The sequence below is a fragment of the Gossypium raimondii genome, chromosome 8 (assembly GCF_025698545.1).
Source record: "Gossypium raimondii isolate GPD5lz chromosome 8, ASM2569854v1, whole genome shotgun sequence".
In the NCBI taxonomy this organism is placed as follows: Eukaryota; Viridiplantae; Streptophyta; class Magnoliopsida; order Malvales; family Malvaceae; genus Gossypium; species Gossypium raimondii.
Window position 1 is genome coordinate 8,643,813 of NC_068572.1, and position 72,089 is coordinate 8,715,901.

The 72,089-nt window shown below is 33.0% G+C and overlaps 3 protein-coding genes, 3 long non-coding RNA genes and 1 pseudogene across 8 annotated transcripts; 3 read left to right on the forward strand and 4 right to left on the reverse strand.

The window, feature by feature from the left end:
- The window catches only part of LOC128042993 (probable leucine-rich repeat receptor-like protein kinase At1g35710), a 5,609-nt pseudogene extending 5,036 nt beyond the window's left edge, over positions 1 to 573 (forward strand).
- Positions 574 to 5,694: 5,121 nt separating this feature from the next.
- Positions 5,695 to 9,704, reverse strand: LOC105790673 (protein LONGIFOLIA 1). The gene is made up of 4 exons (XM_012618391.2): positions 9,424 to 9,704; positions 8,047 to 9,342; positions 7,785 to 7,977; positions 5,695 to 6,403 (listed from the first exon to the last, which is right to left on the reverse strand). The coding sequence occupies exons 1-4, from the start codon at positions 9,574 to 9,576 to the stop codon at positions 5,817 to 5,819; spliced, it is 2,229 nt and encodes a 742-aa protein (XP_012473845.1). The 5' UTR covers positions 9,577 to 9,704; the 3' UTR covers positions 5,695 to 5,816.
- Positions 9,705 to 12,957: 3,253 nt separating this feature from the next.
- LOC105790675 (uncharacterized) lies at positions 12,958 to 15,948 on the forward strand. Its single transcript, XR_001132563.2, has 4 exons — positions 12,958 to 14,272; positions 14,367 to 15,251; positions 15,334 to 15,561; positions 15,638 to 15,948. It is a non-coding gene; the product is annotated as an uncharacterized LOC105790675 (long non-coding RNA).
- A 37-nt stretch (positions 15,949 to 15,985) lies between these two features.
- LOC128032064 (uncharacterized) lies at positions 15,986 to 18,451 on the reverse strand. The gene is made up of 2 exons (XR_008188188.1): positions 18,019 to 18,451; positions 15,986 to 17,855 (listed from the first exon to the last, which is right to left on the reverse strand). It is a non-coding gene; the product is annotated as an uncharacterized LOC128032064 (long non-coding RNA).
- A 16,948-nt stretch (positions 18,452 to 35,399) lies between these two features.
- On the reverse strand, positions 35,400 to 36,945 carry LOC128042906 (uncharacterized). The gene is made up of 3 exons (XR_008198461.1): positions 36,337 to 36,945; positions 35,739 to 36,219; positions 35,400 to 35,623 (listed from the first exon to the last, which is right to left on the reverse strand). It is a non-coding gene; the product is annotated as an uncharacterized LOC128042906 (long non-coding RNA).
- Positions 36,946 to 38,185: 1,240 nt separating this feature from the next.
- On the forward strand, positions 38,186 to 40,654 carry LOC105790676 (uncharacterized). Of its 2 annotated transcripts, none has more exons than XM_012618395.2 (3): positions 38,186 to 38,350; positions 38,898 to 39,329; positions 39,582 to 40,654. In XM_012618395.2, exons 2-3 carry the CDS (start codon positions 38,928 to 38,930, stop codon positions 40,329 to 40,331), a joined length of 1,152 nt encoding a protein of 383 aa, XP_012473849.1. In that variant the 5' UTR covers positions 38,186 to 38,350; positions 38,898 to 38,927; the 3' UTR covers positions 40,332 to 40,654. The 2 variants fall into 2 exon arrangements, with proteins under 2 accessions (XP_012473849.1, XP_052490207.1); XM_052634247.1 differs by having other exon boundaries at positions 38,343 to 38,466.
- A 233-nt stretch (positions 40,655 to 40,887) lies between these two features.
- Positions 40,888 to 43,228, reverse strand: LOC105790678 (guanine nucleotide-binding protein subunit gamma 2). Of its 2 annotated transcripts, XM_012618399.2 has the most exons (5): positions 43,063 to 43,228; positions 42,791 to 42,948; positions 41,566 to 41,618; positions 41,266 to 41,310; positions 40,888 to 41,172 (listed from the first exon to the last, which is right to left on the reverse strand). In XM_012618399.2, exons 2-5 carry the CDS (start codon positions 42,914 to 42,916, stop codon positions 41,088 to 41,090), a joined length of 309 nt encoding a protein of 102 aa, XP_012473853.1. In that variant the 5' UTR covers positions 42,917 to 42,948; positions 43,063 to 43,228; the 3' UTR covers positions 40,888 to 41,087. The 2 variants fall into 2 exon arrangements, with proteins under 2 accessions (XP_012473853.1, XP_052490145.1); XM_052634185.1 differs by having other exon boundaries at positions 42,791 to 43,222.
- Between the last annotated feature and the right edge of the window lie 28,861 nt (positions 43,229 to 72,089).

Genomic DNA, 72,089 nt, shown 5'->3' on the forward strand with positions numbered 1-72,089 from the left:
ACAATAACTTATCATATTTTGAAGATTGTCAATTTATTGAACCAAATCTTTGGGTTGTGCTAATATTGTATAATGATTCAAACCCCATCAATGAATATCAATTCACTTGAAGAAACATGTGTACAAGATTAGATTGGATTGGATTAGATTGGATTGGACTAGATTGAATCGTATGTATTGAATCCCTTGGATAAAGGAAGTTGGATTGGATCGAAACATTGAAGACATATTTACCAATAGTTCATTTTACTTGGAGTGTTTATATTATATTATATTATATTATATTATATTATATTATATTATATTATATTATATTATATTATATTATTAAGCTATTTTAGCTACTATTTAGAAGGGATCGTGATTGATCTTCATTATGCTAGCAAGTCTCGAAAACCTTATATAATTGAGAGACTTATATAGATTGATATATTGATTTTTCAAAACACTTATCTATTCACTTAGGAACATTATTTATGAGATTATGTTTATGATTGTAAAACCTTTGTGCAATTGGTTTTACAGGCTAAGTTCTCAATTGGAGAATTTAGTGGTGAGAGATCTAGCCATTAAGATACAAAAGTGAAGATTCTTTAATGGGATGTGTTAAAACTAGGATCCCTTGTTGTATTGGCTTCAAGGATAGTGGATTCATCTCACTAAGCTGAGCTCCACAGGCGTAGAGAAACCGAACTGCATAAACAATTTTCTTGTCTCATGTTTACATTGTGCTTGTCACAATTTTTGCAAAAGGGCCCACTTCCATAACTATTTCTACTCATACTTTGTTGTTTGCAGATTTAGCAACTATTTTAGGCCATAAAAATTAATAAGAGAATAAGATTAGACAAAGTGTAGACATTTACGTTGATAAAATGTTCATTAAAAGCTTGTTAATAGAGCAACAAGTGTAAAATTTGCATGAACAGAATATTAAGAAAGTATAACAAGAGGTTAAACTTGACAAAATGTAGTTTGTCATAGGAGTGAAAAATTCCTAGACTTCAAGACAATTAACAAATATAGAATAAAATAATAAATTAACAAAGTAATTTAAAAATATTAAACTAAAACTAATTTCTTCCTAAACTTTTCTTGGACTAATTTGGTGTCATTATGAATTTATTGTTGTACTCCTTGAAAAGTACCTTCAATATTCATGAATATCAATCCACTTGTATTTTAAAACGTGAAATTGTAGAAGTTGCAAATTAAAGTGATGATGAAATATAACAATAAATGATAAATGCTATACCTACTTGCAAAATATACCACCCATCTTTTCTTCCATTAATGAAACTTTAAACACAAGCAAATTTTCAATATATATATTGCATTTGCCACACATTTTTGGTATACAAATTAGCAGTAGGATAATTTGTACCCAAAAATAAAGTGGTCATATCATAATAATAATAATAATAATAATAATAATAATAATAATAAAACCTTGAAACCTTGAAGTCAACGAAATTCTTCAAAAGTTGCAAGATCAACATAATTCCATCTAAATTTCTCAACTTCACAAAAGCTTTATGAAAATGGATAAGCTTCTCATTCATCAAATATGTAGATTTCTACCTTCTCACCACATTAAATTAGACCTGTTCATGGGTCGGGTCATTCAGCCCAGCCCGAAAGCCCGCCCGAAATATGGGAGGATTTGGGCAAAAATATAAACCCTAAAAAATAGGCTTGGACAATAAAATAAGGTCCGTTTAAAAAATGGGTCGGGCCTTGAGTAAGGCATTTTTGGCCCGGGCCCAGCCCGAATTCACTAAAGGACAAAAAAATCTATTTTTTTTGTTTTTTAATATTATTTTCTTATTGTTTTCTCCCTATTTTGCTACCATTTTATTATTATGTTGCTACTATTTTGTTGTTATTGTTTGGATATTGTATAAAATTTATTTTATTGTTAATTTTCTTATTATTTTAAAGACATTTGTTAATTTTATTATTATTTTAGAGGCATTTGCTTGTTAAGTTGCATCTATCTTAGTGTTATTTAAGTATACATATTTTTTAAAATTTATTTTCAATTTGTTGTGAAATATTTATTCTGATGTTTTTAGTATTTTTGATGTATTATATATATATTAAAATTATATAAAAGAATATAAATTTTAATATGGACGGGCTATCGAGCCCAGACTTTAACATTTTTATCTAGGTCGGGCTTGGGTAAAATTTTAGGCTCATTTTTCAAGTCGGGTCGGCCCCGAGCCTAGCAAACGGGCCTAAAATTTTTAGTTGAGCCTGGCCCACCCAGCCAATGCACACCTCTACATCAAACGGTAAACCCCTTGAATAATTCATATTTGACTAAATCACACACTTTCAAAACTTTTTCTTACTTATGTTTCAAACTTTCTTCAAATTATTGCCAATAATTTGCGAAACATAAATATTACATGCAAATATACAAATTCAATGTAGTTCAAAATATAAACTATTCAAATGTGAATATAGTAATATAATAACTAATAAAGAGTATTTTATTAGTTTAAATTATTTTCTAAACTCATGCTTTATGTATATTGTAGATAATATTTCAAATATGCAAAATTCTTATACAATTATGTTTGTAAATAATATAATAATATCAATTATGGTTGTAGAATTCATATATATATTAGATAATCATAAATATTACATATACTAAGCACTTTTAGTTATGGTTTATAAAATATTTATATTATAACAAAACATCTATATAAAATTTTACGATATGAATTTGTATTGTTTTATTGTTACGTAAAAGGAAAATTAATTATTACATTCAAAGTAATATAACTTATAAAACATCCCAATTATTTAAATTTGTTGAAAATACTCGACCCAAATCTAAGAAAATTTTAGCTTAAAATTTTGAATCTAAAAACTTAAACCGAAAAAATTGAGTCCTAATCGATTCTAACTTGAGATAATGAAAATAAAATAATCTGAATAAATTGAACCCAACTTCACCCGTTTACCATCTCTATCCAATTCGATAAATATTATTATTTTGCAATTGTAATAAAAAAATGAATTTTGAGATCAAATATGACTCTCAAGAAAGAAAAAGCTATGAAGTAAAAATTGATTGCTTCAAACTCCTCCAACCTAATCAAGGCTTCCATATTCCTTTAAACATATAAGGATTTGCTTTTGTGAAAAATAAAATGTCGATAATAATAATGTATCGTAAAAAAAAAGTATCTGAGATATTTATATGAAAATTCTTTCGAGAAAAATGTAAAAATCAAGGGTAAAGGAGAACATAATTCATCGTGTCAAATTCGAATGATTACAAGAGGAGTAGGCTATGTCTATTTATAGATATGTAAAATCATATTCTAATCAAAATAAAATAAAATAAAAATAATGCAGTAAGATTAAAATACCTTATTCAAATCAACATTAAACAGAAGAAGTATACTTCTATTTGAACTTCTTTTACACACACCACTTGTATTTTATTTTATCATGAATTTAGGTCACATCTTTAACAGCTATATAGAATCATAACGGTAATAGTGAAAGATTCATGTTTAAGTATCTCCAAAATCTCAACTAAAGCATTTTATATCATGTGAGAAATGCATTATCAAGTAAATTCATTAATTTCAGAACCCTCTCTGCCTATGTACATTAAATTTGTGATGTGTGGAACAAAAAAGCAATGTTGCATTTATTGAAAAGTCATAAAAGGCGATAAAGATCTCCCTAGTTGTCTGATGAATAAATCAAAGAAACAAGCAAAATAAAATGCCCTCACAATCTTGGTAAAAGCATTCGTGGTATTGATTTGGGAATTGGGACCAGCTATTTATGAGTTCCAATGGCTGATTTCCCTTTGTGAAAAACAGCCTCTACTTCACCAAAACTCTTTTCATTACCCTCTCTTCTACACTTGAGTAGTTAAAAAGGTTAGAGATGTTGAAAATAGGGTTCGAACCTTGAAAATGACATTATTAAAAAGAATAATTACAAACTCTGAACATAAAAAATATCAAAAAGGAAAAAAATAAGGTATTACGGTCGGGGTAGGATACCAATACTTCAAGCTTAATTTTATTTAAAATATAAATTTTAATATTCAACGGTATACTAGTAATGAAATTTTGCTATATTATAATGTAAATATTAAAATTTAAAAAGAATATATTATAAATTTGGTTACAGACAAGATTTCAGTTATAAATATTAGAGACCAAGCTTGAATTATATTGTAAAGTCTAACATTTTATCTAAACTCATTATTCAAGTTTAATATTTTTAAACCAAATCATCATAATTACTTGAGATTGAATAAGAAATTTTATTTTAAAAATACAAAAAAAATGATAAAATTCTCGATTTTAAAAAGCAAGTGACCCATATGAACTTTATCCCCCTCCCATTTATACGTAATTTCCTCAATAGTTTGGGTTCCTTTTGTTGTTCGACATTATCTTGTTCCACCTTTTGTTGAATATATATCTCTTAAATTGTTGGTTAAACTTTTAGCCGTGGGCGTGGCAAGATATGGGAGGTTGACACCATTGTCGCCTTTTTTAACCACAATTGGGTACTATCATCATGATTTTATTCCCTCTTTTTTTTCTTCTTTAATGAACTTAATTTAACCCAAGTCATGAGTGCAAATAAATAAAGCTAGTGAAAGATGTCACTCTCTTTGGTCCCCCCTCCCCCTCCCCCTCCCCATCTCTTTTGAAATTTGGTGATTGATTCTTAGCTGGTGTTCCTTTCCTTTGTTTCACCCCAATTCCAAAGACTAAAGCGGACGCCTTTTTTCTTTCAAATTCAAAGCTAGTGTTGAAATTAGACTGATGGTTGAACTATCACATAATTAATTCAATAATTACATCAGTATTTAACATATATTTAAAAAAGAAAATTTTTTTTTGAAAAAATTAATAAATCATAAATAAATAATAATAGTAATATAAATATTCATTTGATCACAATAACATTGAAATTTTAAACCAATAACTCTAAACATATATATAAGTTCAAATCATTTTATCCTATTTTTTTCAATTTCAAAATATTTTACGGAACTCGATTATATGATTCTAGTTAAAATATTAAACCAATCATTTTTCAGTTCAACTGATGTTTCATCGTGAAGGGTTAAAAAGATGAAATGATAGCCGTAGTGAATATAGAAGGGCAGCCACGTTGGGCTCAGTGTCTCAATTGGGTTGGGCTATCATGATTTTGAGTTTAAGACTTCAATTCTAGATGGGCTTTTCAACTACACAAGTCATCCAATTACTCTGAACTTTCTTTTCCAGACACCTAATTATAACAAATTACAAGATGGTCATTCAACTAATTGTGTTTGTCTTTTCTAGTCTAATTTTGTTAACTTCTTTTAAGAGTGACAGTTCTAAAATAGGTATAATAACAAGTTTAGTGCATAATGTTTATACATAGTGTCAATTTGGTCATGACTCTAAAAATTTAATCTTCAACATTGGTTCAATTTGATCCTAATTTTAAAACAGTGTCAAGCATTGATTTTTCTTTTAGAATTATGATCAAATTGACAATGTATAAATAGTAAGGATTAAATTTTTATTGTTTCAATTTTAGAGTTGTCACATCATCTTTCTGTCACAAAGAAAGACAAACATAATTAGTTGGATGACCATTTTGTAATTTTTTATAATTTAGTGCCTAGAAAGAGAGACTTCACCATAGTTGGGTGACTTACTGTGTAATTTACCTAGAAAATAATATATATGATATGTGATGACCAACGACGCAATAAAGCTACAACGTGAAAGCCTACACCTATGATAAAAAGCAACAAAATTCAAGATTCAGAACACCAACTTCCTTCGACTTGTTGGGACTTCATTACTTTTTCCAGAAAAACCAATCAGATCTCGGATGGTTTCGACGATCAGGTCTTTAAATATTTGTCGTTCGATATAGAGGACTGCTTCAGACATCTCAATGGGGTAATCTCCCCAACCGGTAGTGGCATCCCCTGCAAGGTCCTTTCTTAACACACCACAAATCACCTCAAACAAGTCATCTGCTGAGTCCCTCCTTCGAATCTTTTCAAATTCGGACCAAATTTGTTGCAGCGATGTCTCTCCTGACCATGGATATTTAAGCTTCCATGGCGGTAATTCTCCCTTTCCATTGAGAATTTCATTTATGGTGTCGAATATAAGCTTCCTTTGGAGTTTAGACACTTTAGAGGTGTCTTTCCCTTTAAGGTTCTGTTGCTTCTCAAGCAACAGAAAGATGTCAGTATCATCAGGCAAGTAATTGGATGCTTTGAGGATATCGGAAATGTAGTTGAAATCACAATCGTCTGATTTATCTGATGATTTTGATTCAGCGGTTGACATGGCACTAGCGGGACTCCAAAGTTCATCTTCTGATTCAACAACTTGGTCTGAAAATTTAAAATCTCAAGTCGAATCACAAAATTCTCCATTCAACGTCGATTGAAGGAGGTAAAAGTATTGAATATATATACTTGCTTATCATAGTGTGGATTACTTCTAAAATGAGAAAAATCATTAATATATATCAAGACTTTGCTTCAATGTACAACATCATATGCGAACTTTAATTTTGTGCGATTTTATACATAAAATTTTAGTTTTATTTAATTCTCACAAATCACTAACAATATTATCAAATTAACATAATTTTACATTGATGTATTGCATACACAAATAATTATATTAAACCAATATAAAAATAAATAAATAAATAAATAAATATATGTATTTCTTTATGAGTACAATTGAATCAAAATCAAAATTTCATGTACACATATGAACTACAATTCAAGTTTCATTTGTATAATTATAAAATTAAAATTTATATATCAAAGTACATATTAAACTAAAGTTCATGTTTAAATTTAATATTTATCTCTAATTGTAATTAACTTGACTTGATTTCATACCTTATTCAAGGGTTAATAGTTAAGAATTTTTATGTACAATCTAATAAATATATTACGACATATTTTAAAAATGATTTTATATTACTCACTTTGTCCTAGTACAATTGTCACAGTTGAATTTTTTTCAAAATTTTAAACTTTGACATAAATTACTGTATATATTTTATAAATTAATTCATTGAAAGTCATTACAATATGTATTTTTTCAAATTTTATGCATAATATTTTTTAAAGAATAAAAGGTTAAAGTAAAAGTATTTTACCATGTGATAAGTTGAATGGAGAAGAAAGAGTATTTAATTAAGTTAATCTCAAAAAATTAATATTTTTATTTTTCGAAAACTTTTACTATTTAAAAAAGTATATAAATCAAAATAAAATGGGGGCCAAATAAAGTCAATAAGGGCAGGGATTACGACAGTAACAAAGGGCTAATACACTGACAGAAAACAGATGATTAAATGAATGTATGAAGGAAAAAGAGGACCAAATATGTCGTTGCCTTCACTCTCTTTCCAATATGGACTGTAGTCTTTTAACTTCAAACAAAATTAACAGAGGTGGGGACATTTCCACCACTTTCCAAGACTAGCATTAATGGGATGCTCTAACCCACTTGTCAGGCAAAGTTTTACAGCGGTAAGTATATTCTTTTTCTCACTCAGGTAACTTTGGTTTGCAGTAAAAAAGGGAGGATGTTTCAATTACTTTCCCATTTGCGACATCTCCATTCTTCTTCTTTCTTTTTGGTTATTCTAAAATTATTTGCTTTTAATGTGGTCTACCAAATTAATGAAACTATATGAAATCTACACGTAGATAAAGAGATTTACGAATACTCGAAGATTTGTTCTCTTACCTTTGAAATCCATTCTTCGTTTCATCACAGGGGAAGTAGACGAATCATCTTTGTAAAAGGACGCGTCGAGTACTGAAACAGGACTCGGCTGCAACTCAGTTTGAGCTGCGTTCATCTTTGCTATGCTGTGAAGCAACTTATCACACCTTTCCAATAAGCTTCTCCCTTCCTTATATTCCTCCACCTTCGATTTCTGTGCATGCCATTCAAATAAATTAAGGTGATTAACTAACCATTTAGTTAAATAATTGAGCAATTTTACCTCAGCATCAGTTTGAGAAGATGAGCTGGAGCTACTTTCAGAAACAGTTGATGTTTCATCCTCCGCTGGGATAAATACTTTCTCAGCCGTTGATTTCCTGTTTCCCGCTGATCTATTCGCCTGATCTAGTTCGGTTCTTCTCACATTAACTCTAGCAGACTGAACCGGAGACATTCTTCTCTGTTCAACATTGCCATTCCCTCTCTGCGTTTCAATCCTCAAAGGCCTTCTGCTTGGACTCCTGATGCCACTTATTCTGCTTTGGTTCCGTAAGTTCCTTCCAGTATCCGGTGGATCACGTCTTGGACTCGGCGGCGGCGGCTCCAGTTTCGAGTTCCGGCGAGCTCCATTTTTTGATCTGTAAGCCGGAGGAGGTGAATCGTTGCTGCTTCTCCTGATTGGTGATGATCTTTCCGGTCTAATAACAACAATTGGAGATTGTTCATAAACAAAGCTCCTTTTATTCCTTTGGTGTGGAGGTTTCGTAGTATGTAAAAGGCCTTTAAGTTGCAAAGCTTCGAGGATTCGCTTAAGATTCTCGAGATCTTTCGACGGCTCGTCAATTCCTCGGAGCTTAAGCTCTTTCTCAATCTCTCCATTGATGGAAACTGTTTGCTTTGTCTTTGGAAAGAAATCAACTGAATTGTAAAAACGTTTAGTTTGAACCGTTCCTCGAACCGGAGTTTTAACTGGTTCACGTCTCACAGTGCTTGAGCCTTCAGTTCCATTTCTTATTACTTCATCTAGCTCGGCACCATTTTTAGTTACCACATTGCTCGAAATCCCCCCATTTAAATGGATATTAATTCTATCTATAAAACGATACTGAAATAGATCTCTGCCTCTTGCTTCCGACGCGGATCTTCGGAGCTCCGCTCTTTTATTCGGTTCGGGATCTGAATCCGGTAACGGCGCCTCAAGTCCCATGAGCCTTGCGACTACGCTAGGTGAACGTCGTTGTTTGTCGATACCACCCACTCCGTCTTCTTCTCTATTGCTTTCGCATTGGTTGGAAGGTAGAATGGCGGTATTCGTACGGATCTCTCGTGGCTTAAGGCTTCCAGTTGCATTGACCACGGCTCTGCTATCTAGAGAAAGCCTTGGAGCTTCTTTGGAGAATTTCCATGGCGAACTTGCGCCGTCTTCGTTGAATTCGAAAATTGGACGGCCGCGAGGTGACTTGTTCTGGCTCCCCATCGCAATGGAAGGTTCCGGTGACGGCAGCTTCTCTATTATTTTAGATATTGCTAGTGGTGACTCAACGTTCTTCTCTTGCTCCGATGTCATTTCTCTGGACTGAGAAAAAAAACCGTAAAATTACATTTCAGTAGAAGTCCACATGCACATCATAAATGGGGGGAAAAAAAGGAAACCAACCGTCGTGGAAGGGAGGCGCTTAACAGTGTAAAGGCGTTTGCCGGCAAGAATGTGGTGACAATCAAAGATCTGAAAAAAACCAGCCATGCAACCCTTTTGTTTCTCATCTATTTTCTTCTCAACATTTTGCTCTTGCACTATCCCCGCCATCATTCAAAAAAATAAAAAAATCTCCGTTGGAACTCAACAATAATACCTCTTTGAATTACTATGATTCCATTTCTCTCTTCATCTTTTGCAAGTTTCTTGCTGTCACTGTGTGGCTGAGTTTAACCGCAACACAACAGTGCAGCCTTTATATTCGTACTTCAGTCTCCCGCTTTTATGGTCTTTAAAAGGGTGGACCACGTTAAGGAACAAAAAGAGCAGTGGTGTGGGGACACATGGCTTCTCTCGTCACTTGTACGCAACTTGACCTTTACTATAAATTCGATGACGTAAAATTTTTATTTTTCAAATAAAATACAATATTAAATGGGTGTATGATAAGAAAATATAAATATTTAAATCTTTGTTTTTGAATGTACAAACTATTTAATCTAAAACTTATAAACCAAGAAAACAAAAATATAAAAAGTTTGTTGGCACTGACACTGGAACCCGCAGCTTGGCCAATGCTTTCTCCTAACATTTGCTCCCTTATTTTTCGTGCCTTTGGACGACTGACCACCCCCTTCATTGCCTCCATTTTATGTCGATTATACGATTTAAAAACGTTAATAACCATAAAATCATTATTTCCCTTTGAAGGCGCATATGAATCATTTAAAAGCAAGATGAATATGGAAGCCATTAACGTGAATCACGAGAACGTACATTGTAATGACACCTGTAATGTGCACATTTAACTTACCATGTAGATAAAAAAAATATTTATGTGCTATATTTGTTAAAAATTAAAAGTGCAGTCCGTGAGTAGTGGGAAACCAAAAATAAATAAATGTCCAGTTTTCCAGTTTTCAGAATCCAAGCATAACCTTGAGTAGACCAAAAATAAATAAAGATTAAAGAATAAAACATTCGCCACTAGCCACTAGCCACCACCAGCCGGCTTGCCACAATGGGTGGCCGAGCTGATCCAAAACTTCCAGTATAAGTGGCTGCAGCACTACTAGACGTACAAGAAGTTGGCAGTTTGCAGTTGAGGTATATGGACTTTAATGACCTGGCACGTGGCGAACGTATGAACTGATTGGTTGCACCTTGTTAGAGGATGGATACAGTTACTACAGTTCCAAAAGGAATCAAAGTGGATGGCCAGCTGCCACCTTTGAAAATGAAGGGCGTTAAGGAATCTGTTTCCTCCATTGGTTGTTGCACTTGCACCCTTTATTTTATGCCACTTAAAGATTCCTTTTCTTTTTTTTTTTTTTTAAAGAAGAAAATTTAAGAACTTACTTTAAACTTAAGATTCTATCTTATCGAATTTGAGTTTTAACAGTAACGAAATCATTAATGCCTCAATCAACAACTAGTTGATTTTCATGAAATTTTATTACTACCTTACGTGTTTTTTTCTTTAAATAAAGTTTAGTAAAGAAATTTTTAAAATGTCATCTATTTCGTAATCGATTGAATTTTCAATAATGAAAGGTCTTGTTCTTATGTAGAGATTTTATCCCCCACTTCCGTCAAGAGCTATAAACGGTTTGGGGAGAGAGACACCTCCTTTGATAGTGATACAAGAATACGACCTACAAAATTGAAGGGAGAGATATTAATATACTTGAATTAGGTGACCTCTGAAATATTTCTTTAGGTTTTATAAGTGATATGTTTATGTAAGAAAAATAAAAAGATATTACTCAAAGGAGAAAGATACATAAGTGAATGAATTGACGCTTTTCTTTGCTTGTGGTAGAATATGTGACAATGTATGTTGGTCTAAATTAATAATAATCTCAATCTCGGAAATGTGAGAAAACGTTAAATACAAAATTAGAAAGAAAATTTCAAGTTTAAGTACGAAATTGGAAAAAAATATCAAGTTTAAATATCAAATATTATATTAAATATTAATTTTGTCATTTCAATCCGGAAAGAGTTTAATTCGATTTAAATAAAAAAATATTTTAAATAATTTTAATATAATCAAGATAATCATTTTTATTTCATTTTCCGAACCGTAACCAATCGATAGACTAAGATAACCAAACCATAAATATTCGACTCGGATGTCAAAATTCCAGACTAATTTTGGACTTTATTTTCACATTATAAGTTTTGTTTTATGGTTGTTGGTCCATATTTGACAGGGTTTTAAAATATTTTTCATAAATATTTAAAAATTAATTTAAGTAAATAAAAATAATGAATAAGTTTTATATTATGTATATGTTATTTTTAACAATGGTAACTCAAAATTATATTATAGACTTATTTTGGTAAAATTATTTAGATAGTAGTTAATTTGAAACGTTGTAGCATATAAATTGTATATAGAGCATGAGTAAATTTTATAAGCTAATTAACCATTGCCAGATTTGAATAACGAATATTCGTAAAATTGTTTTTCAATAATGTTTCGTAAAATCGTTATTGAACTGAAAATGAGGTGCTCTAAGTTTTTTTTTTAACACAATATTTAGAACTATCCATAATCCTTCCCCAACTTATAAATACGAGGACAATACGTTTCAACGTACTCTAACCTATATCCTCTTATATTGACAACAATACCTATACCGATCGAGTTAAGGCCGAACCGACAAATCAAATTTAATGGACTCCTATTTTAGGTTTAAATGCTTTTTATTAATCTTGTTTATGGGCATATCAATAACGAAATCATTTATTTATTTGGATGGAATTTGAATGCTTAGCAAACATCAGGATGTAATGTTTCATTGTTGGGTCAATGCTATCTATTAAAGGCCAGCTTACAAAAAGCAGCCCAACAATAAGCCCTAAGATTGACATTTTAATAAATAGATTTTTTAGTATCCCAAGTCCAAATTAAATTTAGAGGTGGGAAATCTTTGTCTACAATAATAAATTTATTACTAGAATTGAGTTAGCTCCAATTAGATGGAGTTTTTTCTCTCTCTCATAATTTGATTTGATTTTAACTTTTCTAGTTAAATTTGAGTTTTGATTTTGATTTTACAAAATCTGCTTTGTTTTATTGGTTTTGAAGTAAATTTTTTATGTCTTTCTCATAAATACATTTTGAAAATATTTTTTAAGTAAATAAAAGAAAATAAATAACTCTTATATATATATATTTGATAAATCTCAAAACTATATATGAACTTTGATTAAACTTATATTGTTACACATGAATTTTGATTTTGTACAATTTTATACATAAAATTTTCATTGGATTTAATTTTCACAAATCACTAATACAATTATCAATATAGAACCATTTTACGTTTACATGTTGCATACATATAAATAAATTGATGTATATATTTCTTTAAATATATATATATATATAATTGAATCAAAATTAAAGTTTTATGTATACATTTGAACCATGATAAAAGTTTTATTTGAAAATGTTTGTCGATTGGCATAGTTTTGTCTGCTAAAGTAGCACGCCAATTTTGATCTAGGTTTGTTTTAGTTTCGTATTTTGTTTCTTGGGATTGACGATTTGGATTCTACAATTATAATTTCTCTTTTGGAGTTGTTTGGCACGTCAACTATCCCTGATTTAAGGTTTTTGCTTTTTTCTTTTTTAAATTTTTTACCCACACAAAATAACACATTGATTTAGGGTTTGGGTTACCGATTGCACCAATCTACATAATCCACAACGAATCGCTGCCTAAAAGCTCATCATGGAAGACGTATTAACCGGGCTCCAGATCACGGATGAGGAAGAAGAGGCATAGCAGCTATATAGGGACTCCAGCCTGCAACAACTGGACTATGATCTATGTCTGGTCGAATTCTTTCTCACGGCTAGTGTGGTTCACTTTCTGGCAATACAAAACATGCTGGCGAATTTATGGCACCGAATAAGGGGTTTTCAAATTTCAGACCGAGGTGAGAAAAGATTCTTGTTCAGGTTTTATCACAAGGTAGATATTGGCAGAGTGACTAAAGGGGTTCCATGGACAACAACCACATCTTAGTTTTTCATCATCTTGGTGCTAACAAAGATCCAATGCAAGTAACACTAATCTACAATTATTTCTGGGTACAAGTTCATGTTCTCTCACCAGGATTTTTCTTCGAGAACATTGCCATACAATTCGAAAATTTATAGGTTCAGTTGAAGAAAATGGTACAAAATAAATAGGATATGGGTTTAGAGATTATTTGCAGCTCAGGGTTAGGCTAGATGTGAGAACTCCGTTGAAACGTCGAAAGAAAATCCAACTTTCCCCTTAGAATCATACATACGTTAAGTTCCAAAATGAGAAACTCACTTTGTTATGTTCTTTATATGGCGGCTTGGGTCACGGAGATAGTTTTTGTCCTGTCCGATTAAGGAAATATTTCAAAGAAACAGAGATAGGATGGGATATCTCACTTCGAGCTTCAAGGAGAAGGGCCATAACAACAAGGAGCGCATTAATAAAAGTGGATTGTGAGCCAAGCTTTCCAAATCGATTTCCTATGGAGAATGCTTCTAGCCGGTAATTAAGGGAAATTAACCTAGCAAATGAGAAAGGTCGGGATGGGCAGAAAATTTGAAAGGAAGTGAGACATGTACTAAAAAATAAGGCACAATATACCAATGGCCGCCAATGGACAGACTGACCGAACACAATGAATATCATAAGCTGAAACGTCCGTAGACTGAGGACAATGAATATCATGGTTTCTTAGTAATCTTATTTCAAATTTACAAATTGGTGATGGTTCTGGATTCACTTTTATGACTGATAAACATAAGGTATGTTAAAGACATTACTTAAATCATTCTTATTATTTTATGCTTACTTTATTAAACCAACCATCTAATACCTTTGTTTTTGTTTGCATTTAAGGACTGATGGAGAAGATTTCTGAGTTGTTGCCAAGGGTTGAGCACAGAGTCTGTGCAAAGCATCTATATGCCAACTGGAGGAAAGAAAATCCTGGAGGAGACCTGCAACAAGCATTTTGGGGAGTCTGCAAATCATACATAGCTACTGACTTTGAATATCACATCAAAAAGATTAACCTATCAAACATAGTTCCAATGTAAGTTTACTTAGTATTGATCCTGAGCAATGGTCAAAAGCCATTTTTTCTGGTAGGTCCATATAAGATGCAATTGACAATAATTTTGCAGAGTCATTTAATGCAATAATTTTAGGAGCTAGATCAATGTCTATAATTTCCATGTTAGAAGAAATTAGATAGTTATAGAGAGGATTGTAAACAATTTGGCCAAATGTAAAAATTAGAATGATAAATTCTATCCTAAGATATGTGAGAAGTAACACAAGAATATCCAAATGAGTTCATATTGTCATGTTAAATGGAATGGAGTAGAAGGGTTTGAAGTGGCAAACTTTGGTGATGTAGTAGTTGTTGACTTATTTCAGTGGTCATGTAGTTGTAGGAGATAGGATCTCATTAGCATCCCATGTTCACATGCTGTTGCAGCCATCTTGTGGAAAAAAAGTTGATATTTCTAATTTTGTATATAAGAAGTTTAAAAAATACGTATGGCTTTGTATTGTCTATTGTCCCAAGTGAAATTTTAGTCGAAAACTGATATGAGACCAAGTGACCCTCTATTCCAAGAAAAATTCCTAGGAGACCAAAAAAGAATAGAGCCAAAAAAGAGAGGGAGAGGGGAGTGGGAGTAAACTATCTAGAAGAGGGAGTGCCACAAGTGTTCCATGGTTGGACACAACTCCAGAAGCTGTCAAACTTCATCTACTGTAAGTGTAACTTCGTCTTAAGAATTTTATTTTAATGAAACATATGTTTAATTTGAGAACTATTAACATGTTTAATTTATAGTGTACACCTCCACCAGCTCCTTTTGATCTTGCTCCACTAGCTCTTTCTCAAACTGTTGCATCCGAAGCTTCTACATCATCACCAGCTCCTTCAACACAGCTAACTCCTCCCACCATTGCAGCATTTTCAGCATAGCAAATGCTTACAAGACTTTGTAGCAAGGGAAAGCAAGCTATGCAAGAGATTGAGTTATACACCAATGAGAGGATAGGGATGCCAATTTTGAATGTAAGTAGTTGATTGTTAAACTGTTTACTGTATTTTGGTGACATATTTTTTTAATTATGTGTTTTATGCATTATAGCCTGGTATGAGAGGGAAAACCATGGTGACTACCCAACCAAGTACACCAATAAAATGAAGGGAAACATCAACAAGGACACTATTGGCAGGACTCAATAAAGTAGAAACACAAAAAAGGCTAAGTCTAAAATCCCACCCAAGCACAACTGTAAGCCATGGAGATAGTTGATGTCAATCCATATTTATTTTGATGGTTTTAATTTGTTAACATACGATGGATGGTTTTATTTTGTTGGATCATTTTGATGGATGTATTTTGATGGACGGTTTAATTTTGTTGAATCATTCTGATGGTTATATTTTGATGGACAATTTATATTTATCCTTTATATATAATGGTGGTAATGGATGGTTCAATTTTGTTGATGCCAATTTTGTATATGCATGTACTTTTACAATATCATTATACAACAACATTATTCAATTCATTCTTTCTTAACAACTAATACAAATATATGGACAACATACCATCCACAAGCAAAATAACCAAAAAACATCATCCATTGTACAATTAACAACAACTTATAAGCAACCATTAATTTGTTGTTCCTTGACATTTTTTCCTTGTACAATTTTATCTTCACTTCCAAATGAGTTACCCTTAATTGTATTCTTCACATTTCGTCAATATTGAACTCATCGTTCTCAAGTCTTAATCTTCTGTTCTCTGTCAATAAATTCTTATTTTCTAGCATTATTTCATCGATTGTGCATCCTTTTTCTTTTGTAGTTGAGTTTGTCCCCCTCACTATTACCTTCAACCCATTGAAAAAAATCGCATCCCTCGGCATTCATTTATCACATTCAACAAAACAAAAAATATAATATTAAAAAACTAAGATTACATCTTAAACCAAAATTGCAACAAAATGTTATATGAAAAACATAAACCCCAATTAATCTCTTTGAAGTTCGAACACCCAAAGAATTTTCTCCCTTTGTTCTTTGGAGTATTCGCGTTGCAAACGGGAGCCTTTAACCCGCAATGGTAGTACACAACACTTCTCTACCCACTTAATTTTTTGTTCGTAGAAGAAGTCATGGTGAAGACATGAACAAAATGGAAAATGTAAGAGATAGCTAGGAATTGAAGAAAACGAGAGAAAACACGGAATGAAAGAGGAGAAAATTTAATAGAAAACAAAAAAGGGAAAAATGAAAGATGTTGAAAAACGAAAGAGAAATAGATGGCAAACGTTGAAGATGATGGTAAAAAAATAAATGCAAGAAAACGAAAGAGAAAAATGTTGGAAAATGATGAAGATGATGGTGAAAAATAACTTTAAAGGAAAAAAATTAAAACAAAAACTTCCAAAGGGTCAGGTAAAAAAAGAAACACGGATCAAAGGGGGTGTTGGAATTGCAACATGTGGCAGCGCACGAGTGGTCTGTGCTACCACATTAGCAAAATGTTAACAACGTTAGGCTCAGGTACCAAACCAGTAGGCGAAAAAAAATTGGGTACCAATGTAGGACAAAAAAACTATAGATACCGATATGGGAGAAGTGCACAAGTTTAGGTACTAATATTATATTTAACCCAATTGAAAATTGGCGGATCTTTAAAAATTAAATTCCTCACTTTCATAACCTCTACCAAAAGCGCCTAACCAACACGACGGAGTGCCCCAAATATTCTAATTGTCTAGAAACTGTTTAACATGTCTTCAGGGACTACCTAACAACAAGACAAACATGACAGGAATTAAATTTGCAATGGTCTCAAGAAAGCTCAGATTTAAACCATCAAAACTGAATGACTAGCCTCTATGAACAATTCCAAACAAGTGTACAAGAAAGTGACATGTATTCTATGGGTTAGTTAGATAACAAGAAACAAACTCATACACAAATTAACGATACTTACAACCAAGGAGATAGCAAAAAAAGTCATGGCCTATATTGCGAAAATAGATAAGGTAAGTGCAAAAACATGTAACAGAAAAATTTATTGCAAAAGTTGGAAGCCTCAAGAACGAACAATGGTAAAAATAAATTATGACACTGTCTATCAAGCCCATTCGCTAAATTCATGTACGAGGTTGGTGGCTAGAGACTTAAGCGAACATGTGATTGGAATCCAAACAATAAAAAATGACTATATACCTTCGGTGTGTGCTATCGAAGCTCTTGCATGTATCCAAGCTGTCAATATGGGAGCAGAGCTAAGGCTAAGAGATCTGACCATGGAAGGTAATGCTCGAACAATAGTTAAAAAACTGCAAGCAAACAAACCAAATAAATCACTAATAATGGCTTACATTGCAGATCTGAAAGAAATGAGCAAAATCTTTTGAACATGCAAGTTTAATTACACGCCAAGATTCGAGAACAAGGTGGCACGCATTTTAGCAAAAAAAGACTTTAAAAGATGAAAGGTACACTTATTTGGGAACTGAAATGCTAGAATTGGTGGCTGACGCAGTGGAGAGGGACAGACTACGAATAAGAGGCGTATAAATAGAAGCAGATCTGCTGGCGATCGAGATAGGAAGAATAATCGAACAGAAACGTTTTGTTGGGTCCGATGGAGACCAACATCTCTCAACAAAAAGAAGCTCATTTCACTAGAGGTAATAATGTTAAATGAAACCAAATGACAGTGATAAGATAATTTTTTTTGGGTCCGTTGGCAGCCAACATTGATCTACAGAAAAAACTATTGTCTCGGCTACGAAACGAAACCAAACAGAGGAAATCCAAAAGCGACAAAGATAAAAACAGTTGAGGAAAGATATGTTACCACCGAAAAAATAAAAGAAATAAGGGTTAAGCAACAGAGATAGTAAAGAGGAAAGCATGATGCCACATGAAAAAAAAAGAAAGGAAGTAAGGGTCGAGTAGTAGAGATAGCAAAGAGGAGGCTAACCAAATCAGGAAATGTTTAATAGGCAAATAAAAGTGATTGATCTTCCAAGAGGGGCCCATTCAACCATTGGAGAAAGGGAAAAGTAATCTTGGAAATAAAAATGTATTAAAATGCATTAAAATGCTTTAAGGAAATAGGAAGGCCATACATCATATTGGGATAGCAACAATGAAAGGGATTCAGTTTAGTTTAGGCTTTTCATTTCGTTTTTCCATTTTATTTTTAGGCTATTTTGTGGGTTATTGGGTCTAAAGCCAAAAACGGTTGCAGACTTGTTTTTGTTTTTTTGTTTTGACTCCCCTTAATAAAACCTATATGTTTCCCGTAAAAAAAAGTTTTATGTATATGATTGAACAAAATGAAAGTTCATGTATCAAATTGCATATTGGATCAAAGTTCATGTACAGTTTTAGATTTATCTCTAATCATTTATATTATAATGTAAAGTTATTTCACTATTTTAAATATAAAACATATTTTTACAGTATAAAAATTATAAATTAAATATTAATTTAATTTAATTTGATTAATTATAGTTTTTTTTAATTTGTTAAAAAGTCCACATACCATCTGTGCGAATCAATCTTTCAATTTCTCAATTTCTTTTACTCAGTCATGTTGGAAATATACTATTGTAAAACAAAACTGTTAGCGCTGACAGGAAACCAATCTGAGTGTAAATAAATAAAGTAATCACTATGCCGTGGAAGAACCATTGCCTTAAAAGCAAATTTGCCCTGATCGGTATAATCGTGTAATAGACGTCGCCCTTCAAGGTTAACACAATACTTTAATATTCGTACCCCCAATTAAAAAAAGGTGGAACACAATTGGTATTGCTTTCCTCAAAAGGAATCGAAATCGAAAAACAAAAGCAATTGGTAAAAAATCTAATTGACAAATAAACTGGAAGAAAACAGACGAAACCGCACTAGGTTCAATTCTTAGGAAAGATTAAAAGGGTCACAGGTGATTCTGCTTAAAACTCAAACTCCTAAACATAATTTCCCTTTTGTGTAATTTCGCAAAACACCAAAATTTAGAGAACAGAAGGATGAGAGTCGTTTTTCTCTTGTTGTGTTCTATGAAAAATGAAGAGAATGACTTTCTAATTATATTATTTTTTGAAGGGGCAAAATAGTAAATTTGTAGAGTTAGTTTCTTAAAAAATCTCAACAGCCAAATTCTGATTTTGTTAATTCGTAACTGTTTAGAAGCTAGATTTTGATTTTGTCAAATCTTTACCGTTTAAAAATATATTTTTTCAATTTTTTTGCATTACCAACATTCCCCCACTATTGCAAAATAATTTTTGTAAACATGAAAAAAAGGTAAAACGTGAAAAGAGCAACAACGAAATTAGTCGCTTAAATACTAGTATCTTATGGATTTGAACTAGTACGTAGTGAAATGAGTGATTATTCTCTTTAACAAGTGAAAAAATCTTGAACTTGTTAAGATAGGGGTTAACTCATAACACATGATTAATTTTAGATCCAATTGATGTTCCGCAATAGATCAACAAGTTTTAACTAATACACCTCATGATACTGGTAAGTGCTCTAGAAAGACTGTCCAATTTCATTCATAGAAGGTGGCTAGTCCTTCACACTTACACAGGTGATTTCATCAAGTCTATCTCAATATAAACCACCTAAATAAGGACTATGAAATCATTAAGAGCATTTATTAAGCTCGTCCTCTAAAATTTAAATTCAATGAATTCATCAAGTCCGTCTCAATATGACCATCCAAACTCTGGGATATAAACTCATTAAGAGTAATAAAACCAACATCACTTGTCAGTGAATTCATCAAGACTGTCTTAATAGGACCACCCAAATCTTGAGATATGAAATCATTAAGAGTGAGAACTCAACCTTATGTGTACATCGTTCGTCATAGAGATAAGTAGAATAAACACTATGAGCTTTGCATGGTTTCATTTGACCACATTTGAACTTAGAGAACTAAGTTGGGTATCCACCATGAATTCCCCAACCATTAGGCTCTAAGACCTATCCCTGTCGATGAATTAAGAACCATTTTCTACTTAACCCTTTGGTTAGTGGATCAATTAGGTTCCTTTCAAACCTCACGAACTCCAAAGAAAATACTCCATTCTGTTATATAGAAATCTCAGCAAGTAGATTCCTAAGCCACTCGGCTCAGTCAAGAGTTATAAGCTCTGAATTCGTCATAGAGCGAGCAATAAATGTCTGTTTAGTATATTTCCAAAAAATAGTTAAAGACATACCCACTTGTAAAACTGTAACACCCTATACTCGACCCGATCACCGAGTCCGGGTACCAAGTTTTATAATTAACCCAAATTACTAACAGAAATTCTAATTTGATTTATTACAAATAAAATAGTGCCAGAATTGATTCATATTTATCATATAACTTTTGTCCAATTTCTTTAAATTTCAATAGGTTTCGAAATATAACTACAAATAAACTTCCTACTGACACTAAGGTTTTTACAATCAATTTTCCATATTGAACATGTATATGTTTATATATGTACAATGACTTGGAATTTAAAATTTTAATAAAAGTTCACTTATTTGAACCTCGAGGCATAGCTTCTAAGGGTGCCCCTCTATATGCATGATACAACCATGACTCCAATAGCATGAACTTGACGGTGTCTGGCTTGGTCCCTCCACATGATCCTTCATTGAGTCATCCCTTAACCCTACATTCAAGGAAAATTGCATGTAAGTTTGAAAGAACTTAGTGAGAATCTATAGAATAGTGTTCGCAAGTCACTTAAAGCTCATGAATAAATGACTAATACACATAATTAGACTCCCTATATCTCATAGGAGGTTTCGTAGTTTGATTGGCATAAACGACGCCCACACGTTCTTCTTGAATGGATTGGCGAACACAATGACGGATTTAGGTAAAACTAACGTCTTTCTAACTCCCATTTGTGACTTAACATTGTCTAACTTCATAACAAAACTTTGATTACCTTGCTGGTTTGACTTATTTGAAGATAACCCCACAAGTAGTTACACGGATTGTCGACTACCTTTGGTGGACTTACAGATACCTCGCCACCTTGGCAGACTCCGTAACACCCCTTGCCCGAGACCGTTTCCGGAGTCGAGCTCGAGGCATTACTTTACTTGTCTTACTAGTTTGGGACATAAAAAGTTACTTTTGAAATCAATTTCCACATTTACAGCAAAATTGTCCACTAGCGCAATAGTTACTAAATCATTTATAACTTAAGCTAAGGAACTCGAAATCTAAATCCGTAAATTTTTCTTGAAACTAGACTCATATACCTTTTTACCATAAAATTTTCAGAATTTTTCATTTAGTAAATTAGTACAATTTATTAGTTAAAGTCTCCCCTGTTTCACCACTTAACTAACCTGACCTCTTGCCACTAAAAATAAGTTTTCTCACTGTAGGATTTTCATATGAAGTTATTACTTCTTTTTACAGAAAATAGACTCAATAAGGAATCTATACATATAAACTATAACTCATAAACATTTTTTAAAATTTTAATGATTTTATAAACTCAGAATAGGGGACTCCAAAAATAGATCTGACACTGTCTCACTAAAATTCACATATCTCAAAATATAAAATTTCTTTTGTTAAACCGTTAATTTTCATGGAAAATATACTCAATAAGATTTCATTATATATATCATTCACCTTCTAACTCATTGTATACTATCCTAGGTGATTTTTCAAAGTCACATCACTGTGTTGCTTGAGTTCTGTTTCTTTGCAAAATTTTACCCCTTTCATGTTTTCCATGCATAATTTATCATCTAGACTCTTATAACAACAAACACCTCCATACTTAACCATTTTAATAACCATTCATCATCAAATACTTACACATCATTCTTTAGAAAAATCATAAACACCATTCTTTAGAAAAATCATAATTACAAACATGCAAAATAACTAAATCCATATATATGCCATAACTCAAACGTGTTTCATCATAACATACCGAGCAGTTGTGGTTGATAGTGTGGACGATCTCCAACTTCTTTAGGATCCTTGAAGTAGCTTTGCAACACTATAAGAGAAAGAGAAATAAAAGAAGTAAGCATAATGCTTAGTAAGTTTACTAGCAGATAAATAACAACATTAAACACAAATAATTAAACTCAAGTGTCTATATCTCTAGTTTACTCTTTAGTTAATCTCATTCTAGTTCTCTTGCTTGTTTACTTAGTATACTTGTGTGCATAACTTACTCTTCTCTTGTTGCATCGTTGAATATAAATTATTAATTTAATAAATTCTTAACTCTTACAACTCACCTAAGCTTGCCATTTTTGCTTTTAACTGAACTTTCATGTATATGATTCATTTACTAGCCCGTTGAGCCACATTGGAATAATAAGGATACTTGGGTCTGATCATAACATGCCAAAGCCATGTCCCAGACATAGTCTTACATGGGATGTTCTCATATCGGTGCCCATGCCATGTCCCAGACATGGTCTTACGAGAGACCTCTCATCTCGGTGCCAACGCCATGTCCCAGACATGGTCTTACATGGGACCTCTCATCTCGGTGCCAACGCCATGTCCCAAACATGGTCTTACATGGGACCTCTCATCTTGGTGCCAACGCCATGTCCCAGACAGGGTCTTACATGGACCTCTTTACCCAAATGTCATGACATTTGTATCCGATACATTCTTCATGTTTCAACGGGGCTTTTTAACACCGATTCTCTGTCATCTCATACTTTAGTCAACATTAACTAAATTCATAAAATAAATGCATAATTTCTAGAAAATAACAATATTAATAATAATTATTGAAATATTGTATTTATTTACAGTAAACTTACCTCGATACCAATTATAGCCAAATTCACCAACGTAGCCTTCAATTTTATTCTTTCCCTTGTCTAACCTCAAGTTTCGTTCTTCTTGATCTAAAATAGAAAATTTAACTTATTTAATACTCACATTCATCAAAACATCCCTCGACTCTAAATTTTTCAATACAATTTTGCCCCTAAACTTTTACATAATTACATTTTTACCCCAAGGCTCGGAAATTAAACTTCATCTCTTATTCTTATGTTTTATAACATGCTGAATATTTTTCCTTCTATGGCGACATCAAATTCCCACTCTAACATGTATTTATGAACATTAGGTATTTTACCGATTGTGGGGTTTTACTCGTTTTCGCTTAAAATCGACTAGCAAAAGTTGTTTAACATAATTTCTAGCTTTATATTCTACCATAAAGCATCAAAATAAACACTTCACTAGGGGTGAGCATTCGACCGATTCGAATCGAATCGAATTGAAAATTTTCGAGTTAATCGAGTTTTCGAATCTCATTTTATCATCCTAACTTTATTTGAAGTTTTCTCGAATCGAGTCAAGTGAGATGGAATTTGAATCGAATTGAATCGAATATATTTGTTCGAGTTAAATTTTAAAAAATAATTTTGGGTCCTTGTAACCACTGTCACCCATCGTAATAAAATTTGTCCACCTTAATCAAACTTTTTATTAACTTTCGTCACCTCATAATTTATTTATTAATTTTTTATATATTGGTTAGCTTCTTTGCTTGCTTAGTTGTTTCAATTATCTTCAGATTCTTGTCACTATGTATTTTGGAATTAAAAAATATATTAAATGTAAAAATATGATTTTTTTAATAAAAGTTATTTTAAAAATAAAATGTGAAATTGATACCAATATAAAATTTTAACACGAATATTTTATGGCATAATTAATAATTCAATTTTAATATAAATATTCAATATGACTAAACAATTCAATAATATAAATAATATAAAATGTGAAATTTAATTTAATAATATAAATAGTAGATATAAATAAAATTATTACTATTTATGTTTAGTGAATTTTTTGGATAATTTTGATTTTTATTTGAGGGTAAAGGGTGAGAAGTAAAAGTTTAGGGGAAAATAAAAGTTTTGGAGAATAAAAGTTTGAGGAAAGTAAATATGGGGAGTAAAATTTTGGAGGAAAATATTAAAAAAATTGGAGGGGGGAGGGTTTGGGGTAGATGGGAGGTGGGATGGGAAGAGAATAAAAGTTTTAGGGGAAAAGTGGGAGGGAGAAAATAAAAGGTTTTGAGGGTTTTTGGGAGTAAAATTTTGAGAAAAAATAAATGGGAGAGTAAAATTTTGGTGGGAAATGGATTTTGGGTAGATTGGGGGTTGGGAGGGAAAGGGAGTAAAAATTTTGAGGGGAAAGTGGGAAGGAGTAAAAGTTTTGAGGGAAAAGTAAAAAGGTTTGGGAGTTTGGGGTAAAAATGTAAAATATTATAGTTTGATATTCGAATTATTCGAATTATTCGAGTTATTCGAATTTGAAAACTCAACTCGATTCGAACTCAAAATTCGAAAAAAAAATTCAAGTTGATTCGAATAACTCGATTAACTCGAATAACTCGATTCGTTTAACTCAAAATTTGAAATTTTTTTCAATTTTTTTGAATCGAATCGAGTTTTGCTCACCCCTACTTTTCACCTATGGGTATTTTTCCAAATATAAACCCTAGGTTAAATTATTGCTAGAATAAGCTAAATTAAGCTACCGGGATCTCAAAAACGTAAAGAACATTAAAAACGAGGCTTGGGATCACTTACTATGGAGCTTGGAAGCTTGAAAACCCTAACTATGGCTTCTCCCCTTGCTAAATTCGGCCTAATTAAGAAGATGATCAAAAATTGGCTTTTAATTTTGTTTTTAATTCATTTTAATAACTAAATGACTAAAATGCCCTTAATGAAAAACTTTGGAAACATGCCTAAACATGTTCATTTTTGTCCACCAACTTAACCAATGGTCTAATTACCATATAAATAACTCCAATTTAAAATTTCATAACAATTGGACACCTCTAACATATAGAACTCAACTTTTACACTTTTTACAATTTAGTCCTTTTGACTAAATTAAGTGCCCAAACGTCGAAATTTTCGAACGAAATTTTCCCGAAATATTCCCAAGAAATTGTAGACCATAAAAATATAATAAAAATAAATTTTTCCTATTCGGATTTGTGGCCCCAAAACCACTGTTTCGATAACCTTAAATTTGGGTCATTACAGACTCTTACTCGGATCTCTTCCTTCCACACTGAAATCAATATAGACCTACTATATTACCCCATAATTTATATTCTTATGACTTAGCCTGTGCATAGACCCTTCTTTAAAGCAGGGTCTATTTACTAATATCCTTAATTCGATCTTGAATATGAGATTTGGTTGATAGATAAACACCATTTTTTCTTTATGAACTCTTACTTGAAAGATAATCCAATAGGACTTTCCCACTTCATACCATCTACTAAGATACTCCAAACAACAGATAGTTCCCAATAGACTATCTCTTTATTATATTTTCCGTGCCGAACTTCCACATTTCATAGTTTTAAATGGACTTCCCCATGCTAGATAGTGTTGATGGACATCCACTTCCTTTATTAATTCCTGATGGACATTCCATTGAGTTAGTTCTTGATGGACTTCTCAGTGTTACATAGTCCCAGTAGACATCCTCTTACTTTAATATTCCCTAAAGGACATTCCATCTAAGATAGTTCTTGGTGGACTTTCTTCTTAAGATTGCCCTTGGTGGGCTTCCCACTTTTCTGGCAAACTCTTTATCAATGAACACCTAGAATTTAAAACCTAAAGAACATTTTCATTACTTCATGGTCAATGATGGATTATAGGTAAACTTTAACGAGCACATAATGGAGGATACTTATTTGTAGATATTTTGAAGGAAACACCCTTTATTTTTACATAAGACATTTCTACTAGAACCTCTTACCTTTCGAGGTATTACCCCTAAGGACTTGTATACCGTTTACACGATGTCACATCATAGGACTTGTATACCATTTACACAGTGTCACCCCATAGGCCTATGTATCGTTTACACGATGTTGCTTTGAAGAGCTAATAGATAACCATTCCAAGATGCAGCCAAACTCCCTTAAATCCCCTTTCAATCCGCATATTCCTTGATTACGCCAAATTTCTTATCTTCAACTAACCCGTTAAAGTAACTCCCTCCGTACTCCGCATTTTATAAACATACATTTCAGGTATATCAATACACTTATTACTGTAACATGTAGTATGCCACTTATCCATACATCAATATACAACCATATTTGGCATCCAGAGAAATACTTGCAAGAATTCATATATTTGCACAGCGTTATACATGCATAGCATACTCGTTCACTGTTATCACACACAACCATGGAATTCAAACTGAACTAAAAAAAAACATACAAGTAGATCATTCAAGTAGCAAACACTTAAAGTGGAGTACATTAACTCACTTGATATATTTCGTTTCACCAACTTAGCTTGTCCGAATGCTAAAGCCTCCTTTGTCCTGGCAGCTAAGCACGATAATCAAATATACCAGTTAAATCGGAGGTATTCAAGCTTTAAAACCCAGAATCCATTATCATGTTGAAACTTTTTAAGGATTCCAAAAATCCTTCTTTTTTTCTTAAATCCATGAATACAGAAAGATTGAGAAGCTTATTAGTTCACCTGGTTCACTATATTCCAGACTTAAACCTCTCGATCACTACCTCATACCTTAACTTTCTCTTTTCCAGAGCAAGGAAAAAAGACGCTACAGATGAAAGGAAAATATAAACATAATTGAGAAGAATTTCGTCTGTTGAATAAGGCTTTTCACACATATATAACCCTTCCCGCACGGTCATCAAAGCCTCAATTAAGCCATCCATCGGTAATCATTTTGTCTCTTACTAAGGAACTAGTCGATTCCAACTTAATCAAACCAGAATTGAAACCTAATTATTTACCAATTAGCCATTAAAATTTCTAGATTTTATAGTAGAATCCACTAAACTTGTTGTCTCTTTCAATTAACTCCAAACTTTTTCTTAATTTTGGGACCTTAATGGAGAACTGGGTGTGACAAAAGCTAACTTTATCAGTTACCCAATTTGCATCACAGCATCCCTCTAAGATCACAAGGTATCCGAAAAATTTCAACTTCCAAGTTATTGTACTTTAATTTCACTCAAGACCATTTGGGGAAAGCTCAACCTTGATAACTAGCATAGTAAATTGTGGACCATGGCATTCCCCCACTTACTATGTCTATTCCCTCATTGACATGAAGCCACACTTGTAGTAACCTTGTTGCATTGAGTTGACATTTTAGTCTCAAGTTCATCTTGGGCCTTCAAGGCCTAAGGTTATGATTAATTTAACGTGCATCGGACATAAACTCTAACTTGGTCTCATCTCAATTGTTGGTGTAGTCATGTTTATGTTTATTCCTCCACCGAAAACTTAAACTCAATGTCACAACACATAATCATCAGGTTACAACCTTGAGGAACCTTTAATGTTATGACTCTTTCTTAGTTGAATATTATCATGTCTTTGATACTAAAAAAAATTCCTCTAGATGTGGCACCAACTGTATTCTTGCGGCATCCCATTAGATGTGTCTCTCTGGACGTGGTTTATGCCAATTGTCTCTTGCGGCACCAACACAAAAGTTCTTAACATTGGAAATTTAGACATATTGGTCATCCCCAACTTAAGCCGTCTTAGCCTTTCCATGCTCACCTACTGGGTGTGGCCATATTGTCCAACTGCAACACATGCGACACCATCAAACTAGGTCGATCTCAATATCAATTTTAGACTTTAATACTCATTCACGCAAAATCTAGCACGTCGTTCATTTCTTCATACGATCTCATAGGGTCTTCCAACCAAATCAAACTCAAGGGACATTTGACCAACTCAAACTCAAGGGTTATCGGACCCACTCAAACTCAAAGGACCTCTGACAACTCAAGGGTCCTCGGACCCACTCAATCTTGCTAGGCCGTCCAAGCCCATGTTAATCGCAATGGCCCACTGGCTAATATAGATGGAGCTTGCAACCGCTTCAATGCTACTTAGGCACACTCTTGTACTACTATAGTGCCCTCAAACTGATTACCTCAATAGAACACTTCACTTACTCTTACGATCCTTAAGTGTACTTTAACTCATTGCCTGTAGGAGCCTACATTGGTTCTAGCAGTGGGAAACATAAATGATTCTCATGTTTAAACAGTAGTATAATTTGCTTATAAATTGTTGGAAATATACTACTGTAAAGCAAAACCGTTAGTGCTAACAGGAAGCTAAACTAAGTGTAAATAAATAAAGCAATCATTATGTCGTACAGGAACCATTACCTTAGAAACAATTTTCCCTTGATCAGTGTAATCGTGTAGTGGATGTCACCCTTCAAGGTTAACATAGTACTTCAATATTCGTACACTCGAATAAAAAAGGTGGAACACAATTGGTATTTCTCTTCTCGAAAGGAATTGAAACTAAAAAAACAAAAGTAGTTGGTCAAAAATCTGATCAGAAAATAAGTTGGAAGAAAACCGGCGAAACCACACTAGGTTCAATTCGTAAGAAAGATTGAAAGGGGTCACAAATGGTCCCGTTTAAAACTCAATCTCCTAGATAGAATTTTTCTCTTGTGTAATTTCACAAAACACCATAATTTAGAAACAGAAGAATGAGAGAAGTTTGTTTTTCTCTTGTTGTGTTTTATGAAAAATGAGGAGAATGACCTCCTATTTATACTGTTTTTTGAAAGGGCAAAATGGTAAATTTGTATATTTAGTTTCCTAAAAAATCTCAACAACCAGATTTTGATATTGTCAAATCATAATCGTTTAGAAGATAGATTCTGATTTTATCAAATCATAACCGTTTAAAAATATTTCTTTTTTCAATTTCTTTGCATTACCAACTAGTCATACTTACCACTTGATCCAACAGACGAGGGTAATCAAAACATATTTCTCAATTATGAATAGAGGAGACAAGGACTCGGTTGTTGGAAAAGAATTGCAATTACCCTGCAATATTTTGGTTCTTGAAAAATCTAATTGAAACAGAATTGAATATCAAAGGTAAACAAACTGAAAAGAATTCCACCGATTTTAATCGATTTGGTTAATCATTTTTTCAATAGAAAATAATTTTCATCTAACTTTCTAAAGTTATATTCACTAGTTCATACAATTTTTTATATTATAAAAGTTTAAAATTAATTATAAATTAGATAAAAGTAGAATTCAATCCAAAGAATTGTCAAATTTTTAGGCATAATGTCAAATTTAGCCCTTAAGTTTATATTTTTTGTCAATTTGACTTTTATTATTTTTTGAGTTAAATTTAGCCTTCAACCTTTTAAAATAGTTAAATTTAACTATCAATATTTTGAAAAAGAGTTGAAATAATTTGTTTAACGAGAATACTAACTAAAATGTTAAATTTTTAAACACGACAACTTGCATGACAATCTACGTGTAGTCCATGCTATTTTTTTTTTGAATTTTTATGAAACTTTTATATTTTTTTAATTTTGATTTTAATTTTTTATTTTTAAATTTTAGGGGTAAACTACCTAGTTAGTCACCCAACTTTTAGGGCGCTTTCATTTTAGTCACCCAGCTGTTAAATCCCTAATGGTAGTTAACTTGTGCACACCATATCATGTTCACACTCTCATTTTAGTCACCCAACTTTTAGGTTGCTTTCATTTTGGTCATCTCAAAAATATCCTTTTGTTTTTTTTTAATATTAGTCGACGTAAAAAACATTAAGGATTAAAGTGAGAAAACGGTAGAAACTAAAATAATGCTTTAAAATTTGTCAAATTGTACTTGTTTACCGCGTTGCCGAAGTTCTAATTCTTTTTTTTTTGTCAATACTGAAAATTTAAATTTCAAAGCATAAAAATCAATTAAATAAGTTATTGAATTTTTTTATCCCTTGATAGTGTCAATCGATTTGTTACTATAATATTGAAATTAGTTAAATTAATTTAGTCTCCTTTTAAATCTTACAATTTTATTTTATACTTTGAAATTATAACCAACTCAATTTAATAATTGTACATGAAACTCAAATTTCTTTTGATTATATGATCTTGAGTTTTTCATACTAAGCTAAAAGCAAATAAAACCCTTACAATTAATTTAATTAATTAATTTTATCTTCCATGTAAAAAATCCAAAAATTTTCATCATTCTTTACACAAATAAAGAACAAGCAATTAATTTAATTAATCAAAAGAAATTTAAGTTTCAGTAAATAATTATTAAATGAGTTATCAAGTTGATTTCATTAAGAATAATATGGAAACATAATATAAAATTTTAAAATTTAGAAAGAGATTAATTTAGTTAATTTCAATAGTACGGTAACAAATCGATTAACATTATCAAAGGATAATTTTTTTCAACAATTTATTTAATCGATTTTTAAGTTTTGAAATTTAAGATTTCAATATTGAAAAAAATAGAATTTTCAACAATGTGATAAACAAGTACAATTTGACAATTTTAATGCATTATTTTAATTTCTACCACTTTTCACTTTAATTCTTAATTTTTTTTACCCCAATCAATACTTTAAAAAATGATATTTTTTTGGGTGACCAAAATGAAAGTGTGAACATGATGTGGCATGTACAGTTAACTGTCGTTACAATTTTAACGATTGAGTGACGTCTTAAAAGTTGGGTGACCAACTAGTTAGTTTATCCTACATTTTAAATTATTTATTGACGTGACATATAAGACAAGTGATGTCATGTTAACATGATATGCACATAAGATGCCATGTAAGTAGAGGTGTCCATGGGCTGGGCTAGGCCCAACAAAAATTTTAGGCCCATTTGTTAGGCCTGGGCCTGGGCCCGGCCTAACCTGAAAAATGAGCCTAAAATTTTGCCAAAGTTCGAACTAGATAAAAATGATAAAACACGAGCTCGACCCGACTCGCCCTATTAATTTTTTTATATTTATTAATATTTTATATTATTTTTAAAAAAATATATAATACATCAGAAATACTCAAAACATTAAAATAAATATTTCCTAACAAATTGAAAATAATTTTTAAAAAGAATATGTATATTTAAATAACACTAAGATATGTGCAACTTAAATGCTCTATTAGAATGTGATTCTTTGTCTGCTTTCCTTGCACGTCTCTGTTTGTTGCGTCTAGCATGTTTTTGTTTCTTTTAGGGTTTTAGTTTGTTTTTTTGTAGTTTTTTCTAAGTTTTGGGTGGCGTCGTCAAGATTAATCGCTTGATCTCTTTAAACTTGGGGACTTTTTGTCTGGGTGAAATAGGGGAATGGAAAGAGGTTTTGTTGTGCTATCATTGGACGATGAGGAAGAGGAGGTTGTTCAGGTGCAGAAAGAGTCAGATCCAGTTTCTGCGGAAGAGGATTTTTGTTTGGTAGAGTGTTTTTTAACAGCAAGTGTTATACACTTCCTAGTAATGAGAAGCACAATGGTTAATCTCTAGCATCTAGTTAAAGGGGTCCAAATTTCAGATTTGGATGAGAAAATATTTTTGTTTAGATTTTTTCATAGAATAGATCTTGAAAGGGTGTTGAAAGGATCTCCATAGAATTTTAACAGTCTTTTATAGTTGGTTCATTATTTGGGGGAGGGAGAGGATCCGCTGAGGGTACCTCTAATCTTTGCAAATTTTTAGGTTCAAATTCATTATGTGCCTCCGGGGTATTTCTCTAAGGCGTTGGCAAGACAAATGGGGGGCTTTATTGGGAAGTTCTTAGAATATGATGGCACAAATCTAGGTAGAGGGGTGTGAAATCATCTTCGAATGAAGATCCAATTGGATGTGAGGCATCCTTTGAAAAGGAAGAAGAAGGTTTAGTTTCATCCAGGGCTTATTTGTATGTTAGTTTTAAATATGAATGGTTAACTTTGTTCTGTTTCTTTTGTGGCCAACTAGGTCATGTCGATTCTTTTTGTCAAGTGAAGATGGATCTAGGATTTGAAGTAGCTGAGATGGGATGAGACCTTTCACTAAGAGCTCAATCTAGAAGATCTCTCGCGATGAACAGTGTATGGTTGAGGGGAGAGACAAGATGATGGAATAATTACGAAGGGTCTGATTTGGGTAGAAGTAAAAGACATGAAGAGAATGGAGGAGGGCTGGGAGGTTGTATTAATCCCATATTGAGGATGAATTTAGAAGGGGCCTTAATCGGAATCTGGATGTGGATGGGATTCAATCAAATTTACAAGGTCAAGTAGACATGGACCAAGATTCGGTGATGTGTGTGATGGAAGGTGGTGATGGGAAAAAGAGGCCTAGAATAGAGAGTGATAAATTTATGGAAGGGTAAAAGATGGGGTCCTTGGTCGTGAGGAATAGGAGGATGTTGGAAAAATGTCACTTTATATCAGCGACTGCTAAGGGGTAAGCCGACTAGTCGCAATGAAAATTTTTAAGTGGAATGTTTGTGGATTGGGGAGTCTACGGGCTACTAGAAGGTTTCGGTATGTGTTGAAACTGTACAATCCCCAGGTGGTCTTCATCATAGAGACTAAACCAAGCAAGATACGAATGAAAAATGTTAGAAGGAAGTGTAGTTTTCTAAATGGGGTTGATAATGCAGCGGATGGTTCGAGAGGAGGCTTATACTTAGCATAGAAGGATAATACAAATATTTGTTTAAAAAGTTATTTGGGCTATCACATTCATGCCGCATTGAAGGAAAATGATGATGGAGAGGAATAGAGGTTTACAAGGTTTTATGGCTCCCTTTATGCGTAAATAGAGACGCTACTTGCGGAACGCTAAGAAACCTGAGTCGAATCCAAGGTTTACCTTGGATGGTTTGTGGAGATTTTAACGAGATTCTTTATTCTTTTGAGAAGGCGGGTGGAACGCCAAGAGAAGAGAGGAGGATGTTAAGTTTAGAGATGTTTTGGAGAAGTGTCAACTGACAGATATTGGTTTCTTGGGTACTTGGTTTACTTAGGAAAGAGGGAATTTGCCGAAGACTAATATTCGTGAAAGGCTTGATAGGGGTGTGAAAAATTTAGAATGGAGGAATATATTTCCATCACCAGTAATCCACCATTTGCCGCATTCTTTTTCTAACCATTGTCCCCTTCTGCTTGATACAGATATAGGATTAAAGCTCATGTCCAGAAGGGTATTTCGATTTGAGGCGTAGTGGGTTAAAGAGGAAAACTGTGAGGATGAGGTCAGACGATTGTGGCAATCAGGTAGAGGCGATATCTTAGAGAAGTTGAAGGTTTTACAGAGTGGGCTCAAGAGATGGGCAGCTGGGCTTAGATAGAAGAGGGAAGGGCGTAAGAAGGAACTGACAGAAAAAATAGAGTTTCTCTTAGATCAAGACAGAACTGATGAGAGTATGGCTGAATTGATTGATGCTAGAGTACATTTTAATCTAGAGATTGATAAAGATGAGATGTATTGGGAGTAAAGGGCTCGGGTAAAGTGGTTGAAATTAGAGGACAAAAATACAAATTTCTTTCATAATTATGCCTTACAAAGAAGGAGAAGAAATACTATTCGTAGTTTAAGGCATGACGACGGAAGAGAGACTTGTGATGATGGAGAGATGGAGGAAATTGCAAGGCATTATTTTCAACAACTTTTCTCATCTATATCCTTGTTGGGATTGAAAAATGTATTTTTGAAGAAGAAAATTTGAAGTTGATAACGAATTATACGAAGGAGGAGGTTGTGGCGGCTCTTAAGGAGATGGGTCCTACGAAGGCGTTGGGGGAGGATGTTTTTTTGGCTATATTCTTTCAACAGTTTTGACATATTGTGGGCGACGAGGTTACGGACTATTGCTTGGGGATTTTAAACAGAGGTATGCCTGTGGACCATTGTAATTTTACTAATATTGTGCTTATACCTAAAGTCTCTAATCCAATGAACTTAGGAAATTTCAGACCTATTAGTTTATGCAATATTCTTTATAAAATAGTAGCCGAAATGATTGCGAATTGATTCAAAAGTATAATAGGCAATTACATTGATGGTTCCCAAAGTGCCTTTGTGCCGGATAAATTAATTTCGGATAATGTGCTCATTGCCTATGAGATTCTTCATACCTTTAGACAAAAAAGAGTTGGGAAGAAAGGTTTTATGGCACTTAAGTTGGACATGAGCAAAGCATATGATAGGGTGAAGTGGTATTTTCTAAAAGTTATGATGTTACGGATGGGATTTCATACTTTGTGGGTGGAAAATATTATGAAGTACGTCACTTCAGTCTCATATTCAGTAATTATTAATGGGAGAAGTCGCTAGACATTTAAACCGGCAAGAGGAATTAGACAAGGGGACCCTCTTAGTCCCTTCTTGTTTTTAATGTTTAGTGAGGGCCTTTTTGCACTTATGAGGATGGCCTTGAGGGATGGGTCGATTAAAGGAGCAAAGGTAATCAGAGGGGGTCCGTCGATTTCTCATTTATTGTTTTCTGATGACAGTATATTGTTTGGAGAAGCTAGCGAGAGGGGTGCACAAGTTTTGAAATCAATCCTAAGGGAATATGAAAAATGCTCGGGGCAAAGCATCAATTACGATAAATCAATGGTTTTTTTATAGTAACAACACTTTGGAAGAGTCTAGTCGAGTTGTTTCCAATATTCTTGGGGTGAGAAATTCAAATAATATGGAAAGATATCTTGGTTTGCTTAATGTTGTGGGAATGTTGTGGGGAAAAATAAAAAAAAGAATTGAAATTTGAGATTCCTTTCTCAATGAGGTACGGAAGTGTTTATTAAAGCCGTTTTACAGGTCATACCCACTTACACTATGACCTGTTTTTTACTTCCAAAGTCTTTGTGTGCGGAATTGGACAGCATAATAGCTCGATTTTGGTAACAAAAATGATAAAGGCGAAAAAGGAATCATTAGTGCAGTTGGGAACGCTTTGCGATCTTAAGGAGAATGGGCGTATGAGATTCCATTGTTTATCCAAATTCAATGTTGCGTTATTAGGTAAACAATGTTGGCGCATTCTTAATTATCCAAATTCAATATTAACGAAAGTTCTAAAGGCTAAGTATTTTACAAATACGATTTTTTTTTTTAATTCTGAGTTAGGACAACTACCTTCATATATCTGGAAGAGTGTATGGGTAGCTAAAGGATTGCTGAAGAATGTGATTTGTTGAAAGGTGAGAACGGGTCAGAATATTTCAATTGCTGCTGATGCGTAGCTCCCTGGAATTGTAAGTTATAAGGCAAAATCAATTAGGAATTCCAGTGAACTAAGTAAAGTGGCGGATTTTATTGATGAACAAAAGAGAGAATAAAAGTCTGATTTAATTTATTCTACCTTCTCTAAAGAAGAGGCAAACAGAATTGTGCGAATACCCTTAGCAACCTCATGCAGACTTCATGGTATAGAAGGGGGAGGCCTCTATAGAATTCTTTGTGAGAAGTGCTTATAAACTATTACATGGCTTTCTTCCTAATTATTTACAGACTGAGGCTAATTTATTTTACAAAAAATAATGGAATATTCACATTCCAGGGAAAATTAAAATCCTAATCTGGAAAATTTCTTGGAATTTTAATCATCATTTTGTTAATCTTCGGTGCAAGAGATTGCTCTCGATTGTAGTATGTCCCGGATATGGAGCAGCTGCTGAAAACATTGACCATATCTTCAGAGAATGCCTTGTGAGGCGAGAAGTTTGGGTTAGCTCGAATCTGGCATGGGTATTAACAGAATTGATTTTGTCACACTAGACCTGGGTGTTCAATAATAGTTCCAGCATTCACTGTCGAGTATTTTGCTACTCTTTGTGGGTGATCTAGACGGACAGAAACAAAGGATTACATGAGGGAAAGAGAAGTACGAGCTTAGAAATTGCTGCATGGATAAACAGATATATTAAGGAATTAGAGGGGTGTAAGGTTCGAGATTTTACCACGAGGCATGAGTCCATAAGTTGGTGTCCACCAGTTGGTTCCATTTTCAAACTTAGTTTCGACGCCGCTTTTGATGACTCTCGGGCAAAATCAGTCTTAGTGGAGGTGGCTAGAAATTCTTCGGAGGAGGTCCTCGCCTTCAAAACAGTGGCTCATGGGGAGGTGGCCTCTTCATTTGCAGTAGAGGCCCTTGCGTGCCTTCAAGCAGTGTTTATGGGAAAACAGATGGGGTTCACATCAGTTATTATCGAAGGGGACTCGGTATCAGTAATAAAAAAGTAACTCAGAGAAGACTAATAAATCAGTGATTGGGGGTATAATACAAAATATTCAGCAGAAAAAACAACTTTTCACCAAATAACCTTTCAACATGCATACAGATCTGCAGATACTATGGCTCACAACTTAGCTAGAGAAGCGATGAAAGGAGAATCGCGAGCATAAATGATCGGAAGGGTCCTTAAGCAAGGAACATTGAGGTGGATCAACGGAGAATGAGGGAACCTGATTGAGGGCTGTTTGATAGAGGGTCTCTGCATAGGAAGAAAACAGGAAAGTGGGATTTTGGAAACCGCTTTTCTAGGACTCAAATCGGTGCAATAATTATGGTAATGCTGATTGGATTCCAACTGTTATCAGATTAGAAGTTTATTTTAATTTTCTGTTTAGTTTTAATTCGTCTATTTCTTTGGTAATAATTTTAAGTTTTTGCCACTGTTGGGTTTTGTATTTATTTTTTGGTGGGCTTGTGGATTTTGTTAGCCCATTTCTATCTTTTTTTTCATTAATATACCAGTCTGATTTTTAAAAAAAAAAAGAAGATATGTGCAACTTAACAAGCAAATGCCTCTAAAATAATAACAAAATTAACAATAAAATAAAATTTATACAATATCCAAATAATAACAACAAAATAGCAGCAACATAATTGTAAAATGGTAGCAAAATAGTGAAAAAGCCATCAATAAAATAGCAACAAAACAATAAAAAAATAGAAAAAATAATTGCAATTTTTTTTTCTTTTGCATATTCAAGCCGGGCTCAAGCCAAAAAAGCTTTACCCAAGGCCCGAAATCCTCTCATTTTTTGAGCGGGCCTTCAGGCTGGGCTAGGTGGCCTAGCCCATGAACAGGTCGACATGTAAGTTATCACGCCAACAATATTAAAATTTAATGTTTTAATCATCATTTCCTTTAGAAAAAAAACGATACGACTCTTTTTGAAATGTTGAAATGTTGATGGCTAAATTTAGCTTTTAAAAAGTAAGAGTCACTTAAAAACATATAAACGTTAAAAATTAAATTTATTATTATATCATTTTTATTTTGTAAACCGAAAATCGGTTCAAGTATATTTAAATTATAATAAGCCAAATTTAATAAAATTAGACCGGATTAAAAATAATTTTAGATTGTTTTAATTAGCTATTTAGCCCTACTTACGAGAATTTGAAAATCTTCAAAACCATGGAAAAGATATGATAAGGGCATTTGTTATTTTACGTCATACATATGCAACAAAGTCCAAAATGCCCTTATGGGAAAATGACCTTTTTGTCAAGCTTTGAAGTAATTTTCAACTATAAACTATTTCTAAGTTTAAAGAGGAGAAGCTAGTTTATTGCTGTCAATGTAGCATTAATTTCAAATAACAATGATTTTTTAAAAATATAATATAATCAAAGTCCAAATAATCATGATGGAATTTATGCTTAATCATGATTTTGTACAGGAATTAAAGACCTGTTTTTTTAATGGTCTCATAAGGCACGTCCATTCTGAGGTTGTAATGAAATCTATGGTCCGACATGGCAAAGATTTTGTCTAAAACTATGAATTATCCCCATCATTTTTTTCTTCAAAAATGAGTTGATCTTTGATTAGTAGGTTTTTTTTTTTACTTAAATAATAATCAAAAGAGAGCGCAAGATAAACCAAATTTGCGTAAGGATGTGGTCATGACCGCAACTAAACTGCGTCCTGTTCGTTTTCATTTCTTCACTTTTACTCTCAGGTCAGTCCCATTCAATTAATTAAAAGTTTTCAATTGAATTGGAATTCCTTTTCAATTTCTAATTTTGTTATTTATTTATTTATTATTGTTCATAATTTTAGGATGTTCAACTCTGGGTAAGTGCTAGTTCTTTTAATTATTTCAGTTTCCTTTTTTCTGGGTGTTTTTGAGGATTGCAAAACCATGGGTTGATTGATGTTTTTGAAAACTGTTGGTTGAATGAGTTCATATGAGTTTGGTTTGCAGAATGTTCCCTGTTTGTAGCATCAATCTTATTTTTTCTAATTAGCTTTGATTATATCTCTATATAAGCTAGTTTCATGGAGTTCTTGAAGATTACAATTTTCATATTTTGCAATTGAATGTTTTGGGAATTAGACCCCCAAAACGGGAGAGAACTCTCTCCACTGTTTTCTTTCCATCCACAAGATTCGATCTCAAAATTTTGCTTGGCATTGAGCTCCTTTCCACTCGACTCGGGATCACTTTTAGATCTCTTTTAGCAATCACAATATCATAGTGGTATTAACTTTGTCTTGTTTTTCAGGATCAAGCATAATAAGAGTTCAAAAGAAAAATGAAGTTCAGAAAAGGGAACTTGGTGGAGGTTTTGAGAAGAGAAGATGATCCATGTGGTTCCTGGTTTACTGGTAATATTCTTTCAGCAGATGGTGACTACTATATTGTTAGGTACAAACTGTTTACAGACTGTGAAGGAAGAAGGGTGGTGGAGACGGTGAAAGGGAAGGACGTTAGACCATTGCCTCCATATGTAAACCGGAAGAATTGGGCAGTTGGGGATGTAGCTGAGGTGTTCGATATCCAGTGTTGGAGGATAGGAAAGGTTGCAAAGGTGTTAAAGAACAATGATTCATTTGTCATTAAGTTGTTTGGGTCCATCCAACTTAAAGAATTCCATGTATCAAGTTTAAGGGTTAGGCAGGCTTGGCATGGTAACAAATGGATGGTGGTTGGGAAGGTAAATGCCCCTTGCATTCATCATGCTTTGGACCTAAATTCTCTTTTCTAAATGTTTAAGTTTATTAGAGCTCTCTCTCTCTCGATCAAGCATAGCATAACTCGTGATAAGTCGTTTCGAATGAATTCAAGAAAATATCTTCTTGTTGCCTTCCACATTGTTCTTTATGATATGAACTTGATTCTTGCTTGAGCTGCAATTGTTTTTTTCCGTATTATCAATATATCTGAATCAGCCTACATGTGATTGCAGGTTGCTCAAAGTAAAGATTTGGTCAACAGTTTTACACCGAAAACTCCGTACTGTACCGGTGGCTTGCGTTTCAAGACTCCATTACTTATGAACAAAGCTTTGCAGTCTAAAGAGAAGGATAGGGAGGGACAACATAAGACCAGGGCTCATAATGTCATACATAAAGTCTACGCACATCAATCTGAAAAATGCAACATCGAGAAGCACTTTGGAGGAAACCTCAAGACTAGGAAATCACCTCTTAAGAGAACACTTCCTTGGTTTAACCAGGTAGATGATTTTTCTTACCTGAATGCAGGGATTGATGAAACATTCATTAAGCAATCGACTAAAAGGAATAACAGGATGGAAGACGCAAGTCCAAACTGTGTATATCATTCTTCGAGGTCTGTTCAGTCTACTCAAAATAGCAACCAATGCTCAGTTGCTAGCTGTAGTTTCAATGGTGTTGCAGGTGGCCGACTTTCTCCTAAACCATTGGAAAACACACCTGATCATTCCGATGCCGAGTCGTCATTCCCATCTTTGTGTGGCAAAAGAGACTTACCCTCATCCCCTGTTGACAAAGTCATCAATATCCATGAACTAGAGCTTCGTGCTTACAAGTCGACAGTAGAGGCATTGTATGTTTCGGGTCCTTTAACTTGGGAGCAGGAGGCATTGTTAACAAATCTCCGCCTCTCCCTTAACATTTCAGATGAGGAACACCTACTCCAGTTGAGACACCTTTTGTCCGCTCACGTTTTATGATCCGGTCATGTTTGTCTCTTATGTCTTGTCACGGCATATGGATTTAATTGCTTTGAGGCTCTCTTGCAGGTGGGTGGCGGCACCTTAACCTTCCTCGTTATAAACTTTTCAGGTGTACATAACATGTAAAGTATATGGAGGAATTGAGGTTTTACATGTTGAAGCTAAGGCCTTAGAGCCAATAGCAGGAGTTCATGTCTTATTATAAGGGTGATTTGACTGAAGAAATTTCATTTTGTTTTGTAATAAAAGATCATATGTAGGAAAAAGAACATGTCGGATTCTTATTTTTTGATAATTCAAATGTGGACTGAGTTCGATAATTCTGTCTGGTTAATTCAGTTTTTAGTATACTATACATGATATATATATATATATAATAGATATTTTTATTTGTACTTTTAAGAATGAAAATATACGAAGATTTTAATCCAAACATTATTTTTGTAATATATTTTAATTAATGTTTTTATATTTATATTCCTTTAAAAATCGAATAGAGATAGTCGAAAATCATAATTTAAACATTAAAAAGAAGAGTAAATTATATATCTGATATACAAATTTCATCTCAACATTAAATAAAAAAGAGTGTAAATTTTACATTTCAGTTTGAGCCATCCCAAAATTTTGGTATTGCACAATGTGGACATGAGTGAATTGAATATTTGTTAACAATTGAGAGATGTAAAATGTTAAACATGTATGTTATATAACATATCTTGGCAACAAAACAAATGTTAGATTGCCTTCAAATCACAGAATCTGGCATCTGCAACCTTGTGATGTTTGAGGCCCTTCAAACCATACATCCCATGATGGGTTTATGGGACCATTTGTTCTGTAATCAAAAAACAAATCCAAGCATTAGAGGTTTAGAGAAAAAAACTTATCTAAAACTGAATACAAAAACAAGACAAGTTTTTGTAGTTACAATGGAAGTAGTGGATCAGGTCTGGTCTCCATGCTAAGCAGCAATCTGTAAAAAAAGGCCGATGCTAATATGGGTCAAACAAGTTACCATATAATATGTGCGTGAAGCGTCATGCCAAACATGCTACTATGTCGATACCGTGACAAGTGTACCGACAGCTGATGAGCAAATGTTTAGATTAGGAAAATCTTGTCCAACAGCAAAATATATTGATAAATGAAAATGCTTTAGAATCAGACAAGTAACAGTTTCTAGTTTCGCAAGTTCATGGGAAAGAAAATTTTATTTCTTAAAACTTACTCCTTGCACAAGGTTGACACGTTATCTGTTTTCTCAAGTTCTTCCATCTCTTCCTGGAAAACGATACATAAAGAGGGGGGAAAAACATAAGACATACAAAGCTGTAATATGGTGTCTTTTACACTGATACAAAAACCAAATCCATCATCTGCCTGCAGCAGAAGATATGTGAAAACGGGATGGGACAATACCAGTGTCTATGAACCAATGGCCTACCATTGATATAGCACACATCATTTAAATACCACACAAACATAGGAACAAAAGGGGCATTATAAATTATCAGACTCTAAATGGAAATCTATTCATGTGGAGTAGTAATGGATAATATAATCAAAGGCCAATAGCTGCCACCATAGAGGTTTTTATCTGGTGAAAGTGCACAACATTGTTAAAAGTTTCTTTATGCAACTCATGGAAAAGCATGACCAATCAAAGTGAAGCTTAGCAAAGACCAAGAACAAGTCAAAACTAATTCAAAAAAGCTCTTTTGCCTATCACACACAGATTACACCACCACTAATAAGCACTAGATAGGAAGACATTTGGCTTATCGTGTTCACGGTGCCAAAAAGACTAATTCATTAACAACAAAACAAAAAAATGTTTAGCACTTTCCACAAGTAGAGCCGCCATAGCAAGATTGATACGGAACTTCTTCCGCCACCTAGACAGACTTCCCAAGCATCAGTATAAACAGATGAGCAGCGCATATCGGCAAGATCTTGGCCGATTTTTGCAACAAATTAGCAAAAAAGGAAATTACAGTATCCTAGTATAAGATCCAAAAAATGATCAAAAGCCTATTGAATTGGGATCGCCAGTAAAAGAACAATTAAACACCCAATTTTAAGATCTGCTTTGAATAGCTGCACTACGAAGATCTTAGCTTTCCCTTCCAATGACTCTAAGCCATCACTATGTTCCTCTACTTAGCTCAACTTACCAACTAAATGGATAATCCAATACAAGAACCTAAAAAATTTTTTGCTTCCATTTTTTATTATCTTAAGAAGAAAAGCTTATTAAAAAGCTTGCACTTTCTTCTCCTGACATGTTCTATGACTTTTTCTACGGAAAATTCAAGCTCCGTTATATATATTTTTTTAAGAAATCCTTAAATTTATCAAAAGACAGACCAAGTCAAAATTCTTAACGGCATTCCCGAAGAGTATAGAGCAAACCTTAAATGGAAAAGAATAAAAAAAGAAAAGGAGAAGCTAACCTCGAGGAACTTAGATTCTTGTTCGACACGCTTGAGTTGGGCAAGAATCCGATGTTTGCCTCTAGTATCAGCTGCTGAACCAGCCGCTTGCTGTTCATCCGTCGACGACGCCGTTTCTGACTCCATTGCTGCTCTCGCTCTCGCTTACCTGATGGCTGCTGCAAATATTCAAAAATTTCAATGCAATTTGCTCATTCCCGGAAACGACGCGGATCGTTTCGTTTCATTTCATTTCTTGTAGAATTTGGAATTTTGACTGCAATGAAGCAAACCTGCAGATCTGAATTTGTCGTACAAGGCTTTGGTCTTTTTTTAATTCCAATTTTTTTGCTGTTTCTCTCTAAAAACTCTGGAAACGGAAACGAGTAAACGACTTTTCTTCGTTTACTCTTTGTTTTCTTCGAAAGCTGTTCTTCTTTTCCTCATTTCCACTTCTTTGCCCCCACAACAATTAAAAATAAAATGCTTTAACTTTCCCTCACTCCCTATACTCTTCTGTATTTTCAAATTTACCCCCATCTCTTTTTATTTTCAACCTATAATCCTTGAACCCCTTAAATCAGAAGAAAATGCATGCTTAAATACCACCTAAGCTAAAACCCAATTAAATTTCCCGATGCAATGCAATTATAACTATAAAAGAATATTTTTGAGCAATAACAAACTAGAATCAAATTAATACAACGAACAGATGAAAAAACTTAAATGCAACTAAACAAAAATCCACTCATGGCAACTGTATACTGTTCGTCTAGAGACTCACATATGACAGTTGCATAGAGTGGAACTCAAATTTAAGTATTCAAAGACCTAGAGCCTCAACCTTTACCAGCAATACCAATATCTCATTAGCAATCCCATCTTCTTCTTCTTCCTTTTTTAAAGAATTGAATCTTTTACTTGTTTTTAAGCTTAAATGCTAAAAAAAGTGATTGTAAAATGATTTAAAAACTCTATTAAGCCCTTAATAAAAATTACAATTAATTGAAGATTAGCAATCAATTGGGCTCCTAAAATATAATTTCCCATTAAAGCCTTTGAAGGACTGCTAAGTGATGATCTGGCAGAAGAATGATAGTTAGTATGAACAAATAATGGTGTGACAGCTAACATGGAAAAATGTCAACGTGGAGTACTTGATTATTTTTTTAATTATTTTACGAGGGCTTAATTGATTTTTAAATTATTTAAGCCTAAAAATTATCAAAATATTATAAAAATAGAAATTTATAAAAAATCTATAAATATTATAAAACAAAAATATATAAAAATTTAGAATTTATAAAATAATTATAAAAATATATAAAATATAGAGAAATTAATATTAATAAAAATATGAAAGAATAATGAAAATATTATAAAAATTTCAGAAATTATAGACAAATTATTAAAAAATGTATTTTGAAAGTTAATGGGGGAGTTTGAAGTATGATGGTTATTGGACTTAGTATAGGATTTTGAGTTACTTCTTTAACAATGAGCTTAGTGTTTGATAGCTTAAGATAGTGGTCAACAATGATTTTGATTGAGGAGAGGGAATACGAGGACAACTGGTAAGAATGGACTAAATATAATGTATGGTAGTGTAAGGAAAGTAAAAAAATTAGTAAATTTTATTAAAAAGTTATTATAAATTAAAAAATGATAGAAAAATTAGAAAAGCATAAAAATGGGAAATTATATAAAATATATAAATTCTTAAAATATTATTAAAATTATATAAAAATTACTATTTCTTTTATAAATCTAATAATTTTGAACTTTTCATATCATCATTTCATAAGTTTTAATAATCAATTAAGTCCTAATAAAAGAATTAAAATTTATTTAAGCCCTCCACGTCAAATGTCATGTCTGTCTTCATATCATCATTTTTTCACGTTAATCACTATGTCAACTACTGCATTAAGAGAGATGCAGGGACCAGTTGTAATTAAACTGAAATTAAATAGTTAATTTTCTTTTCTTTTCTTTTTCAAATAAAAAATTGTAAATCATGTGATTAATGCTTAATTACTTCATCGGATTGTTTTTCAAATGAGTTTTACATGTAAAAGTGATTTTTCCTGAAAAACAATAAAAAATAGACATTATTTCAGAAAAATTTTCAACTTAAAAAAAGCACTTTTGGCTTCTATTTACATTTTAACCTTTGTCTTCTCCCAAAATTTTTAGTATTTATATTTGGTATATAAATATTATCCATTTTAAAACTTTAATCTAAATATATGTAATATTTTAATTTGTTAGGTTTATATTTTCTATATTATGTTAATATCTAATATGAGTTATACATTCAAATACATTTTAAAATAAAATAATACAAATGTGTTAAAAGCATTAATTAAAAATAAAAATAATTTTTAAAATAATACAATTGTGTCAATATCTAATTACAAATATTTAATTATTATATTTAAATATTTAAATATAGTTTATATATTCTAATTAAATTTAATAAATAAATAATTTTAATTACTTAGAAATATTTAAAATTAATATTATATATTAAAATATTAACAATAAGTTATGATAAATTATTTTTATAATTTTGCTAAAATATCATAATATTAACTAATTTGAACATTATTTAAATACATATTTGTTACTTTATAATATCATGTCTAAAATGGACATTTTATTTTTTAAAAGCACTTTTTGACAGCAATATCAAACACTCAAATTTTTCAAAAGCACTTCTCAAAAGTATTTTTCCACAACACTTTTCAAAAGCAATGAAGAACTGGCCCTTAATTGTGATGAAAGGCTCAATTTATTATAATTTCTGATTAGGGGTTTAATGAATTTTTAATTATTTTATTTTTTGACATTTAAATCTTATTTTTAATTGAAAATTAGGGTCAAACAAATAACAGTTTTAAGAAAGTTGCCATTTTACTAAATTATGAAAATAGCACTCTCTCCTCCTTGAAATATTTTTAAAAAATACCCAAATTCTCTACCATGCTTTATTTCAAATTTTGTAAAATAATTGTAATTAAAATGTGTTTTCAAACATAATGAGCAATACTTTTAGTTTAATTAGTTGAGTTATTAGTGGGTTCAATAATTGATAACAATAGTGATTTATTTTGATTAGTTAGTTATTTAATTAAATTCAAATTAAGAATTCAATTTAATATTTATAATGATTTATTTATATTCAAAACAAATCAAGATGCTCTTCTTTAAACAAATTAAATCAAACATTTTTTAAGAATTAAATATTATAATAATAAAATTAAAATTAATTATGTTGTGTATTCATGTTAGGCCATAAATATTAAGAGAAGTGAATTGATAAATTTAAAAATTCTACAAACTATTCTAAATTAAACGAGAATGAGAGAATAATTTGACATAATGAATTTATAGTAGTTTGAACCTAATTGTCTAACTCCATTACCTTGACTTTCATTACTAAAAAATTCTCAATTCATTAATAGAATTGATACCTAGGTATAACATTTATAACACTATCTTTTCTTAGTTTTTCTAACTCAGTTAAAAACCCTCTTTATATATAATTGGTGATATGAGTAAAGAAAAAGGCTTCTACAATGTGCGTGTCTACAAAAATTAAGCTATCAGAGAAATGAAATTGAAGTGATAAAAGATCTAGCCATAAGCTCTTAGAGATATGTACAAGAGAAAATGGAAAAAATAAAAAATTTGAGGCTTTTTTCTTGATTTTGATGTTGGGATATGTCTTTCTTCAGTCTTTAAGTGTTCTTGATGAGTATTTATGCCAAATAACAAGTTTGTGGACATTTGCGACCGTTGAGAATGAAATCTAACTTTTGCAAACATTAAATCCGAGTTTAAAAAGCATCCCTACAACTTATGTCTCAAGACTTGGTTGAAAGGTAGCTATTGGGAAGTTCTCAAGACTTTGCACTCTTAAAGCAATGTTTGGCTACTAACTTGTTTTTATTGAGACTGAACTATCAAAGTGCCTTAAAATCACTTTAAGCACCTTAGAAATACTTTGGTATGACTCAAAAACATTTGGATAGATTAAAATACATTTGAAACATGTTTTTGAGTGCAATTTTTGAAAATTTTTGACCTCTAAATGACTTAAGAAATAAACAATTAAAATTTATTTTAAATTTTGTTCTATCAAGAGCATGAAACATTAAAATTAATAATTCGTTTGCATTTAAATATCGTGAGTTAAATTCGATTGAGTCTTAACTCGATTGGCATGGGCATTGTTACCAATACAGAAGGACGTGGGTTCGAGTGCGCTGAAACACATTATTTTCCTATTTATGGGTTGAGGAGAGACTATGGCTAGTTTTAAGTATTGTCCCAAAAAGAGAAGATATATTCAAAATCTATAATGAGATTGTTCAAAAAAAATACCGTGAGTTCAATAGTAGTAAAACCAATGTTAAACATAAATTAAAACATGTACATATAATTAATTATGAATAAAGTATAAAAATAATCACTAAATTATTGACTTCATTCTATTTTGGTCACTTAATTATTGGTAATTTAATTATTAATTTTTTGATTTAGTGACTTAATTTTTTTTTTATTTTAAGGAAGCTTACATGGAATTTTGGAATTGCCATGTAATTTTCCTAATTTTCCAGGTAAATTTTTTTTTAGTTTTGACTTTCGAATCTCATTTTCCTTTCTTTTCTTTTTGCGTCGCCACCTCTGTCTGGTAACGCCTCGAGCCACCGCCGTCCTTAGCCATTTTCCCTTTTCCCTCTCTTTTCTCTTCTTCATCTTCTATTTATTTTTCCTTATTTCATTTTCTCTGCACCATAGAAACCCAAACTGTGCACCCTTCTACAACCGTCGCCAACACTGCCGTCCATCGCTGGCCTCCTTATCGCCGTTGAAAAACGCTCGGACTCCACCTCTCTCTCTCGATCTCTTTTCATTTTTCTTTCCCCCTTTTTTCAATCAAAAACCTAGTTGCCCCTTTGTTACTACCGCCCCATCAATTGCCACCCTAAACTACCGCCGTCAGTGGTCTCTTCTGACGATAGAATCGTCCTGTCGCTTTAAAGCCACCCCCGTCGTACTCTGCCGAGATGAGCCTTCTACTTTTATTCTTCTTTTTTAGATTTTCTTCTTTTGTATCTTAGTTCTTCTGAATTTTTGGAGCGTCTGCAGGCTTCTCACTCGGTGTTCCTCTCCTTCTTTACTGACAACTAATGTGTATGGTTCTTTTTTGGTGTAAAAATTGTTGCCTTTATTGAATTGTTGGGTTTCTGGATAGTTGAATGGTTGGGGTATTATTATTATTTGAGATTGTTATGGGTTGAGAGAATGAGGTTGAGTGGAGGTGGCGATGGTGGGCAATGCTTTGCCCCATTGTTGTCACTCTTTAAATATTGTCATCAAATGAGCCGATTTAGCTTCATCTTTGATTGTAATTTGCCAAACGTAACACTTTTTAACTTTTCTGGTTAGGAGTAGAAATAATCTCATTGCTAAGTTGCAGGTTATGTTCGAGTCCACCAGTACTAGCTTTTTCCGTGATCATTAATAAATTAGAAATAAGGAGAGCCTAAACTTGTGAAAGAAAGAAGAGTAGAGAAAAGAAAAGTTACTTACCCACATGGAAAATTGAGCAAATTATCAAAATTCCACAACAGCTTTGTGTAAAAAAAAAAATCTAAGGAGAATTAATGGAGAGTAGGATTAAAATATTTAATTTCAAAATGTTTATCAATTAGATCGATAAATGAATCAACAAAATCCTCTTATTTGAACTCCCAAATTTTTCTTTTGTAGAAATCTCTCACTCTTTTGTATCTCTATACTGAATCAAATCAACACTGAATTGATTAATTTTATTTGAAAAAATGATAAAGTTCATAATGAACTTAAAATTATCGTATATCAAAATGGTGGTATTATTATTCTTGATTAGTAAAATTCACATTCAAAAAAGAGGAAATTTTTAGTTTTATGGTAAAAATTCATTCATCTCAATTATTTTTCAAGAAAAAAGAAGAAGAAGAAAACAAGGGCCTGTTGAATTTCAAATAGTTAGTTTCACCAATAAGATACGAAGACTTACTTCACATTTGGAATTGCACAAAAAAGACTATTTATCTCAGAGAGGTCTACGTAAAATTCTAGGTCAACGACTACTATCTTATTTATCAAAGACGTTATAAAGAATTAATTGGTAAGTTAGATATTTGGGAATCAAAAAATCGTTAATTTAAAATTTTGAATTAGCCGATTTATTAGATTTTTGTTTTGAGTAATTAAATAAAAAAAATAGTTAAGAGACTAAAATTGAATCAAGTCAATAATATAGTGATCATTCTTATATTTTGCCCATTAATTATTATATGTATATTAAAATTTCAAATATTATTAATAATTAGACTTATTCATGGCCAAGTCATCCGGCCCAAATGTTCGTTCGAAAACTGGGAGAGTTTGAACAAAAATATAAGCTCGAAAAATGGGCTTAGGCAAAAAAATAAGGCCCGTTTAAAAGGCAGGCTGGGCCTTGAGTAAGGTTTTTTAGCTCGGGCCTGGCCCGACCCGAATTTAAAAAATGTTAATTTCTCACTATTTTGTTGCTGTTTTTCTCACTGTTTTGTTGTCATTTCACTATTATGTTGCTACTATTTTGTTATTATTGTTTGAATATTGTATAACTCTTGTTTTATTGTTAATTTTGCTACTATTTTAGAGGCATTTGTATATTAAGTTGCACATATCTTAGTTATTTAAGTATAAAGACTTTTTTTAAATTTATTTTCAATTTGTTGAGAAATATTTTTTTAGTGTTTTTGATGTAACATATTTTTAAAATTTTTATATATAAAAAATAATATAAAACTTTTTTATACTGATCGGGCCCGAGTTTAGTATCTATAATCCGAGCCAAGTTTGGGCAAAAAGTTGGGCCCATTTTTTGGGTTGAATCGGGCCTAGACCTATCAAACGAGCTTAAAATTTTATTAGGATCCAGTCCAATCCATGAACAGGCCTACTAATAATGATATATTAAACACTATTATTTTACTAAATTAAGGATATTTTATATTCATTATATAAAATTACAAATAAATTATCATACAAATTTATTAGTGAATGTTAATTATAATGTTTGATATGTTAAACATTATAATGTAATTATAATTTAGTAAAATAATAATTTTAATCTAGATAAATCTCAAAACTACAAATGAACTTTGGTTTAACATGCAATATTATAGGTGAACTTTAATTCTGTGTAATTTTATACATGACATTCTAATTTGATTCAAATTTCACAAATTACTAATATTATTATTGATATAACACCATTTTTTTTACATATTATATACACAAATAATTATACTTTTCTAATATAAGAATAAGTTAATGTATTGTAAGACCCTATACCCGACCCGGTCGTCGAGCTCGAGTAACAAGACGCTACACCAACATCACATCATCACACATTACACCACGTCTCATTCGCATACAAACATCATCATATTTAAACAATTATAGGAGTTTTACGTCCAAAATACCCTAGGTGATGTTAAAAATTACTAAACATACATTAAATGACCTTATAACGAGTTAGAAGCATGCTTTAAGACCACTTATGTAAAAGCTCGTTTTTTAGTGGTGTTGAAAAATGTGATTTTGGGGCCACCAATCTGAGGAGTAAGTTTGTAAAAGAAAAGGACTAAATTAAAAAAAACGGAAGAGTACAGGATCTGAAGGCAAAGTTAGACCAAATAAAATAAAATATTTGTATAACGAGATTTTTCCTTTTCTTTTCTTAGTAACTTGGAAACGCCTTTGTGACATCAATTCATGTCACGCTTCCATTCAAATTGTGGAAGGCGGCCAGCAGAAATATGGTGGGGTTTCTTTGTTTTATTGTTGACAGGCAAGGCATATAGGCAATGTGAAAGGGAAAAAGAAAACTTTTTGCTATACTCTGCCTATAAGAAGTAGAGAGTTTATAACTTGCTTTCATGTAGTCACATGAACCTGTATTTTTAAGAGGACAGTACATGAATAAAAACAAATGTTTTTCTCTTTGAATCACCAATTAATATCAGTGTAATAGTTTTTAGGTGTTTGGAACACCAATGATGAGACACGTTTGAAAAGTCTCACCTCATTACAGCTCCAATGAAAGGAAAAGCAACCCAAGTTAAGGGGGCTTTAACATTTTATCTAATATATGTTTGTGTTGCTGATATACACACGTAAGACATGGATTGTTTTTATTTTATTTTATAAAATAGTAGTTATATATATTTTACCATTATAAAAGTAATATTAATTAATTAAAAATAAACATTTTAATAAAAATGCTAAATACTTTTAATATTTTATTGAATGAATTTATAAATTCACATATTTTTAATATTTTTGTAAAAGTAAAATAATTTAAAAATTTTCTATTATATGTCATTTCTAATCTAATGTCCTTAATAGTTATTTTCTATTCTCACCCCACCGTTATAGCTGCACTTGAATCCAAACACACACCTCATTGCTATTTCTGATCTCACTGCTGCAGTATCTAATCTCGTCGCTACAGTAACTAATCTCACCGCCACTATTGTTTTTAACCTCATTGGAGGTAAACGCATCGTCCATCCAAACTAACCTTAAGTTTCATCTATATATTTTTTATTTGTGAACTAAACTTCATACTTTATTTTGGTCGATTAAATTAGAACGAAAATGATAAAATATTTGAGTTTAAAGTGTTTAACTTAGAATGTGATTCAAGATTATGCAAATAAATATACACAATAAAATTTAGAGGGCTTATATTAAGGCCAAGCCATATCAATCTATTCTTTTAAGATATCTTCCTTCTAATTCAAAAAAGCATCCTCGTTATTTTCAACCATCACAATTTAAGAAATTTTCTTGGTTAGAATAATCGCCTTTTAAAGATGTAATATTTTCTTCCCTAAGATCAATTTGGGTTCGGACCACATTTGTACAAAAAAGGGATGCAATATTTTATTTGCCATTTTTCTTAATAATAGCAATCAAAAGAGTCATTTTGAATCAATTACATTTACTCATAATGACTTTAATAATTAAAAAAAAAGGTATATGAAAAGGAAAAAAATTGTGCTTTTTTGACACATATGGGTAATGATCTGAATTTACCAAATAACAATGCACAAAGAGCTTATGCGAATTTAATGAATCAATCCCAGCATATTGAAGCATCACGTCATAGGCAAACAACACAACAAATTGCAACCAACCATTTATATCTTAAAGCTAGTATTGGCATTGTTCATTGGTTGATGTTTCAAGGTTGTGCTTTTAGAGGTTATGATGAAGCGTAGGATAAAATAATCGTGGAAAGTTTCTTGAATTGTTAACCCTATTAACATCTTTTGATAAAAAAGTTGAAGATGTTTTAAAAAGTGCTCTATAAAATGCTACTTATATTTTTTCAACAACACAAAAAAAGATATTACAAATATATGCTAATAGAGTTTGTAATGCAACTTATGAAGAAATTAGTGATAAAAAATTGCATTATTGTGGATGAAGCAAGAGATGAATCAAGAAAAGAGAAAATATCATTTTTAAAGATTTGTTGATAAGGAAGAATTGGTAAACAAAATATTTTTTTTTATATAGTCCATGTTAAGGATAATGCAACAATGAGTTTGAAGAATGAGATTTTTAATATTCTCTTCCAACATAGTTTTGACATACAAAATCTTCAAGGTCAAGGTTATGATGGAGCAAGTAATATGTGTGGGGAATTCAATGGTTTGCAAGCTTTAATTTTGAATGAGTGTAAATATGATTATTATGTTTATTGTTTTGCTCATTGTCTTCAGTTAGCATTGGTTGCAACAGATAGAGAGGTGGTTGAAGTGAATCAATTTTTCAAGGACTTGTTTGATATTATGGCTTCTTCTTCTTCCAAATGTAATGATGAATTACAAAAAGCTTAAGCAGATGACATAGATAATTAAGTTTCCATCAATGAGTTAGAAACTGCCACAAGTATGAATCAAATTGGCATTTTACATGTAACGACCCAATTTCCTGTGGTGTTAAAAATTATGGTTTCAAGACCTCATTTTCATAGACCGAGTCTGTAAGTATTAAATAGGAATATTTATGGGGTTAATATATTTTTTAATTGAAAAATGGCTAGGTGATTTAGCCGAAATTGTGTTTAATTGAGGCCTAGGGACTAAATTGTAAAAGTTTAATCACTATAGATTTTTAATTAGGACAAGGCTTAGGGACTTAAATTGCAATTATAAAAAGAAATAAAATGGTTAATAAACCATTTCTAAAAAGGATGTTAGTGTACGGTGATGGATGGTGTCATTAAATTATTTTAATTAGTTATTAAAGCCTAAATAAATCATGATTAAGTTAATTACTAATTAATCAAAGTATAAAAGCCAAAGCTAAGTGAGATTTCACTATTTTTTCTTCATTCTTACTGTCCACCATAGAAAGAAAGTAGAAGAAAGCTTTCAAACCATTGAAACATTCGACCATTAACTTGGAAGGTAAATTCAAATCCTTTTCTTGGAATTTTTGTAGATTTGAGGTCATAGGAGCTTGATTTAGCTAGTCCACGTACCAAGTTGTAAAATCGTTAAAGTTTTAAGAAATTTTCATTATTTATTTCTTGAAGAATTTTGTGTGAAATTGTTAGAGATTTAGTTTAGTTTATGAAAATGACTTAATTGTTAGTTTCATATATTAATGACCAAATTAATTAAAATGAAAAATATTATGAAATTGAGGTAGGAATAGAAAGTAAAGGGTCCCTAATGAGTATATGTGAAACTGGATTTTAATTTGAAGCTTTAATTTGAAAATTATACTTGTCCTAATTTTAGGGACTAAATTGAGTAAATTGCAAAATATGATTGGCTTATTTTTTGAATGTGATTCAGATGGAATTTGATACTATATTATTATTAAATTATGATTGTAGTTAACATTGACGCTAAGCCATCGAGAAGGAAAGGAAAAATGAGGATTGTCGACAAGTGGCATGAGACCCTGGTTTGTACCATTATAATTCTTATTGTTTGATTTGTTTGCGCATAATCGCTAGCTGCATATGGAATGTCAAGGTGAGTATACTATGGTAAAGGTTATTATAATGTTGAATATGTTAGATGATATCAAAATAGAAGACTAAAATGAATATGATGAGAAATGATATACATTACCTTGAAATGTGATATGTTGTGGAGATTGAATAGAAATTGTGCATGATATTGTAGCGACCTAAAAATTTGCACGGGCGCTAGTTAAAGTAATTATTGAAAATTTGAAAACAGTGTCTCAATCTTATTTGAAAAAGGAGTCGCCACCAATCTTTTTTCTAGGTGTGATCGGACACCTAATAAATTCTCTCTTTTTTGAAGAAAAATTCGTTTTTAAACTTTTCTAAAAAAAGGTAATTTTAGGTCTACGTGAAAATCCAGAGAAAATTAGAGTTAGGGAGTCGGTTACGCGCGAGGAAGGTATTAGCACCCTCGCGACGCCCAAAATTGGTATCTCGTTAAGCGCACGTTGTCTTAATTTTTAAAAATACGAGTTCAATTTAATATTTAATCGTGATCCGATTGAAACACGGGAATTTTTTTTGAAAACACGGAAATTTTTTTTTGGAAATACAAGAATCTTAGAAATACGAAAATTTTTGAAAACACGAAAATCTTTAAAATACGGGAAATTTTTTTTGAAAACACGAAAATTGTTTTTTTAAAACACGAAAATTTTTGAAACACGAGAATTTTTATTTTTTTTAAACACGAAGATTTTTGAAACAATTATTAATTTTTTTGAAAACACGAAAAAATTTTAAAACACGAGAATTTTTAAGTTTTTCAATTTTTTAAAAGGGCGTCCCGAATTTAACACGAGCCAAATATATCCACCCAACATAGCGATGAAAATATACGGCTTAATGTTAAATCGATTCGTCGCCTTATTTATGAAAATTAAAATTAATGAAATTAAATAAAATTAAATACGACTATAAAAAATGCTTTAAAAAAACCTAATACGAAATAAAAAATGCTTAAAAACAAAACAAGAATATTAAATATGAATTGTCATAAAAATGTGTAAATTAAATTAAAAGTGCGTAAAAAAGAAATTACCGAAGAGCCCGAAAATACGAGATTGATTGAACAGGTTTACACGACTCGGGCTTTTTCCTTTTTTTTCTTTTTTCTTTTTTTTTCTTTTTTTTCTTTTTTTTCTCTTTTTTTGGCCTGTTGCTTTTGGGCCTGGGCGCTGTTAGGCCTGCTGCTGGCGAACTGGGCCTGGCGCTGTAGGCCTGCTGGGTTGGCCTACTGCTGCGCTAGGCTTGGAGCCTGCTGCTGCACTGGGCCTGCACTTGCTGTTGGGCCTGCGCTGGATTGGGCCTGCTGTGGCCTGCTATTATTTTTCTGCTTTGTTTTTTTCCCTTTTTTTGCTGTTTTGTTTTTTTTTTGGGGCCTGGGCTACTGGGCTTATGCTGTTGCGGGTCGGGTTGGATCCGGGTCGGGTCGCAATTCGTGGGTCGGGTCGGTCTGACCCGACTATTTTCAATATTTTTTATGTTTTTTTTTCATTTTTCATTTTTCTTTCTTCTTCTTCTTCTTCTTCTTCTTCAAGCCCTAGGTGCCGCCGCCTCTTACTACCACCGTCTTCTCCTCTTTCTCTTCCTTTCTTTCCTCTTCCTTCCTATTTCTTTTGCTGCTAAAACTCTTTTTTTTGAAACTTTTTTTTTTATTCGGGGCCTCCCTTTTTTGGGGTTAAAACCCCTTTTTATAGATGTTTTTCCTCTTCTTTTTGCAGGGAGCATGTGGCTAGGGAGGAGGGAGGCCATGCCCTAGGCTGGCGGTCGAAAAATCGGGGAGTAGGTGTGCAAATAGCGTTTGGCTGCCAGAAGGACCAGATTGCAAACGTAGCAACACTTCTGGGGCCAAAACATAATTTTGAGAAAATTTAGGGGTCATAAGGTAATTTCAAAAATTTTATGGGTTAAAATGTAATTTCAAAAAAGTTTAGGGGTCAAAATATAATTTTAGGAAAATTTAGGGGTCAAAATGCAATTTCAAAAAGTTTAGGGGCCAAAATGTAATTTTTTAGGGGTAATTTCTGTAATCACTAAATTTTGTCCATACATTCATGTTTGTAATCACATACATTCATATCTGTAATCATTAAATTTTGTCCAGCTCGATTTCGTGTTTAAAAAAAATTCAAAAAAATATAAAAAATAAAAAATTGATGATGAGATTGAAATGTTTTATATAGTTATAATGTGCATCAATTTGGTATTATTCTAATAACAATCTTGAGTACCTTCGATTTAGTTGGCATGCCATAGGTTGAAAACCATTATTGCTGGGTCATCCGAGATGGTACAATGAATAGATCATGAATGCTATCAGTGTCGGCCATCCAGGATGGTAGTATATGTAAAGTGGGGAAACCATCGTTGCCGGGCCACCTAGGATGGTGAAACAGAAATAAAAGGGAACCATCATTGTCGGACCATTTGGGAAGGTAAAATATATTGAATTATACGAACCGTCATTGCTAGACCATTCAAGATAGTAATATATTGAATTAAATGAACCATAGATGTCGGGCCACTCAGGATGGTAAAGTGTGTATATTGTAAAATTCATCATTGTTGGGCAACTCGAGATGACTAGAGTAGGGTAAGAGTTGTAGAATAATGATGAAATTGACATGTTATGTATATTTGTGTTTCGCAATAACAGAAGCATGCAACTACTATCACACCTCAAAAATAGTGTATTCAAAAAAGCGAGTGAGGTATGCATGTTAACTGTTTTTGCACACTATGGTAGCATAATCTGCCACCCTACTGGTTTGCTGGCTAGTTAGAGTATTAGAGTATACTAGTGTTAAAGTACCCACCTGTTGGCGGTATCTAAGGATTTAATTACATGGTATCTTCAAGTGAAGAAAGAATATGCACAAGAAGGAGTACGCCTTAAAGTTTTGGCTGAGTACGAAGTGCCTACCAAGTATATGAGAAAGTTGTAGGAGACTTAATTGTCTTTAAGACCATGCCATATGTGAGTCACCGCAAAGGTATAGTACACTTAGTTTGCATGAGCACTATTCAAGTTGGTTCTTGTAACGGGATTAGTTGGGAGTCAACTGGATTGACTTGACCTTGCTCATGTCTGGTCAAGCAATAATGTTGATCTACGCCAAATTTTCTTTCCCCTTCCCCCTAATTTTTGTAAGGAAATCAGGGGATAATTTAGTAAGCATCGCCACTTACCAAAATCCACTAAAGGGGACCAAGAGTATATATATAGTAAATGGGGAATTCCAGATTATTTTTTTTCTACTCGACGTTCTGGTCCTTCTTTCTAACCTAAATGTTCTCTTCTTCTTTGTTAAGCTAGAGCTAAGATTTTGTTTAACCAATGGATAATTCAACATTCTGGTAAGTCTTATAGCTCTGCATATTATATTTCTTGAAGAGTAGGGATGACAAAAGACATAAGAACAGTAGGGTGTGAGTGGAAGGCCCTACGTGGTGGTCACATGTAGTTGAAACGTTCGTAAACTATTTGTAAATGAAGATTCTAATGAAAATTCCTTGATCTTTTAAGCAATTACTACTGCTGGGTCGAGAAGGATGATCGAAATAGAAATCTGGGCCGAGGTAAATGTAGGTTTTTGGTTTGTCTTTAGACCCAACTCTTACATGTTATTTTATGATGATTCTTTGTATGGTTGATGTCTCTGTAGTTGTGCTTGTTTTCTTAAGAAGTTGTTATATGTATGTGTGTGTATTTTGTGAAGCATATGCATGTAAATGAAATATACGATGTGTTGCATGAATATGACAATGTGTGGTAAGCATGCATGAGAAATTATGTGTTGGGAAGTATGATTCTGTTATAGGTATGAGTGAAATTTATGTAAATGTGTCTGTTATGTTAATTGAATGATACATGACAAAGTATGGTTGGTGATAAAAGGGTTCGAGCAGAATGTCGAGAAAATATGTGATATGATAATGAACCCCACGGTGGTGTTTTGATGATGTTTGTTGAGACAGTAAACACAAAGGTTAATATGGAAAAAATGTAGTCTTCCAAGACTGTGAACACAAGGTCTGCTAGGATAGTAAACACGAGAAAATACAGTGTGGCATATATGTGGAAATACCATGGCCATGACACATTCTGAAAATGACGAATGAGTCACATTTGTCTACTAGGGTTTTTACATGTCACGAGGGCGATGATGGGCAAACCTTAAGTGATGTTGAGTTTAGGCAAATCCATATCACAAAACACAGCTTATGTGGTGCCTGGGTGGCAAACCAAATAGAACCTTTGTGGCAAGTTATCTAGAAAGCTAGTATGGTGAATATGATGTATGTTGGGACAAAAAACACGAGGAAAGCATTTGTGATGAGTTATTTGAGAAGCCTATGTGGCATATTACTTGAGAAGCTTTAGTGGCGAAGTTATTTGGAAAGCCTTTGTGGCAAGTCATTTGGAAAGCCTATATGACGAATTCTGTAACGCCTAAGTGGCGAATTGTTAGACCACCTTTGTGACGAGATCTGGGTATGCCTTGAGGCATTTTTTTGAAAGATTCTCGGTTGTGTATTTGACTAATGAGCCCACCATTATAATCCTCCAGGACAGGGAGCTTGGTGTATCCGTAATTATGAGTGGTGAAAGTGTTCGCCAAACCTCAGAATTTTCACATTATGTATTGAAGTAGTCTGGTTTTCCGTTGGATGATCTAGAATATTGCATTCATCGGACCAAGTTCGTTTGTCTGGATCTATTTGAAGATATGGTGTGACTGGCGTTCTTATAGCCCGCCAGAGCCAGTATAAGAATCCACCAAGAGTAGTATCCGTATTTATATCATTCTAAGGAATGTATCCAACTTCTATCTTCAAAGAGATTGTGAAATAGGATCCCCAATAAAGTGTGAAGTCTGTGATCCACCAATCGAGCAGAATGTGTATAGGTAGTCAAGTGGGAAGATTGTTGTATAGTTATCTGCTATGAATCAGAAAAGTATCCGCCAAAGTCTGAAAGGAAGTCTAAAACCTTCAAGTCGAGGAATTAAATAACAACGTTTGAAGGTAATATTGGTTGAGACTCACTAAGTTCTGTTAAACTTACAATCGTCTATTTGTAATGTAGGTTATTGGAAATGAACTAGTATACCAAAAGGGACCAAGCCATGAATGCGCCAAGGTGATAGTTCGAGGTGCAATATTTTGCATATAGTAGGGCACTTTTAGGAATATGGCGAATAGTACTCTACGCCATGAGTTTTAACAAAGATTTAAGTTGTAATGTCTTATACTGCTTTTGAGAACCTGTTGTAATTAATAAATATTTCCTTCAAAATCTTTTAACATAGAAAATAAAATAAATAAGAAGTATGTTCAATATGGTTTTCGCCAGTTGTAAAATTTTTGTTAAGTATTTAAGTATTGTGGCAGCCTATATTTGGGTTCGGTAAATCAAGTCAGGTATAGGGTGTTACAACTATTATATGAATTGACTAGAAATGAGCCCTGTGGGTTAGTGCGAATATTGATGAGTTGATAGACTCTAGTAATAGATCCAAATGATAATGTAAATAGTCATTGATGTTGAATGACATGGGATTTACATGGCTTGAAGTGAAGGGTATAAATGTGTGTGTTCATGTGTGACTTAGAACTTGATATTTAAGAAATAACCTAATTTGGTTAACTAGATTATTATCTAGAATAGATAGACTTTACCAAATTGTTGATGTATACTTACATGTGGACAGTGTTATGCATATATGTAATATAACAAGTTAGTAATGTTACATTTTATTATTTTGTTTTACGAAAGTACCACTGAGCCCTATTACTCAGAGTATGATTTGTTTTCTTTGTGCACAGATTTAGGTAATCTTCAGGAATTCAAGAAAAAGTTCCAACATCCAAGAAACAATTCTCTGACTTAGAAAAGTTTGTAAAGTTCTCTTTTCATTAGTATATAGCATGTACTTAGGGTTCAAGCCAATTTTATATTAAAAATGGTCGAATTAGAATTTGGTGGCTTGATGTTGTTTTGAAGCATCAATTTGGCATATATTAGTTTGAATTTAATTGATATATTGTTGTTTTGGTTGTAATTGGTATGTAAAGTATTATTATAGGTCTCTCAAACTTGTACCATGTTGATTTTTATGGAAACAGTATACCACGTTGAGACGACATATTCCCAACATTGCGACGATAAGTAACCTTAGATTCACGTTGCGACGATGTGTATTTGAGGTCACGACGAGACCTACTTAGTATGTTGTGTCGCGACAAGGAACCCTTAACATTGCAACATCAACCCTATATTTTGAAAACGTTACAATTTGGGTCTAATTTGACTCTGGGTTAGCTATAGAGCTTTTGTAAGCTCATATAAGACCCATAGATGACTTTATATCGTATAATATGAATGTATTAGTTAAAATTAATAGTTAATAGTATAAATTAAACATAGTTTAATCATAGTTGCTTCGACAATGAATGTGGCACCTTACAGCTCAGACTTGACAATTGGGTCGGTATGGGGTGTTACTTTACAACATCCTGGTGAGACTTGATTGATCTGCCATAATTTGATATGTTAAATTAGGCTCTCTCAAGTACATAATGAGCTTGTTTTCAAGTAGTTTACAATTATTTTTAATTCTTTTGATCGATTATTAGATTTTAGTGTTAATGATAGCTTTTATTATATTTTACCTTTTTTTGAACCTAAATTAACAAAACTATGCCATAGGAAGTCTAATGATTGATTTGAGCATGTGTAGGGAGGTGATTGGGGCTGAACATCAAAGAGGACTTCTATTGTGGTCGAGGTCGTGACATAGGATCTTGTGTGTCGCCACACAAACCCTTCCACCACCTTGAGGAAGTTAAACTTCACTAAAACTCAACTTGGAGGAGCCTGTTGTAGAGGTCACGACACTGAGCCTTAAGTCACAATTCCAAGCCCTCAAGGTTGCGACTCCAAGACAAACGTTAAAGTGAAGGGAACCATTACCTACTTCGTTAAGGTCGCAACACTAGAAAGTTTGTATCGCGACACTAAATGCCTCAAAGTCAAAATCGTGCCCACTTCCACGAATGTCACTGTAACATCTCTCGCCTGACCTAGTTGCCAGGTCTGAGCTACGGATGCTATAAATTAAAACAGAATAATTATAAACGTTTAACAAATAACTAGAGTAAAAAAACCCAATAACTTCTATCATTTTAATCATTTAGTACAAATTAAAACCTTTCTCGAGTCTTATATGAGCTTAGATAAGCTTTAAAATTGACTCAGGATCGAACAAGGACCAAATTGCAATGTTTTAAAAATTTAGGGCTGACGTTATGACGCCACTTCCTCAACGTCGTGATGTCTCCAAAATAGTATGTCATATCACGAATTCGGACCACTTGTCGTTGAGATGTCAAACTGTTGGCTAATGTTGCGACGAGGGGTAATTGATGTCGGGATGAGGAACCCATTTTTGGTGCAAAATAGGTCATTTGAAACCATTCACTTGGCCATCTAAACAACTAACCATATAGTGAAAAAATCCACAACATAACCTGCACAAAATATACCAAATACATATTGAAACATATCATTTAAACATTTTCCCTATCAACTAAACCAATATGCCTCAGTTGGCACCAAATCATTTCAAATCAACTTATACAATTTCAAGCTAATCAACCATCATTCTTTCATGCCTTTAAAACTATTCAACTACAATATTGTACCAACCAATGAACTAGGATACCATTAAATTCATTAACCAACTTACAATTTACACATATATTATAATCATTGTTTATCAACAAGCCATAATCTTGTCCCATTTCATTAAAGTTGTTTATAACAACATTTCCATCAAGAATACCAATTCAACTAGATAATATCACTATGTAAAACACAGATATATACATAAAGTTCCAAACTAACATTTCAAGGCACCTAAGTACATGCCATATAACCGGACATAAATGATCAAAAGTGTAACACCCATAACCCGTATCCGTCCCCGGAACAGGGTTACAGAGTATTACCGAAATAAACAGATCAAATACAAACATTTCATATTATTTAACATTCATGTCAGAAATCAATCATAAATCACTCATATTGTCTCTTATATGAACCTGCGAGGCTCAAAATACACCTCTAAATCAAGTTGGAACTCAATTGGGAACTTAGAGAATTTTTTGCAAAATCTAAAAATTTTTCAAAGATACAAGGGACACACGCTCGTGTGGTTAGGCCGCGTGGCTCACACGGTCAAGTGACACGCTCGTGTCTCAGACCGTGTGGGCATTCAAAATAGGGTACACGACCGTGGCCCTGCCCGTGTTAGTATTGGTGTAACTCTCTGATTTGAGTCACACGGCCAAGTCACATGCCTGTGTGCTAAGCTGTGTGTAGGTGCAGGGGTCACACGGCTAAGCCACATGCCTGTGTGCTAGGTCATGTGATCAATTCTGAGCATTCTGTTTTGAAATTTTAAAGATGTAGGGGACACACAACCAAAACACACGCCCATGTGCTAGGTTGTCTATCACACACGGCTGAAACACACGCCCGTGTCTCTACCCATGTGGACAAAATAAGGCCATTTCCTAGCCATATTTCTCACCCAAACTTGTCTTCCACCTACAATAACACTTAAACACATTCCCAAACCAATATAAAACATTTGACTCAAGCCATAACCAAATCTTATACATATTATATCATCATATATAACCAAATATCCATGCTTAACAATTTGATCACTTACATATATATATATATTCATATCTATACCAACTCAAGCCATGTTACAATTTGCCTATTAGTTAACCATCAATCAATTATACCAAAACACATATCAACCATGATAAGGCTATATACTTATATATATCAAAATATATCAAACATAAGCCATTCAAATGACTAATCACAACAAAAAATTTACATACCATCAATGGCCAAATTAACCTATACATGCCATTATAACCAAAGTTGATTTACTAAATACACCGAGATGAGCCGATGGATAGTGTGATGATATCTCTGCCAAACTTCCAACCCAACGAGCTTCCGAATTTTTATAGAATAGAGAAAAATAAAACAGAGTAAACATATTATGCTTAGTAAGTTTGTATAATGAAAAATTAACTTACCATTCAATTACATTTTATGTAAGCATGCAAAATTCATCCAAAGAAATTTGGAAAATTTCCTAAACACTTATAATCTCAAGAAACAAGTTAGTCATGTACTTCATGTGAATATCAAGAAATGAGGATGAACTCATCACGTAACAATTTTCATATACATATGTTTTTCACATCATATATTCATATAACATATACATTTCATCTCAAGTTCAGATTATTCCATGTCAGAACTTTGCCCGTTGAATCCATTTGAAATATCGATGGATACATAGGTAGTAAACTTGAAGTGTAAAAAACTGTAATCTGTCAATTCATATTTGGGAATGCTCATGTGAGCACATAAATGGGAAGCCCTCTCTCGAGCCATATAACAGGAAGCTCATGTGATCCATGTAACGAGAAGCTTATCCGAGCTGTATAACGGGAAGCTCATAAGAGCCATATTCAGGAAGCTCATGCGAGCCAAAAATGGGTAACTCCGAAGAGCCATTAATCAGAAAGCTTCGGATAGCCATATATCGGGAAGTTCAAGCGAGTCATATCGGGAAGCTCCGGAGAGCCATTAATTAGGAAGCTCACAAAGAGCCTTTAATTGGGAAGTTCCGAAGAGCCATATAACGGGATGCTCATAAGAGCTGCAGTGTGCCCACAACAAATACAAGATCACAATCGATCGGGATGCTCTGAAGAGTTATTAACAGGAATCTCGCAGGAACCATATAACGGGAAGCTCGAGAGGGCTAATAACGGGACACTCTTTCGAGCTATGGTGTGTCCGCAACATATGCAGGGCCACAACCAATTCAGGAACCCTATATTAATCGAATTTCATTTATTCAAACGGGACTTAATACTTGCCGATCATAGTTGGATATATAATTAATTTCATACATGCCATTTACACAATTCACATACACAACGTTCAATTCAAAATTACCATTTTGCCCCTATACTTTTAACTAATTCTGATTTCATCCTTAGGCTTGGAAAATGAAATTCATGCAATTTAATCCTTATTCCAAGGCTAGCCAATTTTTACATGTAACATTAACAGCCCATGTATTTCATAAAATTTAGAATTTTTCCATGAATTTTACAACATTTTAATTTAGTCCCTAAATCACAATTTCATTAAAATTTCCTTTACAAAAGTTGTTTATCTATCAACAACCTTTCATTTTCTACCATAAAACTTTATAATTCATGCATACTCACCCATGAAAAAATCCTAGTACTCTGATAAATTTGCAAATTAATCCCCGAGATAGCTAAATTAAGCTTTTACGACCTTAGAAACATAAAAATTACTAAAAGCAGGACTTGAATACTCACCTAATTGAGTCAAATAAGCTTGCTACATTCAAGTTCTTCTAACTAGGGTTTCCATGTAAAATAATTTGGGAAAGATGATGAAAAAGATGATATTTTGTTATTTAATCATTTATCATCTTTTATTATTTCCACTTTCCAATTTAGTCCTTTTTCTTTATTAGATTTTTCCCATAATGACTAATCATGTTTATTTACTAACTCCATTTAATGGTCTATTTTCCATATAAGGACCTCAAATTTTGAATTCCATAGCTATTTGATACTTATAGGTACTAGAACTCAAATTTTGCATTTCATGCAATTTGGTCTTTTTATCAATTAAACATGTAATCGGTAAAATTTTCTTAACAAAATTTTTATACGATATTCCTACCATATAGTAGAACATGAAATAATTTTAAAATAATTTTTCTTATGGACTAGGATTTGTGGTCCTGAAATTACTGTTCTGATTTCACTGAAGATAGGCTGTTACAACTCTGCCCCCTTAAAGAATTTTCGTCCTCAAAAATCTTACCAGTAAAGAGGTTTGGATATTACTTTCTCATAGTTTCCTCAGGTTTCAGGTAGCTTCTTCTATTCCGTGTCGTTGTCAGAGAACTTTTACTAAAGCTACCTTTTTATTTCTTAGTTCTTTTGTCTCACGTGTCAGAATTTTGATCGATTCCTCATTGTATGTCATGTTAGGCTGAATTTTGACATTTGTTGGAGAGATAACATGTGAAGAGTCTGATCGATATTGTCATAACATAGACACGTGAAAGACATTGTGATTCCTGTCAAGTTCTGGTGGTAGTGCCAATTGGTATGCAATAGGTTCGATTCATTCAATAACCTCATACGACCCAATAAATCGCGAACTCAATTTTCCTTTACAGCCAAACCGAAGAACTTTCTTCCAAGGAAAAAATTTTAAGAATACCTTATCACCAACCTGAAATTCTATTTCTTTACATTTAAGATTCGCATAAGATTTCTGGTGATCAGAAGCTGCTTTTAAACTATCTCTGATCACTTTCACTTTTTCTTCGGTTTTGCGAGTTAAATCAACTGCATGTATTTTTTTTTCTTACTAAGTTCAGTCCAATACAATGGAGTTCTACATTTATGACCATATAGAGCTTCATACGGTGCCATTTTTATACTTGACTGATAACTGTTGTTATACGCGAATTCAACTAAAGGCAGATATTTTACCTAATTGCCTTTAAATTCCAAAATACAGCATGGAAGCATATCTTTAAGAATCTGGATTACACGCTCTGACTGACCATCAGTCTGAAGATGGAATTCGATGCTGGAATGTAATTGCGTACTTAGAGCCTCTTGCAACTTGTTCCAAAATCGGGATGTAAACCGGGGATCTCTATTTGAAATAATGGAGACTGGCGCTCCATATAGTTTGGCAATATTTGAAACATACAATTCTGCCAATTTGTCCAAAGAGAAATCCATATGTAACAATTTGTAGATTTTGTCAAGTGGTCGACGACTACCCAAATGACATTTTTTTTTCAGAGATAGGGGTAATCTCGACACAAAATCCATGGTAACTCTTTCCCATTTTTATTCCGGTATCGTAACTTGCTATAATAGCTCTGAAGGTACTTGATGTTTAGCTTTAACTTGCTGACATATCAAACATCTATATACGAATTCAGAAATATCACGCTTCATTCTCAACCACCAGTACATTTGTTTCAAATTGTTGTATATTTTATTACTTCCCGGATGCACAGATATAGTACCACTGTGAGCTTCATATAAAATCTTCTGTACAAGCTCCGAATTCTTTAGTACAAAGACTCTGCCTCGGAATAACAAACAATCATTAGGTCAAATCTGAAATTCAGAATAAAAAATTGATTCACACTGTACCTGTTTAGCTTGTAACTCATTATCACTTTTCTAAGCTTCGCAGATCTGCTGTGGAAACATCGGCCTAGCTTTTAACTCAGCAAAGATTGAACCATCTTCAGACAATGACAATCAGATATTCATTGCTCGGAAGGCAACCAGAAACTTCCTACTCAAAGCATTTGCAGCCACATTTGCTTTTCCAGGATGATAATCAATTACTAAATCATAATCCTTTAATAGCTCAAGCCACCTACGTTGTCTTAAATTCAAATCTTTCTGCGACATCAGATACTTTAACCTTTTATGATCGGTGAGTATATAATACTTTTCACCGAACAAATAGTGTCGCCAAATTTTCAATGCAAAAACAATACCTGTCAATTCTAAATCATGTATCGGGTAATTGGTGCTTCAGTTAACAGGGCTTTCAACCGATCAAAAATTTGCTGACATTTATCGTCCATTCAAATTTCACATCTTTTTGGAATAGCCGAGTAATCGGTGTAACTATCACCGAAAACCCTTTTACGAACCTCCGATAGTATCAAGCTAACCCCAGAAAACTTTTGACTTCAGATACATTTCTCAATGGTTCCAAATTAACAATTGCTGAAATTTTATTCGGATCCACCCAGATGCCTTCAGCAGATACTATATGTCTAATAAAACTAACTTCCCAAAGCCAAAATTCACATTTACTGAATTTAGCATAAAATTTTTTCTCACGCAAAGTTTGCAGACCAATTCTCAAATAATCAGCATGTTCATTTTCATTTCAGGAATATACCAAAATATCATCAATGAATACACCAAAAAATTTATCCAGATACGGTTTGAAAATTCTATTCATCAAGTCCAAAAATACCGCAGCTGCATTAGTCAAACCAAACGACATCACAAGAAATTCATAATGTCTGTACCTTGTTCTGAAGGCTATTTTCGGCACATCAGAGTCTTTTACTAGTAACTAATAATAACCAGAACGAAGATCAATCTTTGAAAACATAGTGACACCTTTTAACTGATCAAACAAGTTATCAATACGAGGTAGTGGATGTTTATTTTTTATTGTAACTTTGTTGAGCTACCGATAATCAATACATAATCTCAAAGATCCATCTTTCTTCTAAACAAATAGAACCGGTGCACCCCAAGGTGAAGAGTTAGGTCGAGCAAAACCCTTATCAGTCAACTCTTGCAACTGTGCTTTTAGCTCATTTAATTCTGTCGGAGCCATTCTGTAGGGTGCTATAGATATTGGTGTTGTTCCCGGAATAAGATCTATAGAAAATTGCACTTCTCTGATCGACGGTAATCCAGGTAATTTTTTCGGAAACACATTAGGATATTCACATACTATTGGCACTATTTTAATCTTCGATTCAATTTCTTTGTTATCCAACACATAGGCAAAATAAACATCTTACCCTTTTCTAAATATTTCTATGTTGACATGGTTGATATCACATTACATAACCCATCCAAATTATTAGATTCAATACAGAACATTTCACCCTTCTGACATTTCAACATAATATGGCTTTGCTTACAATTTACCACAGCATCATGTTGAGTCAACCAATCCATACCCAGAATTACATCAAATTCATCAAACTGCAATAACATCAAATCGACTGGAAAACGGTAACCTCGTACTATTAACGGACAATTCTTGCAAATTTTATCCACAATCACATACTAGCCTAGTGGGTTTGATACTTTGACCACGAATTCAGTAAACTTAGCAAGTAAATTTTTAATATTTCTAAATTTGTGCAAATATATGAATGTGTTAAACCAGGATCAATCAATGCAATTATATCGGTATCAAGAAGAGAAAAAGTACTAGTAATAACGTTGGGTGCAGAGACATCCTCATGTGCACGAATAGCATATGTTTTGGCCGTTGCTCGTGCTTCAAATTTCACGATTGAATCCTTTGTTGTACCCCAGCTACCACTCACATTGCCAAAATTACGAGGTGGTTTACCTCTCAGGGCGGGGTTACTCGGCCTTGAAGCCTGTATGGTATCTTTCTCAGGCTTTTCTGGGCAGTCTCTAAGATAGTGGTCAAAGGAACCACATCTAAAACATGCTCCACTTCTCATGCGGCACTAACCAAAATGCAGTTTATTACAATGTTTGCATCTGGGTTTAGTGTTTCTAACACTACCCGCACTCGCTACAGATGTAGCCTGAGATCTTTGACTAGAGCGTCGGGTACCTCTGTCTCTGCTTCAATATCCTGCAGAGGTAGTAGAATGATCATGATATCTTTTTTATTTCTTTGAAGCCGACTATTGTGACTTTCCCATAAATCTTTTACTTGAAGTTCTGGCTTTCATTTCAGTTTGTCTATTTTCTTTACTTAGCTCTTCGGCTTTATGAGCTCGATCGACTAGTACAACAAATTCTTTCAACTCAAGAATCCCAACTAACAACTTTATGTCTTCGTTTACTCCCTCTTCAAACTGTTTACACATGGCAATTTCATTTGAGATACACTCTCTAACATATTTACTCAGTCGAATAAATTCTCGTTCATATTCAGATACTGTCGTATCCCCTTGTTTGAGCTCTAAAAATTCCTTCTTTTTTTGGTCCAAGAATCTTTGAGTGATATATTTCTTTTTGAATTCAGTTTGGAAAATTTCCCAAGTGACCAAATCATTCGATACAACAGAAATCTGTGTATTCCACCATTGGTAAGCCGAATCTTTTAATAGAGATATATCACATTTCAAACATTTGGTCGGTGTGCAAGATAATTCATCCAAAACCCTGATAGTATTTTCTAACCAAAATTCGACCCTTTTAGGATCATCTTCAGCTATAGTTCTTAATTCTTCTGCCCCATATTTACAAATTTTATCAACAAGAAGCTTACCAATTCTAACAAATTCTATACCTTGCGCTATATTGGGAACCAGTTGAGAGACAAGAGGGGGTGGAGGTTGTTGTACAACCGGGTTTGTTCTTACATATTCTGTAAACTACTCGTTTATCATTTGGAAGAAGGCTTCTTCTGCCTCTCCTCCTCGGCCCTCAGATACGGGCCTTCTACTACTAGATGCTGCTGTTTGAACTAAAGCTTGACCATTGCTCTCAACTTCTTCGGATTCAGCTCGATTGGACAACATTACTATATGAAAAACATGTTTAAAACGGTTTGGAGATATCACACTATCACAGGTTATATAATGGCATGTATAGCTAGACTCATATACGTTACGTTAGTATGAGACTAAACCGTAGCTTTGATACCAATAAATGTAACACCCTTAACTCGTATCCGTCACCGGAGTAGGGTTACAAAACATTATCGGAATAAATAGATCAAATACAGACATTTAATATTATTTAACATTCATGTCAGAAATCAATCATAAATCAATCATATTGTCCCTTATATGAAACCTTGAGGCTCAAAATACACCTTTGAATCAAGTCGGGACTAAATCGGAAACTTAGAGAATTTTTTGTAAAATCTCAAAATTTTTCCAAGATACAGGGGACACACACCCGTGTGGTCAGGTCGGGTGGCTCACACGGTCAAGTGACATGTCCGTGTCTCAGATTGTCTAGGCATCCAAAATAGGGCACACGGCCGTGTCCCAGCCCGTGTTAGTACCGATGTAACTCTCTGACTTGAGTCACACAGCCAAGTCACACGCCCGTGTGCTAGGCCGTGTGTAGGTGCAGGAGTCACACGGCCAAGACACATACCCATGTACCAGGTTGTCTGATCAATTCTGAGCATTCTGTTTTGAAATTTTAAAGGTGTAGAGGACACACAGCCAAAACACACGCCCATGTGCTAGGCTGTCAGTCACACACGGTTGAGATATACGCCTGTGTCTCTGCCGTGTGGACAAAATAAGGCCATTTCCTAGCCATATTTCTCACCCAAACTTGTCTTCCACCTACAATAACACTTAAACACATTCCCAAACCAATATAAAACATTTGAATCAAGCCATAACCAAATCTTATACATATTATATCATCATATATAACCAAGTATCCATGCTTAACAATTTGATCACTTACATATATATATTCATATCTATACCAACTATACCAACTCAAGCCATGTTACAATTTGCCTATTAGTTAACCATCAATCAATTATACCAAAACACATATCAACCATGATAAAGCTATATACTTATATATATTAAAATATATCAAACATAAGCTATTCAAATGGCTAATCACAACAAAACATTTACATGACATCAATGACCAAATGAACCTATACATGCCATTATAACCAAAGTTGATTTACTAAATAAACCGAGATGAGCCGATGGATAGTGTGATGATATCTCCACCAAACTTTTAACCCAATGAGCTTATGAATTTCTATAGAATATAGGAAAATAAAACAGAGTAAGCATATTATGCTTAATAAGTTCGTATAACGGAAAATTAACTTACCATTCAATTACATTTTAAGTAAGCATGCAAAATTCATCCAAAGAAATTTGACAATTTTCCTAAGAAATTTGGCAATTTTCCTAAGCACATATAATCTCAAGAAACAAGTTAGTTATGTACTTCATGTGAATATCAAGAAATAAGGATGAGCTCATCACGTAGCAGTTTTCTTATATATATATATATGTTTTCCACATCATATATTCATATATTCATATAACATATACATTTCATCTCAAGTTCAGGTTATTCCATGTTAAAACTTTGCCTGTTGAATTTATTTGAAATATCGATAGATACGCAGGTAGTACACTTGAAGTGTACAAAATTGTAATCTGACAATTCATATTCGGGAATGCTCATGTGAGCACATAAACGGGAAGCCCTCTCTCGAGCCATATAACAGGAAGCTCATGTGAGCCATGTAACAGGAAGCTTATCCGGGCTGTATAACAGGAAGCTCATAAGAGTCATATTCAGGAAGCTTATGCGAGCCAAAAACGGGCAACTCCGAAGAGCTATTAATCATGAAGCTTCGGATAGCCATTTATCAAAAAGTTCAAGCGAGCCATATCGGGAAACTTCGAAGAGCCATTAATCAGGAAGCTCACAAAGAGCCTTTAATCGGGAAGCTTCGAAGAGCCATATAACGGGACGTTTATAAGAGCTACGGTGTGCCCACAACACATGCAGGATCGCAACCGATCGGGATGCTCCGAAGAGCTATTAACGGGAAGCTCGTAGGAACCATATAATGGGAAGCTCGATAGGGCTACTAATGGGACGCTCTTTCGAGCTGTGGTGTGTCCGCAACATATGCGGGGCCACAACCAATTCAGGAACCCTTTATCCATCGAATTTCATTTATTCAAACAAGACTTAATACTTGTCGATCATCGTCAGATATATAATTTAATTTCATACATGGCAATTGCACAATTCACATACACAACATTCAATTGAAACATATAAATATAAACAACTTAGTTACGCGAACTTACCTCGACAATTGTTCGTGTATACAAAATCTATTAATCCGACACTTTTTCTTTTCCACGATCTAACTCTGTTTTTAATCTATCCGGATCTATACGAATAAATTTAACATCAATTCAATACAATTCATATTCAATTCAGTCCATTTCACATTTTAGGTAAAATTACCATTTTGCCCCTATACTTTTAATTAATTTTGATTTCATCCCTAGGCTCAGAAAATGAAATTCATGCAATTTAATCCTTATTCCAAGCCTAGCCAATTTTTACATGTAACATTAATAGTCCATGTATTTCATAAAATTCAAATTTTTTTCATGAATTTACAACTTTTCAATTTAGTCCCTAAATCACAATTTCATCAAAATTTCCTTTACAAAAGTTGTTTATCTATCAAAAACCTTTCATTTTCTACCATAAAACTTCATAATTCATGCATACTCATCCATGGAAAAATCCTAATAC

Bases quoted from the DNA above. Each gene is read 5' to 3' on its own strand.
- LOC105790673 (XM_012618391.2), bottom strand. From the start codon at position 9,576: ATGATGGCGGGGATAGTGCAAGAGCAAAATGTTGAGAAGAAAATAGAT. The intron at 9,343-9,423 runs GTTGGTTTCCTT...TTTTTTTCTCAG, and splicing joins AGCGCCTCCCTTCCACGACG to TCCAGAGAAATGACATCGGA. The intron at 7,978-8,046 runs GTAAAATTGCTC...TGGCATGCACAG, and splicing joins CTTCTCAAACTGATGCTGAG to AAATCGAAGGTGGAGGAATA.
- LOC105790676 (XM_012618395.2), top strand. From the start codon at position 38,928: ATGAAGTTCAGAAAAGGGAACTTGGTGGAGGTTTTGAGAAGAGAAGAT. The intron at 39,330-39,581 runs GTAAATGCCCCT...ATGTGATTGCAG, and splicing joins AATGGATGGTGGTTGGGAAG to GTTGCTCAAAGTAAAGATTT.
- LOC105790678 (XM_012618399.2), bottom strand. From the start codon at position 42,916: ATGGAGTCAGAAACGGCGTCGTCGACGGATGAACAGCAAGCGGCTGGT. The intron at 41,311-41,565 runs GTAAGTTTTAAG...CTTTTTTTACAG, and splicing joins GTGTCAACCTTGTGCAAGGA to ATTGCTGCTTAGCATGGAGA. The intron at 41,173-41,265 runs GTAACTACAAAA...TTTTGATTACAG, and splicing joins CCTGATCCACTACTTCCATT to AACAAATGGTCCCATAAACC.